Source organism: Macaca nemestrina, chromosome 9, assembly GCF_043159975.1.
Source record: "Macaca nemestrina isolate mMacNem1 chromosome 9, mMacNem.hap1, whole genome shotgun sequence".
Taxonomy (NCBI): domain Eukaryota; kingdom Metazoa; phylum Chordata; class Mammalia; order Primates; family Cercopithecidae; genus Macaca; species Macaca nemestrina.
This window is the reverse complement of record NC_092133.1, coordinates 118,205,038-118,277,126: the sequence shown is the minus strand read 5'-3', so window position 1 is coordinate 118,277,126 and position 72,089 is coordinate 118,205,038. Positions and strand designations below refer to the sequence as shown.

The 72,089-nt window shown below is 40.7% G+C and overlaps 1 long non-coding RNA gene and 1 pseudogene across 2 annotated transcripts; one reads left to right on the top strand and one right to left on the bottom strand.

Moving 5' to 3' along the window:
- Positions 1-9,198: 9,198 nt before the first annotated feature.
- Positions 9,199-9,833, bottom strand: LOC105480070 (GPN-loop GTPase 3 pseudogene; annotated as a pseudogene).
- Positions 9,834-13,183: 3,350 nt separating this feature from the next.
- LOC105480012 (uncharacterized) lies at positions 13,184-58,246 on the top strand. 2 transcript variants are annotated; one of them, XR_986232.2, is made up of 4 exons: positions 13,184-13,305; positions 13,496-13,597; positions 56,581-56,667; positions 57,973-58,246. It is a non-coding gene; the product is annotated as an uncharacterized lncRNA (long non-coding RNA). The 2 variants fall into 2 exon arrangements; XR_986231.3 differs by lacking the exon at positions 13,496-13,597 and having other exon boundaries at positions 13,201-13,305.
- The last annotated feature ends 13,843 nt before the right edge of the window (positions 58,247-72,089 follow it).

The following is a 72,089-nucleotide window of genomic DNA, read 5'->3' as shown; positions in this document are numbered from 1 at the left end:
GTTCCATGGCTGAGACTTACCTTGTTGGAGACAATGGATCCATGGCCCACCAGATGGAGAAGTTTGCTGAGATGCCACAGGCCAGGACGGGCTGGCAGGAAACTGCCCATGGGGGGGGTGCTGTTGGGCTTAACCACCTTGGTTTGCAGTATCCCTAGCCCCACTGGCAGGAAAGCTGCCTGCTTTGTTCCCTAAATAGGGACTTGTATGAATGGCCCCACGAGGGTTCAGCTGTCTCTTACTTCTAATCAGTGAAATTCCTAAACAAGGAAGCCACCTGCTGGCAGCCATGGCTATGCCGAAAGAACAAGAAAAATAAAGTACCAGCAAGGGAAAGACAAGTCCTGTCCTCTTTTAATATCTCTCCCACACTCTTATGTCTGTCAAGGACTAATTGCACTGGCCGAGGAGACATATTCCAGGGTCTATCTACAGAAGCACAAAGCAGGACAAAGAAGAGTGGATTTGGAGATGAGGCACTGATAACTGGCATAGATTCAAAGTAGGTAAAATGAAGGTACAGGTTTGGAGAAATGGCCGGCGTCCACCAAGACGATTTTCAACGTCATGCTCAGGACCTCCGACAAGGGAATATTAGGACTAACCAGTGGCATATTGTGGGCATAATGGCTCTCACAATTAATCTGCTTCTATGCACAAAACTGCAAATTCTCTCTGCTCCCCCTAACCAGTCTTTTTTTTTTTTTTTTTTTGAGACAGAGTCTCATACTATCGCCCATGCTGGGGTGCAGTGGCATGATCTCCACTCACTGCAAGCTCTGCCTCCTGGGTCCAAGTGATTCTCCTGCCTCAGTCTCCCGAGTAGCTGAGATTACAGGCGCCCAACACCATGCCCAGCTAATGTTTGTATTTTTAGTAGAGAAAGGGTTTCACCATGTTGGTCAGGCTGGTCTCCAACTCCTAACCTCAAGTGATCCACCTGCTTCGGCCTCCCAAAATGTTGGGATTATAGGCGTGAGCCACCACACCTGGCTCTAGTTCTTAAAAGAAGTGTAATAACCTGTGTTCCTATTTGGCTCAGCAGGTTCATCTAAGACCTAATGAGATGTCTGCAGCATTCTCTGTTACAGCTCTGTGCCTGTTGCTAGAAACTTCCCAGAGCGGAAGCTGGAACTGAACAAAGGGAGACTTAAAGTAAACATTGGCCACAGGAGCATATAAACCCAATTTGAATATTTTAAAATTTAATTAACCATTATTATGGATTGCATGACTGAATTCACCAACTGATTCAGTTAAAATCATCAAACTGGTTGCTATTGCAATTTGATTTTACTTCCTAATCATGCAATCATGTAATGAATTAGTTGAGAGACGCTGGGAAATATTTTCCAGCATAATATTTAAGAATTTTATCAACCAGGGTCTCAAAGGACTTAATTTAGGTATCGTAACTTTTTTTCTCTTTCTACTGCTGAAGTATGGTGAGTCTCTGTGTGACTAATTGAAGTTGCACACGGTGATTTATCCACACGACCAGAAGAGGCCTCTGAAGTAGGCTAAGTGCTAGAGGTGTCCCATTTAACTCCAGGAATGGGGCTATTCCTCCTCTCTATCCTGAAAGCTTATTTTCCTGAACTAAATTCGTGAATCTACTATGGACCTAGCTCTATGCATAGTGTGGAGAAAGGATTTTTTTTTTTTTTTTGAGACACAGTCTCTGTCACCAGGCTGGAGGGCAGTGGCATGATCCTGGCTCACTGCAACTTCCACCTCCCGGGTTCAAGCTATTCTCCTGCCTCAGGCACCTGAGCAGCTTGGACTACAGGTGCACACCATCACGCCCAGCTAATTTTTGTATTTTTAGTAGAGACAGGGTTTCACCATGTTGGCCAGGATGGTCTCGATCTCTTGACCTCATGACCCACCCACCTTGGCTTCCCAGAGTGCTGGGATTATAGGTGTGAGCCACAGCACCAAGAAGAGAAAGGTTTTTATAAAATAAATAGTCTGGCTAGGACATATGACTATGAGAACACTACAAAGAGCTAAGGAAGGAGGCCTCAATTATGTGGCACAAACATTAGCTACAAGAGCTACTCAGAGACAGGGACCATCCATGGGTCTATGTGCACTTGAACACCTGGGCAGGGCTCATGGAGAAGGTAGCACTGACTTTGCCTAATATTTTGTGGGGTTTGTCTGTGTTTGTGTTGAGGGGAATGGTGCATTGTGTACTTGTGGCAGGCCAGGTCTCACTAACCCAGGCCTCCATAATAGCTGTTTCAGCACTGACTGACTGGTTAAGTTAAATATTAAAAACAGATAGAGCCAGTGCCCTCATACAAAGGCTAGAATGTAATAAAAACCCAAGAGTTTTGCCTAAGCTTTTCCAGGGCCTTGAAGTATGAAAAGATAATGAGGGAATTCTTAACAGGACTCGTTTAGAATTAAACAAATTTTATTGGGGGTCTAAAGAAACTCCTCAGACCTCCACAAACAAGTTTGTTGGGGGTCTGAAGAAACTCCCCAAACCTCCGTGACTTAGCAGGAGACAAGATAAGGGTAATCACCCCAGCACCTGGACCCATTTAGATTAAGTAAATGTACTGAGGCTTCAGAGGAAGGTCTTCAGAACTCAGATATTAGTTATAGATTAGAACAAATTAATCACTTATGTCATTAGATGAATGCACACTTACACATAGACATATAGCTTAGAAGGTATATAAGCTCTGGAAAACTTTATAATTTTGACTTGGTCTGGTGATATTTTCCAGGCCTTCTCCTTGCACACAGTTATGGAATAAACTCCCTTCTTTCCCGGCTCATCTGCATCTTGTTATTGGGTCATGAGAATAAGCAGCCCCACCCTCAGTTTGGTCCGGGAACGTACTGGCAGTGGAAAGAAATGAAGTATAATATAAATCCTGGATTCCAGTTCTAGCTCATCTACTCCATACTTTAAGCAAAGCACTCACTAAACCCCAACTGGGTTATTCCTGAAGTGAGAATGATAACGGATGATTCGTCCACACAAAATGAGACTAGGTAAACCGTAAAGTTCCATCAGCCTTTATTATTATTAGGAAGGTAGACCTAACAAGACTACATCATTAGACAGAATATCTCTTTTCCTGGCCAAACCTGATTATGGTCACCTTGAAACTCAAGGTGTTTGAGTTTGTACATTTGAAATTGTACTCAAATGAATTTGAAAGGCAAACTGCCTTCAGCTGCATAATTCCCCAGCATAAAGGCAATAGCAAATGAAACAACATTCCAGGTTCATACACTTATATGTGTTTGTTCTTTATTTTAAAGTACAGAACGTGGTGATTCTTTTAAAGCTACAAGCAATCATGCCAAGTGTCCAGGTTTTTTCGGCATATGACAGCTGAGAGTCCAGGATGAGTTGAAGGCTCTATTTTTAGATTTTAGTCAAAGGATAAAAATCAGACCTTCCTGTGGGAATCATCCATTCTGAGTCATGCAACACCATCAGGCCAGAATAAAATAGCTCCACAACCCAAAGCATTCATCACCTGTGATATAAGAAACAGAAGCAGTTTGCAAGATTCCTCTTTCTGCAACCTTGGAGCTTTGGTGGCATTCTGTGAGATGAGCATAGTGCCCTTCCTCGATGCAAATGGACCAACCAGCAGACTTCACTGTTCAATGGGAAAAGAGGGAGGAGCCTTTACAAATTCAGCATGAATCAGAAATAAAAGGTTATTTAGGTCGGGTGCAGTGGCTCATGCCTGTAATCCCAGGATTATGGGAGGCTGAGTCTTGAGGATCATTTGAGGCTGGGAATTAGAGACCAGCCTGGACAACATAGTGAGACCTCATCTCTACAAAAAATAAAATAAAGAAAAAATGTAAGAAGAGCATTTAAACTTAAGTCAAGGAGGAAAGTAACTGGCCATTCTAAATATTATTCAATAAATTGTTTGATAATGTCTAAGCTTTCTGCCCAACTTGGACTAATAAGTCTATGTTTCTATGCTCAAGAATCAAACACATTACAGTTGGTTATTCCAATAATGTACAGAATGTGATCACAGAAACAATATCCAATATAACTAGACATTAGAGACTCATATTCAGAAATTTAGATATCATCTGATTTAAACTCCTTCATTTTTAAAGTGAAGTAACTGAGACCCATGGAATTTAAACAACCTGCTCCAGAGTTAATTAACAAGCTAGTGGCAGAGCAGGATCTAGAAGACACAGAGCAGAAACATTCAAAGACTATAAATGGTTAAGGTCCTGATTTTCTAATCAGGGGAAACAGTAGACTCCAAAAACTACAGATGAATGAAATGAAGGAATCGTAGATTCACACCTGTAAGGAGCGATGAAGATCATCTCTTCTGACCCACTCATTTTTGAGGTGAAACAGGATGAGCTAGACTAAGGTGTTTGCCTAGCAGCTGGTTAATGACAGAACACAGCTAGAACCCAAGTCCCCTGGTCTTTGCCTGGGGATCTTTTCACTTCACTGGCGTTGAGATTCTTCTCAGGCAAAATTCTAGAATAGGTTATTAAACAGATGGCTTGGGAGCATTTAAAAAGAAAGCAATCATTAGCAGCCAGCATGGGTTCAGTTAGAACGAGTAAGTCATGCCAGGCTAATCTCATTTCCTTTTTGATGCAGTTACAAACAAATGTACACATCATTATAGTATGTTAAAATGAGGGATAGTCCAACAGAATTGAGGTAAGCTATATTTACCCAGCTTAAGGTCATCACCAATCTTTCTTGGTCCATATTTTTCTTCTCTTTGTTTCCGTGGCCTGTGTTCTTTTCAGAACTCTATAATCCTCTACTTCCCTACCTAGGTCTGGGGCCATGCAGTGAGAATCCACATTCCTTCTTTTATAACATGTGTACAGTTGGGATCCTTTAGCTTTTTCCAAACTGAAGATATAGAATTTACGTAACTGTAGCATTTGTTTTGATTGTGAATACTAGATTTTGAGAAGACATATAGACATAGTATCCTTAGTGGGAAGACATTGAGAGCTTTAGATTCAACTGGTGGTTTTTCTAGTGCTATTGGAGGGTACTGTGCATCCATAAATACCAAGATTCCAAGGGAAAAAGGAAGATACTATTATCATGTGGTGTGTGCAGAGATGAACAGCTCTCGATTGGCAATAAAATCAAATTATCAGGCTCTTCCACTGTTTATCATGGTATGTATTATCATGGAAGTGAGAGGTGAGTGAGCTTTAAGGAGATTTTTTAAATTATGCAATGGGAGAAGGAGTTTTAATCTATTGATACATAAATCTTTGTCAAATCTTTACCTGGAGTTGAGCTTACTTAATAACATTGCCTACTATCAGGATACCAGAGGGCAACATGAGGTCACCAAAGCTATCTAGACTAAAGAAGGTAACCCAGGGATGTTCATGGAATACATAGCATATCTTGACCTCTGTAACACATTGCCAAAGGCTTCCATGGTCTCCTCATTGAGCATTGTGGCCAGATTTTTAGGATACAGCGTGTCTTGTTTAATGGCTCTACAGTTCTCTAGAAGTTGACCATAGTGCACTGTTTTTGGCTTTTTCATGTTCAATTGACGGCCTAAATGAAAACATATGCTATTCACTGATCAAACTAATACCCCCAAATTTAGGCTTGACTTAAATTTGTAACAGTTAATGCTCTGCAAAGATGGTGCAGTCCCAGGAGAGACTCAGTTCCCATTGCTGGACGTCTTAAAAGAGAGGCTGAATGAGGCTTGGCAGAGACACAGCCAAGGAGACTTAATGTATCTATGAGACTATGGGGCGAAACAACCTTTTACATTTTTTTCTATTGTGTGATTCAATTATTCGAAAATATAAGACCATGAAAATCTGAACTGCAAATGTATATCACTTATTAATGGTTAAGAAAAGCAATGTTCGTTTCTTTGTTTCTTATCCTTCCTTGGTTTTGCCTGTCCAAGGTGACACATGCCATATGTGTTCAATATGCTCAAAACCTGGACGAATAACTCATAGGAGACAAGCTGACATTGGGGCGAGCCTCTAGGTTAAAAAGGTGAGAATGAGTCACAAATAGACGCCAAAATTGTATTTGCATGACAATGGTTGGATTAAACAAAATAGTCCAGAGGAAAAATGACCTGTTTATTCTGATAGTTTAGAGAAAATATGACTTACAGGGGCAGAAACTGGGCCTAACATATACTTCCATTTTATTTCAAAGAACTCATAATGAGATGTTTTCTGGTATTTTTTAAATGCAAATCTCCAGGGTCCTTTCAGACAAATATAGAGCAAGGAGAGCTGTCTCTCTATAGATTTTTAAAAGGGACCCATGTGTGCGTGTCTCTGTGAAAGATGGTAAGCACACATCTGTGTGGGTTCTCAAATGGTCAGAATCTTTCCTGCCAGAATCAGTCTCAATCACTCAGAAATTATTTAACATCTGCAATACTCTCCCCATTTTCCAGTCTGCAAAATAATGCAAGCAAACAAACATAAAAGACATTGTCCCTATAATTTAGCATCTCCTTAGTTCATGACAGAAGAAATGCATCTAAATCACAGGTTGGCATACATCATGGCAGGCATCATGGATGAGGAGTTGGAAGAACTAGGTTCTGTCCAGCTCCATGCTTTCAAAGTTGTGCATCCTTATCTGAGTCCCACATTCTTCATGAAGTCCCATTTGTAGAGGAAGGATTCTTGAAGGCTGAGATATTTGAGCTAAAGCCTGAAGGATGAGAAGGATTCAGCCATACAAAGAGGTTTTCAGGCAGACACATCAGCAGGTGCAAGGTTCCTCACGGAAGACAGTTTTGGATTATGCTCAAGGAACTTAGAAAAGGCCTATGTGGCCATGAGTGAGACAAAGAGAAGGATGGGCTGGGCAAGTCAGAAGGAACCAGATCAGGCAGGGCCTTCATGCTACAGTAAGGAGGTCAGATTTTCCCCAAGCTCTTTAGAAAGCAACAAAGGATTTAAGGAAGCAGAAATATGTCATGAGATATAATTTTTAAAGCTTTCTCAAGCTGTTTTGTGGAGAAGAGGTTGTCATAGCATCAGGCAGTATAATAAGTAGGACAACCAGCTCAGTGGCAATTGAAGTTGTCCAAGCAAGAATAAAGATTTCAACTAGAAGGACAGAAGGGAGAAGACGAAGATTGAGGTACATAGAGGTGGAACTGAGACGACTTGCAGCTAATGGCTGAGATGTTATTGTATGGATAATCCAAGGAAATATAAATGGGTTTGAGAAACTCAGAAAATCTATACCAATGTGAGGCATTGCTATTAATATAGCAAAATGCATAGTTCAGGATATAAAAGGCTACTCTTTGTAGACGCGTGTGCTAAACTTACTCCTGAACATAAGGTAGGAAGCGTCACATACATGTATTTACCTGCCAGGCAACTGAGGGGCTCTGATGGGTCCTGTCTGAGGGCAAGCCAGGAAATCATCAGCAATACTGACTACTCCAATTACTTCTCACTGTAGCTAGTCCACCACAGCCAGGCTAGAGTTGCTCCTTTTGAGACAGAGCTTTCCTTGTATTCCTGGGCAGCATCTTGAACTCACTAGTGCCATGCTGATTCCATGACTAGTTGCCAGGAAAAGCATTCTCATCCCCTACCCGGTAGGCTGCCTAGGACATTCTTTTTTGTTTTCTTGTTTTTTGAGATGAGAACTTGCTCTGTCACCAAGGCTGGATAGGTCACTGCAGCTTTGAAGTCCTTGGCTCCAGTGATGCTCCCACCTCAGTCTCCTGAGTAGTTGGGACTGTAGGTGTGCACCACCACCACACATGGTAAATTTTGTTTTTATTTTTAGAGGTGAGGTCTCGCAATGTTGCCCGGGCTGGTCTCAAACTCCTGGACTCCAGTGATCCTCCCACCTTGCCCTCTCAAAGTGCTGGGATTACAAGCGTGAGCCACCACACCCGGCCTACTTAAAGATATTTCTGACAGCCTTCCCACTTTTACAGGGCATTGAGACTTGCAAAAGATGCATCCATAAAGCCAAAATAGCCATGCAGTTTTGGAAGCCCCAAATCAAACCATTTATGTGACATTATACAGAAAAAATTAAATGGTTCATTATCTGAATTTTTTTTATCTTTCAGCTGTAAGGATGGGTCTTATTTAGACACAGCCAAAATTACTGCTCTATAAAGAGCTTAGGGCTACCCTGACTCTGAAAGATCTATATAAAACTCAGTTCTATTTCCAAGGCTGCTATAGATCCAAAATAAATCATCAGCAGTCTGTACATTCATTTATATATACATACTGTACCTTCTCTAACTGAAAATATTTCACACAACAGATTGAATTCAATATGCTTTCTCTTAAGATGCTATTCTGAAGAGCAAAAGTGCTATTGCCTAAAATTTTAAAAGATAAGATATTAATTGCAGTGTTTTTATAGCCTCAACGTTGTCTCTACTGATGATTCTCTTAACCTTTCCAATTACAAAAATGATCCAAATAAGTATCCTAGTTTAATTAGAAAATATGTGGTCAAATCCTCAGATTTTTGGCAGATTGCATTCACAACTCAGAAATTAATGTCTAGGGAAAGTGTCTTTCACATATTTCAGGTATACTCTGGATCAGTAAAGATATTGATACTTTCTAGATATTGTAAAGCAGAATATAGATACTAGCATAAAACAGGCAATATAGAATGCCTTTCAAATTGAATAGGTACTTTTTTCTGTTAAATCAGGAAAGACTTTAAAATGATATTCCCTTTTAAATTTTTTAATTATATAAATAATACATTTTCAATGTAGGGAAATGGTAAGGTACAGATGGGCAGTAGTCTTATCTATATCCTTCCAGACATTTCCCTCTGGAAAGACATGTATATTTTGTTACAACAATTCCTGCACCTCAAAAACAATACAAACAGTAAAAATAAGGTTGTACTAGCCTTATTAACTGTTGCACAGCTAATTTATATACAAATCTATGTGCATTCATTTCAATTTTGACTTTTAAATTTAAACTGATGCTCTCAAAATAACACTACAAGTTTCCACATTAAGCAGCAACAGTTTCAGAATAATTCAAAACTTGATTCAAGCATGCTGCTTATAAAAAAATGTACTTTTTATTTCATTAAAATATGTAGCTTTCTACTACTGCATCCTTCGAAGAGAAGAATATTCTACCGGTTTGGCCACAGGCTCTTCACGTATGGACAGTTACTCCCTAGTAAACTCTTCATTCATCCTGGTGTCCTTGAAAATATTCATCAAACATACAAGACTTATTTTCATGTTCCTTTAGTTATTTAAATTTTGAATCTTCTCCACATTGAATGGCAAAATCAATATGCTATAATACAATGTTCATACTTTCTTCATCTGACTGATCATGAGGTAAGAAGAGAACTATGCTGCAGTCATCAGTCCACATACAGCTTTAGTTACTTTTTTGAATGTTTTGCTTCTTAAGTCATTTGTAGAATAATCGAATAAGGAATCCATGTCTGGATCTAGAAACTCTCAGTTTCCTTTTTAGCTTTTTTACTCTGCAGCTACATTTTGATCACGATGTTAACTTGTAGAATTTCTAGAGAGAGCATGGCACTTAGGACTGCCAAGATGCCAGAAATACACTTGAATGACTCCACCATGAACTGAGAATCAACAAGAAAAAACTCCATAGACTCAGAAACCCCACTGCTCGAGCTGCAGGACCAGTTGCTTCATCACAGTCAGGTGAATGTACAACTCAGTCCAAGCTGGACAATCAAAGTTAGCAAGGATATTACCAATTACTAACGGGATTGTAATTGTCCTAGTCCTTCTGAAAGCAATTAAACAATATGAATCAAAAGCAATACGAAGGTTCATACCTTTTACATATCTTTACTCTCAATTTATGAAATTATAGACTAACCAAATATTCCAAAAATATGGAAAAATTATATGCATGAAGGAGTACCTCAGATCATTATTCATAACAGTAAAATATTGGAAAATACCTACAGTGCCAACAATAGGAAAGTGAATAATGAAATTATAGAGCATCCACTCAAATATTGTGAAGCCTTTTAAAAATTATGGTTATAAAGACTGTGCAAGGGCATGAATAATGCTTATGACATGATATTAAATAGTGACTCAAGCTTTATAATTATTTGTACTAATGACTTCAATAAAACATAAAAAGAGAATGCTCGCTATTACTAAGACCAACTGTCTAAACTAGATTGCAATTTTTCATCAAGAGAGTGGCAGACAGAATATATGTGTGATATGGTTTATATCTGTGTCCCCACCAAATCTCCAACATTGGGGATTACAATCCCCAGTGCTGGAGGTGGGGCCTGCTGGAAGGTGATTGGATCATGGGGGTGGATCCTTCATGAATGGTTTAGCACCATCCCTTGGGTGCTGTTCTCATGATAGAGTTCTCACCAGATCTGGTTGTTTAAAAGTCTGTGGCACCTGCCTAGCCTGCCCCTCCACCTCTTCTTGCTCCTGCTCTGGCCATGTAAGACATGCCTGCTTCCCCTTTGCCTTCTGCCATGGTTGTAAGTTTCCTGAGGCCTCCCAAGAAGCAGATGCTGCCATACTTCCTGTATAATCTGCAGCGCTGTGAGCCAATTAAACATCTTTTCTTTATAAATTACTCACTCTCAGGTATTTATTTATAGCAGTGCAAGAACAGATTAATACAATGCGCATAGACTGTTTCAAGACCTTGGAATGTCTTATGTAAAGGCATATTATTAGTCAGCGAAGTAGAACCACGAGAAGTAATATAGATTAAAAGGTTTGTTATAGGGATTAGATTTTTATGAAACTATGTTGCTGGTGGAGAAGTCTGTGCAAGGCTGTTGTATCTGTGTCTGATGTTGAACCTTAAGTCACTATAGAATAGCCAGCCAGCAATTGGTAGGAAAGCCTGAGTAGATGAGGGCAAGGACATACTAGAAGCCAAAAGAACAAGCGAGTGCTTGAGGACAAACTTAACCCAAGTCCCTTGGCTTGGGCTTTCTGTCACTTGCAATCTAAGGAGTTCTAACTGATAAAAGTAGATCAGTCTTGGCCTTGAAATAATAAGTCTGATTATGTTATAGAAACTTCACTATGGCTCCACCTAGCAATAAAACCCATGGAGCCGAGTGACTGCCAACCCCTTCAAGAGACCAAATGGGCAGAATCTGGAAAAAACTGGGAAGACAAAAGGAATTAAAGACTGAGGCATGGAGGAGAAAGCAAGAATAGGAACCTTGAAAAGTGGCAGTTTAGTAACCTTGAGGCTCTAGAGCGAAGACTCTTCATGGACATTGAGAAACTTGGAATCTGCTGAATGGAGTGTAGAAGTCACTCTCTAATCTCCACTTTCTATGCATTCTGTGTGGGTTAGCAAGTAGAATGGAAACTTAGCCCTTGGTGAAAAGCTGCTTTGTGCATTCTTCTAGACTCTATCTGTGTTTTTGGTCCATAGGTGATGACAGGTGGTCCATAGGTGAAGATAGGTGATGGACCATATCTTTGGTCCATAGGTGAAGATAGGTGATGACAACCAAGGCTAAGTGTTGACTGATACAGCCATTACCTACTGCAGTGTACATGCCTCCACTTTACATTTGTTTGAAAATTCCCATATAAAGAAACTAAACAAACAGAGCACAAGTCTTGATAAATTCACAGTTGTGTGTCTATACTGCCTTCATATCCAGTTGAAAAATGGTCAACACATCATAAATGATTTCATGCTGGGCACAGTAGCTCATGTCCATAATCCCAGCACTTTGGGAGGCTGAGGTGGGAGGATTACTTGAAGCCAGGTGTTTAAGATCAGCATGGGCAATAGAGGCTGATCCCCGTCTCTACAAAAAATAAAAAATTAGCTGGGCATGGTGGTGCACACCTGCAGACCCAGCTCTCAGGAGGCTGAAGCAGGAGGCTCTCTAGAGCCCAGGAGTCGGAGGCTGCAATGAGCTATGATTGTGCTACTACACTGCAGCCTGGACAACAGAGCTAGACTGTCTCTAAAAATAAAAATAAAAATTTAAAAGAAAGGAAGAAGAAGAAAGATTTAAAAAATGATGTAGCAGAATTTTCCCTGCCAAATCCACCAGTTAATAACCTATTGTTATATCCTGAAAGTTATGTTGGGATTATTTCCTTCTGAAATGGACTTCCTTCCATTCCACCTTCTATCCCTGTATATTTTTGTTCACCAAGACTCTTATGAGAATATTCTACTACAAATATGCCATTGTTGGGGAGAGAAAAGCTTTCACCCCTCAGACTCTCTCTGAAACACTGGCTTATGTCTTCCCAGCCCTCTAAGAAGTAAGCATGATTTAATAAAGGCCATCCTGGGGCTCACGTGAGATCACAATTTATCTCCACAGTTTTCATGTTATGTTATTATCCTAATGTTGCCTTAAGACTCTTGAAAATAACACTTTAAAAGATCCACATTTCTCATATCTAAAGGAAGTTTGTTATTCCTTTGTTTGCACTCTACCTTGTTAGAAAAATGATTGGAGGAAACTTTCTGTGATATAAAAGATGAAAGAAAGGAAGAAAGAAAAAAAGAAAGAAAAGGAAGAGAGAGAGAGAGGGAAGGAAGGAAGGAAGGAAGGAAGGAAGGAAGGAAGGAAGGAAGGAAGGAAGGAAGGAAGGAAGGAAGGAAGGAAGGAAGGAAAGAAGGAAGGAAGGAAGGGGGAGGATCAGGTCAGAGAAAAAACAATAGTTAAAAAAAGTAAGTTGTCACTAGGGTGAGAATAACATGCATAATGCATTTTTTAATGTCCTGAGAAACTGAGCTGTATATTTGTTTCATAGCTCCCCAGCTTCCACAGCAAAAATGGAGAACTGATAATTATCACTATTTTTATTCTTTATGGTTGCTCAGGGGGAAAATTTTTAAAGGGGACATTAGTGGAATAACGTTACCCCTTCTGTCACTCACATTTGATTACTCATAGACTTTTCTATTTGAAGACACATTAAGGAAAATTTTCCTTGCAAGAAAATGTGGTCAAATGAATTGATCAACGTGTATACCTGCCAGGTGCCCGGCATCCCCACATGCCTATAGGACATTAACTCCAGTAGCCTGTGTGACCATGTAGAATAAAAATAAAGTTACTGGGAGTTCAGGGTTGATAATATCTCTGATTTGTATACTTCTGCAGAAGTCAGTCTCTTTCAAAATATGGGAACAGCGAGTTAAAATAAACTGTCTTATTGGCAGAACAGAGTGTGATCATGAGCTACCATTCAGCTTTTATGCTGATTCATCAGCTCACAGTGAAACGAGCTTGCATGAGAGCATCCCAGGATCACTGAACATTCAGAGGTATGTCCTCGCATCCTAATTTTTTAAGGTAAAATGAGATTTTCATAGAATAAGGATACAGCTGGTAAATAGCAAGACTAAAATTACATATACACTAGCCTACATTTAAGAATAGCTTGGCTAATTACTCCTAAGTCATCGGTTTTTTGTTTGTCTTTGTTTTTTACTATTTATTTCCTTTGCTTTACAGCTTTATTGAGGCATAATTAATGTAAATAAACCATCCATATTTAAAGTGTATTATTGATGAGTTTTGACATAATATACTTCCATGAAACCATCTTCAGTCAAGGTAATGAAACTTTATATCACTCTCAGAACTTTCTCTGACCTCTTTCACACTCAATTATTGTTTTTAACCTGCCTGTTTCTATTATATAGCAAATAATTTGCTTTTTAGAATCAAGTTCATTGTGATGCAGTGAATATCATTTGCTCTTTAGAACTGTGGTTGATGATTCTGTGGCTTTTGTAGGTATCACAAAAGGGATTTACTTTTATGCAGAAAACTTAGGCTCAGCAAATGAATCTATATTTACAAATTTATGATGGTCTGAAATGGTGGGAAGAACTGGCCAGTCTCTCTAAGGACAAGAGTAGAACATTTAAAATGAAGTTGAGTTGATGGTGATGGGGGCAGGGTGGTACCACTTCAGTGTAAGAAAACTGCAGAGAAAAATAAATCACCTGATTACTATGGCAGGTGTCGGTTCATGATTCCATCATGAAAGGGGTAAATAGTTTAGAATATGCTAGGGGCTGGTGAAAAATTAAAGAAAAAAAGACAGAAGAATGAAAGGGGGTAAGGGAAGAAGGGGAAAAGGGAAGAAGGGGAAAAGGGAAGGAACGAATAAAGAAGATATTAAGAGTAAAGGGAAAAAGACAGAGAACACTGCAGTAGGGCTGTGGGCTAAAAGACATAGAGTGACTTTTGTGGTAAAGAAACCAAAGAAGGTCGTGAAATGGGTATCCAAAAAAAAAAAAAAAAAAAAAAAACGGGCAGCCTGTGGCGCTGCGGCTGGATAAAGAGCATCAGGGACAGGGAGGCTGTAATAAGATTCCACCACCATCTCTGCCCATCACTAGGGCTGGAGGCAGAGAAAAACTTCCCCTACTCAAGAAAAAAGAAGCTATTTTTGTCAAGTTAAATGAGCCTGAACCTGCAGAGCTGAATTGGCAGATGAATATTGTTAATTGGTGCAGTTTCTTCGGTGCAGGAAAGAGTTTCCAATCAGACCAGCAATTCATCGGCCACATGAAGGCAATTTATTAATAAAAATGAACTGAAGTTTCAGAATCCTTGATCATGATGAGCTCATGGTCCTTTGCCTCCTTTCCCTTCCCTAGAAAGGATGCCCTACAGCAATGATGCCTCAGTGATATCTTCTCCAGCCCATTCCATATGTGGCAACATTTCAAGTGGTTTTTTTTTTCATTAGGAATTTCTACATTTAGTTGTCAAATCAAGCTGTTCTAATTGCCTAATTGTGGTTCTCCCTTCAACAACAGACTTTTTGAGGAGTTCCTGATTCAAAGTAACCAGGAAAGTCTGCTAAGTGCAGCTTAATTCTGAAAAGTGAAGGGGAAAACAAAATGAAACAGACAGGAGAAACAGTCTCCCTTTTAAAAAACTAACTTTATTTTACATTTTAAGAAATTGGACAAATGTATCCTCCTATGTAACCATAACCACATTAAGACAAGGAGAATTGACATCACCCCCAAAGAATTCTGGTTTCCTTTGGAGTAACCACTCTCCCCAGCCCTGGTCACAGACAGCCACTGGTCTCCTTTCTGTCATTGTAGATTAGTATTGCCTTTTCCAGAATTCCATACAAATGAAGTTATATGATGGTTTTTTAAAAAGTCAGCTGAACGTTTTTTGAGATTCAATCTGTGTTGCTGTATGTTCATCATTAGTCCATGCTTTTCATGGCTGAGTAGTATTCTATTATATAAACGTACTCCAATATGTGCATCTATGGGCATTTGGATTGTATCTGAAATGGGTATAAAGTAGTATCTCATTGTTTTAATTACATTTTCCTAATGACTAGTAATGTTAAGTGTTTTTTCATGTGTTTATTGGCCATTCGTGAAGTTCTTTTGTGAAATGTTTGCTAAAATCTTATGCCCATTTTATAAAACAGGGCCGTTTTGTAATGCCCAATGGGTTCTCCTTGCCTGCTGCCCAAGTAAAGGTGATTTATCAAGGAGTTTGTCCTTTGTGTGCCCAGGTAAAGGAATTGCAATAGAGAGGGCTTAACTCACTCAGAGCCACCTGAATGGGAGACTGGAGTTTTATTGCTCAAATCAGTCTCCCTGAAAATTTTTAGACTGGGGTTTTTAAAGGATAATTTGGCAGACAGGAGGCCAGGGAGTAGAGAGTGCTGATTGGTTAGGTCAGAGATTAAATCATAGGGGACTGAAGTAGGTTTTTCTTTTTTGTCTTCCGTTCCTGGATGGGATCGCAGAACTGGTAGAGCCAGATTGCTGGTCTGGGTGCTAGCTGGTGGATCAGAATGTAGGGTCTAGAAAGTATCTTGAGCACCAGTCTTAGGTTTTACAATACTGATGTTATCTCTAAGAGCAATTGGGGAGATTCAGCATCTTGTGGTTTCTGGCTGTATGGCTCCAGAACATAATTTCTAATCTTGTGGCTAATATATTACTCCTATAAAGGTAGTCTGGTCCCCAGGCAAGATAGGAGTTGGTTTTGAGAAAGGCTGTTATCTTTGTTTCAAAGTGAAACTATAAACTAAGTTCCTTCCAAAGTTAGTTCAGCCTATGATCAGGAATGAACAAGGGCAGCTTGGAGTTTAGAAGCTAGATGGAATTAGGTTAGATTTCTTTCAGTGTCATAATTTTCTCACTATTATAATTTCTGCAAAAGTAGTTTCAATTTTTCTTATTATTGAGCTGTGAGAGTTCTTTATATATTATATATTATTTCTTTTTTTTTTTCTTTTTTTTTTTTTTTTTTTTTTTGAGTCAGGGTCTTGCTCTCTCACCCAGGCTAGAGTACAGTGGTGCAATCATGGCTCATTGCAGCCTCAAACTCTGGAGCTCAAGGGATCCTCCCACCTCAGCCTCCTGAAGTGTTAGAGTTACAGGCATGAGACATGGTGCTTGGACAATATATTCTTTGGTGTCTTTCATATAACTGAATTTTAAAATTTGATGAAGTTCAGTTTCTCCATTTTTTGTAGTTTGTCCTTTGTGTGGCCTGAAAAGTTTGCCTATTCCATAATTGTGAAGATTATTGCCTATATTTTCTTTTAGGGTTTCAGCTTTTACGCTTAGACCTATACTCCATTCTGAGAAAATTTTTGCATGTGACATGAGGAACTCATTGAGGTTCTTTTTATTTAATCCGTGTCTATTCAGTGATTTGGGCACTGTTTATTGGAAAGACCATCCTAACTGAATTACCTTCCTGCCTTTATAAACAATGAGTTGACCACATATGTGGTCTACAGGTCTATCTGTATGCAAATACTGTATTATCTTGATGACTGTTTGCATTAGTCAGTTCTAATTAGTCATTTGGCTGCTATAAAGAAATACTTGAGACTGGCAATTTATAAAGAAAAGGGGTTTAATTGGCTCATGACTCTTCAGGCTGTACAGGAAGCATAGCGGCTTCTGCTACTGGAGAGGCCTCAAGAAACTGAAAATCATGATGGAAGGCCGAGGGGAAGCAGGCTCATCTTACATGGCCAGAGCAGGAGCAAGAAGGGAGGAGGGGAGGTGCCACACACTTTTAAACAACCAGATCTTGTGAGAACTCACTCACTATACCGTACCAAGTGGGGATGCTTTTAAACCATTCATGAGAACTTCTCCCCAAGATCCAATCACCTCCCAGTAGGCCCCACCTCAAACACTGGGGATTACAATTCTTAGATTTGGCAAGGACACAGGTCCAAACCATATCACTGTTACCATACAGGAAGTCTTGAAATCAGATGGTTAGATCTTGAATTTTTATTCTCTTTTTACCTCGAAATTACTTTGACTATTCTATGTTCTATGTTCTTTGCATTTCTGTTTAAATTTTAGAGTCAATTTGCCAATTTCTACATTAGAAGACTGTTAGGATTTTGATTAGCATATCATTCAAGCTATAGACCAATTTGAGTAGAATTGACGTCTTAACATATTGAGTTTCTTGTTCCATGAACACGGTATATATATATATACACTTGTTTATGTTATCTTTAATTTCTTTCAACATGTTTTGAAGTTTTTAAAGTACAGATCTTGCAAATATTTTATTCTTAAATAGTTCATATTTTTAGATACCATGCTAAATAGTGTAGTTGATCAGATTTTATTTTCCAGTTTTTATTACCAGTATATAGAAGCACAATGCAGTTCTTATATTAAATTGAGCCCTATGACTTTGCCAAAGTCATCTAGTAGATTTTTGAAGTTTTCTTATGATTTTCTATATAAATTATCATGATGTATACAAAGATATACAGTTTTATTTCTTTGTACAACTGTATGCATTTTATTTATTTTTTTAATTTTAAACATTTAATTTTTGTGGATACATAGTAGGTCTACATACTTGTGGACTATATGGGATATGTTGATACAGGCAAACAGTGTATAATAATCACATCAAGGTAAATGGAGTAATCATCACCTCAAGCATTTATCCTTTGTGTTACAAACAATCCAATTATACTCTTTTAGATATTTAAAATGTACAATTAAATTATTAAATTATTTTGACTATAGTCACCCATTGTTTCTAACTATTTCTTTGTATCCATTATTCATTCCCACTTCCCCTCCCAATTTCCCAACTACTCTTCCCAGACTCAGGTAACCATCCTTTTACTCTATCTCCAAGAGTTAGATTGCTTTAATTTTTAGCACCTACAAATAACTGAGAGCATGCAAAGTTTGTCTTTCTGTGCCTGGCTTATTTTACTTAACATAATGATCTCCAGTTTTGTCTATGTTGATGAAAATGACTGGCTCTCATTTTTTCTGTGGTTGAATAGTACTCTATTGTATATGTGTACATTTTCTTTATCCATCCTTCTGTTGATGAACACTTAGGTTGCATCCAAATCTTGGCTATTGTGGATAGTGCTGCAATAACCATGAGAGTGCAGATATCTCTTTGATATACTGATTTTCTTTCTTTTGGATATATATCTAGCAGTGAGATTGCTGGATCATATGCTGGTAGCTCCATTTATAGTTTTGTGAGGAACCTCCAAACGGTTCTCCATAGTGGTTGTACTAATTTACATTACCACCAACACTGTACTGGGGTTCCCTTTTCTCCACAATTTTGTCAGCATTTGTTATTGTCCATCATTTGGATAAAAGCCATTTTAACTGGAGTGGGATGATATCTCATTGTAGTTTTGATTTGCATTTATCTGATTCTTAATGATATACAGTACCTATTCATATACTTGTTTGCTATTTGTATATCTTCTTTTGAGAAATGTCCATTCAAATCTTTTGCCCATTTTTAAATTGGATTATTAGATTTTTTTCTCCTATAGAGTCATTTGAGCTCCTTATATGTTCTGCTTATTAGTCCCTTGTCAGGTGGGTAGTTTGCAAATATTTTCTCCCATCCTGTGTGTTATCTCTTCATTTTGTCTATTGTTTCCCTGCTGTGAGGAAGCTTTTTAAATTGATATGATCCCATTTGTCCATTTTTGCTTTGGTTGTCTGTGCTTGTGGAGTATTACTCAAGAACTCTTTGCCCACTCCAATGTTGTGTAGAATTTTCGCAATGTTGTCTTGTGGTTGTTTCATAGTTTTAGATCTTAGATTTAAGTCTTTAATCCATTTTGATTTCAGGTTTGTATATGGTGAAAGATAGAGATCTAGTTTCATTCTTCTGCATATGGATATTCAATGTTTCCAGCTCCATTTATTGAAGAGACTGTTTTTCTCCCCATGTATATTTTTGGCACTTTTATTGTCAATAAGTTCACTGTAGAAGTCTGGATTTGTTTCTGAGTCCTCCATTCTGTTCCATTGGCCTCTACATCTGTTTTTTTGTGAGTGCCATGCTGTTTTGGATACTATAGCTCCACAGAATCATTTGAATCAGGTAATGCGATTCCTCCAGCTTTGTTCTTTTTGCTCAGGACAGCTTTGGCTATTGTGGGTCTTTTGTGGTTTTATATAGATTTTAAGATTGATTTTTCCATTTCTGTTAAGAACGTCATTGATTTTGATAGGGATTGCAATAAATCTGTAGATTGCTGTAGGTAGTATGGATATTTTAACAATGCTGATTCTTACAATCCATGAACATGGAATATCTTTCCATTGTGTGTGTGTCCTCTTCAACTTTTTGCATCAATGTTTTATAGTTTTCATTGTAGAGATCTTTCACTTCTTTTGTTAGTTAATTCCAGGGTATTTTATTTGTAGCTGCTGTAAATGGGACTACTTTCTTGATTTTTTTTTCAGATTATTTTCTGTTGGTATATAGAAATGCTACTGTTTTTTGTATGTTGACTTTATATCCTACAATACTGAATTTGTTTATCAGTTCTAATACTTTTTTGGTGGAGTCTTTAGGTTTTTCCAAATGTAAGATCATATCCTCTGCAAACAAGGAAAGAAAGATCCCTTGAATTTCTGTGCTATTGGTTTAATGTCTCTGGTTGCAATGTCTTCTTTTTCATCCCTGATTTTATTTATTCGGGTCTTCACTCTTTTTTTCTTAGTTTGGCTAAAGCTTTTTCAATTTTGTTTATCTTTTCAAAAAAATACACTTTTTGTTTCATTGATCTTTATTATATTTTTAATATCAATTTCATTTGTTTCTGTTGTAATCTTTATTATTTCTCTTCTACTAATTTTGAGTTTGCTTTGCTCTTGCTTTTCAAGTTCTTTAAGATGCATCATTAGGTTGTTTATTTGAATTTTTTCTTATTTTTTGGCATAAGCACTCATAGCTACAAACTTCCCTCTTAGTACTGCTTTCACTCATACCATAGGTTTTAGTATGTTGTTTTTCCATTATCCTTTGTTTCAGGAAATTTTTCCATTTATTTCTTAATCTCTTCATTGACCCAATAATCATTCAGGAACATACTGTTTAATTCCCATGTGCTTGTATAGATTCCAATTATTAATTCCTCTCATTAATTGATAGTTTTATTCCATTGTGATCAGAGAAGATGCTTGATATCACTTCAATTTTTTTGGAATGTTTTAAGACTTGTTTTGTGATCTAACATATGGTCTATCCTTGAGTATGATCCATATGCTGAAAAGTATTTACTCTGCAGTTGTTGGATTAAGAGTTCTGTAAATAATCTTCTAGGTCCATTTGGTTTATAGTGCAGATTCAGTCTGATGTTTCATTTTTGATTTTCTGCCTGGATGATCTGTCTAATGCTGAAAGTGGGGTGCTGACTTTACTAGCTATTATTGTACTGGAGTCTATCTCTTTCTTTACCTCTAATAATAATTGCTTTATATATCTGAGTGCTACAGTGTTGGGTGAATATATATTTAAAATTGTTATATTCCCTTGCTGAATTGACATTTTTATCATTATATAATGACCTTCTTTGTCTCTTCTTATCATATTAGTCTTTAAATGTATTTTGTCTATTTTATCTGATACATGTATAGCTATTCCTGCTCTTTTTTGGTTTCAATTGGCATAAAATATATTTTTCCTGTAAGCAACAGAACATTGTCTTATATTTTAAATCTATTTAGCCACTTTATGTCTTTTGATTGGAGAGATTTGTCTATTTACATTCAGTTTTATTATTGACAAGTAAGGATTTACTGCTGCCATTTTATTATTTGTTTTCTATTGTTTTGTGGCCTTTTTTCCCTTCTTTTCTTTCTTCCTGTATTCCTTTAAATATAGCTGTTTTTCTCTGCTGATATGTATTAATTTCCTTTTTAAGGCCAATAATTCTTAGGTTTGCCCCTTTTAGGCTATTCTAGATCTTGTAGGCATGCTTCATTCTTTCATATTTTTTGTCTCCTCTGACTATGTATTTTCAAATGGCCTGTCTTCAAGTTTACTAATTATTTCTTCCACCTGATCAGTTCTGCTGTTAAGATTGATGCATCCTTCAGTAGGTGAATTGCATTTTCAATTCCAGAACTTCTGCTTCATTCTTTTTAATTATTTCAATGTCTATGTTAACTTTATCTAATAGAATGCTGAATTCCTTCTCTGTTATCTTGAATTTCTTTGAGTTTCTTAATTCTCTGTCTGAAAGGTCACATATCTATCTCTCTGGCATTGGTCCCTGGTGCCTTATTTAGTTCATTTGGTGAGGTCATGTTTCCCTGCATAATCTTAATGTTTGTGGATATTCCTCTATGTCTGGGCATTGAAGAGTTATGTATTTATTGTAGTCTTCACAGTCTGGGCTTGTTTGTGCCTGTCCTTCTTGGGAAGGCTTTCCAGGTATTTGAAGGGACTTGGGTGTTGTGATCCAAGTTTTTGGTCACTGAAGCTGTATGTGCATTAGGGAGCACTCCAAACTCAGTAATGCTGTGATTCTTACAGACTCCTAGAGGTATGATCTTGGTAATTTTGGATAAGATCCAGAAAATTTCTCTGGATTGCCAGGCAAAGTCTCTTGTATTTTTCCCTTACTTTCTCCCAAACAAACTAACTCTCTCTGTCTCTCTCTGTGTGTGTGTGTGTGTGTGTGTGTGTGTCTCTCTCTCTCTGTCTCTCTCTCTCTCTCTCTCTCTCTCTCTCTCTCTGTGAGCTGCTCTCTGGTGAGCTGGGGGTGGGGTAACACAAGCACCACTGTGGCTACCACCACTGGGACTGTGCTGGGTCAGACCTGAAACTAGCACAGCACTGGGTCTTTCCCAAAGCCTGCTGTAACCACTACTTGGTGGTGAAGCCAGGCAGTCTTGTGTCCTTCCCTTCAGGGTGCCAAGTTCCAACCCAACCCCCCACCACCAGGCCTCAGGCAAGCCCAGAGATGCCAGCCAGGAGCCACTGAAACTTCAGAAATCTACCTGGCGCTCTATTTTCCTGTGGCTAGGCTGGCACCAAAATCATAGGATAAAGTCCTTCCCACTCTTCCCTCCCCTTTCCCCAGACAGAGTCATCTCTCCCAATGTCTGCCACCACAAGTTCATGGGGATTTCTGCCAGAAATGTTCACTTAATGTTCTACCACGAATGTTCACTTAAGGTCTGAGGGCTCTTCAGTCAGCTTGTGGTGAATGCTGCCAGGCCTGAGACTCACCTTTCAGGGAAGTGGGCTCCCCTCTGGCCCAGAGTAGGTCCGGAAATGCCATCCAAGAGCCAAGGCCTGGAGTTGAGAACCCCAAGAGTCTAGTTGGTATTCTTTTTCACTGTGTCCAAGCTGGTACCTAAACTGCAAGGCAAAGTCCCCTTTATTCTTCCCTCTGCTTTTTCTTAAGCAGAAGGAGTCTCTCCTCATAGCCACCATAACTGTGAATATGCTGAGTCACACCTGAAACCAGCACATCTCAGGATTTCACTCAAGGCCCATGGCATGTACTACCTGGTTATCACTACTGATTTTTCAGGGCCCAATGGCTCTTTAGTCGGCAGATGATGAATCCTTCCAGAGCCAGGTCCTTCCCTTCAAGGCAGCAATTTACCTTCTGGCTGAGTGTGTGTCTAGAAATATTGTCCAGGAGGTAGGACCTGGGTGGGAGGCTTTACGACTCTGCCCAGTGACCTATCCTACTGTGGCTGAGCTGTTATCTAAGATGCAAGACAAAGTCTTCTTTACTCTTCCTTGTCCTGGAAGTGGAAGGACGGGATCTCTTTTGCAGCTGTGAGCTGTGCTGCCTGGGGTGGGGGGATGGGTGGTGTAAGCGCTCCCTGGCCACCCTGGCTGGTGTCTTGCTAAATCACCTGCCCCCAACATCCACTGGCTACAAACCCAGCTTAGCCTTAAGACTTGCCTAGGAGTTGCAGTCCTTGTGGACTAGCCTGCCTTTCAAGTTTATGTAGAACCCCAGAGTGCTTAAACCCAGAGTGGCAAGGCTTGTGGTATCTCAAATTACAACTGCTGGAATGGGCAATTCCCCTCTGGCTAGGGCTGGTCTAAATGTTCCCTCCATGTTCATTGGCTGAGTTCTGCCTGGTGTTGGCAGCACTGAGTTCCAATGCCAATTCCCACAGTCACTACACTCTCCTCCCCAAAGCACACAGTTTTGTCTCTATGCCATGTGGCTGCTGCCAGGAGATGAGGGAGGGTTGGTGTTGGCAATACAAGACTGTCTCTCCTACCCTCTTTAGTGCCTCTTTCAGTAATAGGAAGTTAAAATCAGCTACTGTTTGCTTGCCTGATTTTTGGTTCTTATGAGGGTGTTCTTCTGTGTAGATTGTTGTTAAATTTGGTGTTTCTCCAGGGAGGACAATCAGCGAAGGTTTCTATTTAGCCATCTTGCTCTGCTTCCTCTCACATTTTATTTAGTTTGATCCTATTGCATTGACTATGATTTTTGTAAAGTGTTGAAGTAGTGACAATGATATCTTTGTTTTCTTCCTCATCTTGGTTTTTCACCATTAAGTATGATAATGACTATGGGATTTTATCATTATCCTTTACCATATTATGAAAGTTACCTTCTCTTCTTAGTTTTCTGAAAGTTCTTAGAGAATTAGTGTTAAATTTTGTCAGATAATTTTCTGCATATATTAAGATAATCTTCTGTAATTTTTTTCTCCTTTATTTTGTTAATATGGTAATTACATTGGTTTCCAAACTCTAAATTGACCTCTCATTCCTGGAATAAAACCCACTTGGTTATAACATGTTATTTTTTTATATACTACTGGATTCAATTTGCTAAATATTTTGTTAAGAAATTTTACATGCATGTTAATGAGGGATATTGGTCTGTAATTTAGTTTTCTTGCACAATGTTTGCATATTTTTGGAAATGTCGACCTTGTGAATCAAGCTGGGACAATTCTTTTCTTCTACTTTACAAAACGTCTTATAAAATATTGGTATTATTACTTTCTTAAATATTTGATAGAATTTACCAACGATCCCATCCAGGTCTGACATTTTCTTTGTGGGAACATTTTCAATTCAAATTTAGTTTATTTAATGCATAAGGGCTATTAAGTTTTTCTATTTCTTTTTATGTAAATTTTGATAATTTTTAAAGGAATTTTTATTTAATTGAAGATGTCAACCTTATTGGCATAAAATAATAATTCATGTAACATAAAGAAGATCTATCTGTAGTGATGTCTTTGTCATTTATTATATTGCTAATTCATATAATTTCATTTTTAATTTTCTGTCTAGAAATGTATTTATTAATATTTTACAGATTTTTCTTTTTCTTTTGTTTATTTCTCTGTTCGTGTTTAATTTCATTGATTTTTCTGTTCTTATTTTTGCTTTTCCTTTCCTTGTATATACTTTGGGTTTAGTTTGCTCTTTTATTCTATATTCCTGAAATATGGGGTTAAATCATGAGACTGCTCTTTTTTTCTAACATAGTATTTAAAAGTTACAAATTTCCTCTACATTCTCTTTACCTGCATCCTACAAATTTTGATGCATTAAGTTTTCTATTATTTTTCAATTTAAAATTTATTTTCCGATTTTCCCTTGTTATTTCTTGTTTGACCCATGAACTATTTAAATGTGTGTTGTTTAATTTCAAAATTTAGGAGATCTGAAAGGTATGTTTCTGCTTCCAATTTCTAGTTAATTGCATTGTGATCAAAGAATATTTTCTATAAGACTTCAATCCTTTTATATATGCTAAGATTTATTTTACAGCTCAACAGTTTATCCTGGTCAATATTCTATATTGACTTTGAGAAATATACATTCTACCTTTGTTAGGCTAAGTTGACTGACAATTTTGCTCTAGACTTTTAAGTATTTATTGATTTTCTTTGTCTACCTGCTCAATGAATAACATAGAGATTTGTTGAAATTTACAATTATCTATGTATATTTATTTCTCCTTTTAGTTCTGTTTAATTCTTTCCATGTATTTTGAAGCTCTATTTTTAGGCAAGGTGCATACATATTTAGAAATATGATATTTTATTCAAGCATGAACTCCTTTATCAGTATAAAATATCTCTTTTATGTCTGGCAGTATTTCTTGACCCAAAGTCTACTTTGACTAATATTAATATAGCCACCCCTACTTTCTTATCACTCATATGTGCATGGTAAATATTTTCCATCCTTTTACTTTTAGCCTGTCTGTGTCTTTTTAAGTTAAAGTATGTTTCTTGTAGATAGTTTATAGTTGGGTCTTGCCTTTTTATCCAGACTGACAATCTGTGCTTTTAACAGGAATATTTAGACCATGTATATTTAGTGAGGATCTCAATATGGTGAATATATCGTCTTACCATTTGTTTTCTATTTGTAGCATCTGTATTTCCTTCCTTCTTTTCTCATGTGCTGCCTTCTTTTGGATTAATTATATTTCTTTAGTATTCCATTTTATCCGTGTATTAGTTTATTAGGTTTACTCTTTTGATATTTTTTAAATGGCTGCCTTAGGGTTTCTCATATGCATCTTTAACTTACTAGAGTCTACTTTCAATGATAATTCAATTCTCCCTGGCCATTGTGTTGTTATACATATTATTTCTACATGTGTTATACACCTAATAATAAATACAGTGTTAATATTTTTGCCTTAAATATTTGATATTTTTAAAAATATAAAAAGAAATAAAAATGTACTACATATTTATTATTTCTGACACTCTTCACTTTTCAGTATTTTCATCTGGTATCATTTTCCTCTGCCTGAAGAAACTCTTAGAGGGTGAATATTCTGCTAATAAATATCTGAGCATCTTATTTATCTGAAAAAAATCCTTTATTTTGTCTTCATTTTTGAAAAATATTTTTGCACATACAAAATTCTTGGTTGACGGTTTTTATTTGTTTTAACATTTAAAGAAATGTTCCACTGTCTTCTAGCCTGATTGTAAATAGCCACGGTCTTTTTTTTTTATCTTTGTTCCCCTGTACACTATGCCTGTACCCCAGCAATCGGCTGCTCTTCAGGTTTCTCTTACTCAGTGTTTTTAAACGATTTGTGGCATGCCGTGGTTTTGTTTTCTATGGGTGTTTATTCTGCTGGGAATTTGTTGAGCTGCTTAGATCTGTGGCTTTGTGGTTGTAATCAAATTTATACTTTTTTGGCTGTAACTTAAAAAGATGTTTTCTGTACAGCTCGATTTTATGGGGCTGAAGTTGCACATGTTTCAGTGCTTGATACTATCCCATGAGTAACTGAGATAGTTGTTTTGCTTCTTTTTATCCTCTCTTATTTCCATTTGAATAGTTTCTAAAGCTATGTATTCAACTTCACTGCTTTTTTATTATTTTGTTGTTGTTATTATTATTATTGTTATTATTTTGAGATGGAGTCTCACTCTGTTGCCAGGCTGGAATGCAATGGTGCGATCTCAGCTCACTACAACTTCCGCCTCCTGGGTTCAAGTGATTCCCCTGCCTCAGTCTCTCGAGTAGCTGGGACTACAGGTGCATGCCACCACACCCGGTTAATTTTTTTTTTTTTTTTTAGTAGATATGGGGTTTCACCATATTGGCCGGGATGGTCTCCATCACCTGACCTTGTGATCCACCTGCCTTGGCCTCTCAAAGTGCTGGGATTACAGGCGTTAGCCACAGCGCCTCACCTGCTTTTTTTTTAGTGTTCAATCTGCTGTTTATTGCATCCAGTAAAAATTTCATTTGAAATACTGTGTTTTTCAGCTCTATAAATTTTATTAGTTTCTTTAAAACTATATTTCCCATATATTACCTCATGATATTTATATTTTCCTTTAAGTCTTTTAATGTATTTACAATAAATATTTTAAGGTCCTCATCTGTTAATATCATCATTGTCTTTTCTGGATCAGTGACATATTTTCTGCAAATTATGAATACATTTTATTGCTCCTTCATGTGCCTAGTAAACTTTTATTGGAAGCTAAGCTTAGTGACTGGTATGATGTTGAGTGCTAGATTTTGTTGTCTTTAAAGAGTGTTGGACTTTTTCTCAAATGCACTAAAATTACTTGAGGATATGCTGAATTATTTTGAGGCTTGTTTCAAAACTATATTGGGGCAGATATACTGTTGCCTTTACCCTAGGTATCATTTCACTCTACTGCTAAACCATTTCTTCTCAAGGGACTCTACTGAATGTTCCAGTTGTTCACTTCACTCTGACTGGTTGAAAGATGAACATCTCCTCCCACCCTGTGTGAGCTGTGGGAATTATTTAGCATACACATCCCATCCCATTCTTTTCTCAGTCTCATGGAATGTTACCCTTTGCATGTGCCACTGAGTACTCCACAATACTAAGGTGACCTCCCTACCTATATATGGAACCCTTTCTCTGCATACCCTTTTCCTGTCTGGTTCTTCACACTGCGCATTCCAGTCACCTCAACCCCTGCAGACTCTGATCGCTATTTTCTCAACTCGAAAAGACCATGTTCTCCTTAAGTTTCTCCTGCCTGGATGACTGCCCAGAAAAAGCCTCCAGGCAGAAAGCCAGGGTAATGGTCAGGTTCATTTTCTCATTTCTCTTCTTTCAAGGATATCCATCTTATACTGCTTTTGGTCCAATGTCTGAAAACAGCTTTTAGTTGTTTATGGTAGGATATTAAATCTGGTACCAGTTACTCCATCGTGGCTCTAGCAAAACATTTGTTTTCAAAAAGATAAAATGTAAAGCGTAACATAATTAAGGATGTGGAAAATATAGTCAAATAGTAATTGCTTGTGCTTTTTTTCAACTGTACAATAGAACTAAAGTAGGTTTTATCCTACAATTTTATATAATCCCAAATAGAACTCCATTACTTCCACTAAAAATTCCCCATAATGTACAGGGAACCAGGTCTAGACACTTTAATAAGAGTTAAAAATACATACTTCTATTGTATATTTGCATTTAGAGTATCTTTTTTTACTTTGTTAAGCAATTTTATTTTGTCATAAAGTGAGTCTCCCGCCAAGGACAGATTTTATTGTTCTACTTTATAATGGACAGGGGAATGTCTAATTCCTACTCCACATATAAAGAAGAGTTTTTCTTCTCTGTCTTTGCCTTTTTGCTTTCCATTGGATTAATCTTCAATAAATATTTCAAGGTCCAACTCAAGTCTCTTTCTCCAGGGAGTCTTACCCAACTGTTTTATCCCTGTTTTAGTTATGATAAAGCTAAACAGTTGCAAAAAAAAAAAAAAAAAAAGAAAAGAAAAGAAAAAAAGAAAGAAAGAAAAAGAGAGAGAGACCATAAAACACAGCACCTTGAATTATATGGAAATTTCTCTGTCAGCTATCAGTTTGAAGGTTAGCAGTGCATGGTAAGCAGAGCAGCTCTTTCCAACTCTCCTCTCAAGCTATCATGTCATAACCCCTTACATACAACCCCTACATGGTCAAAGTTGGATTGCTGCCACTTTTCTTAGTAGTAGTTATGTAGTTTCTTTTTCTCTTTTTTTATTATTTTAAGTTCCAGGGTACAAATGCAGGATGTGCAGGTTTGTTACATAGGTAAACGTGTACCATGGTGGTTTGCTGCTCCTATCAACCTATCACCTAGGTATTAAGCCCAGCATGCATTTGCTATTTTTCCTAATGCTCTCCTTCCCCCCTCATCCCTGACAGGCCCCACTGTGTGTTGTTCCCCTCCCTGTGTCCATGTGTTCTCATTGTTCACTTCCCACATAGAAGTGAGAACATGCAGTGTTTGGCTTTCTGTTCTTGTGTTAGTTTGCTGAGGAAAATGGCTTCCAGCTCCATCCATGTCCCTGCAAAGCACATGATTTCATTCTTTTTTTATGACTGCATAGAATTCCATGGTATACATGTACCACATTTGCTTTATCCAGACTATCATTGATGGGCATTTGGGTTGATTCCATGTCTTTGCTATTGTGAATAGTGCTGCAATGAACATACCTGTGCATGTATCTTTATAATAGAATGATTTCTTTTGTGTATATACCCAGTAATGGGATTGCCGGGTTAAATGGTATTTCTGGTCCTAAATCTTTGGGGAATGGCCACACTGTCTTCCACAATGATTGAACTAATTTATGCTCCCACCAGCAGTATAAAAACATTCCTATTTCTCTGCAACCTTGTCAGCAGCTGTTGTTTCTTGACTTTTTAATAATTGCCATTCTGACTGGTATGAGATGGTATCTCATTGTGATTTTGATTTGCATTTCTCTAATCACTGAAGTTGAGCCTTTTTTCATATATTTGTTGTTCTGCCACTTTTTCTTTCTCTTCCAGAACAGCCAGTTGTAAGGGGTAAAATAAACTGGAGAAGAGAACATCCACATGGATTAAGTCCCAAGCTCACCCTTTGTTAGTGAAAATGTAGTCACGTGGTCATCCCTACTACAAGGTAGACTAGAACATATAATCAAACTGGATAGCCATGATATTGCTGCGTTAACACATAAGAAGGGGAGATGAATTTTGGAGGATAGCTAGCGTTCTCCTCATTTAACTCTCCCTTCTCAGAACTCAACTTTGTGTTCAGATCTAGCACAGCAGTCAGCTCTGCTAATCAGACAAGTAAGAGGGGATGCTTAAAGGGGAAGGATCCATTTAATAAACTTTTTGTCCAAAGAGACACGTTATTTAAATAAAAATAAATAAGTTATTGGCTGGGCATGGTGGCTCACGCCTGTAATCCCAACACTTTGGGAGGCCGAGGTGGGTGGATCACGAGGTCAGGAGATCGAGACCATCCTGGCTAACATGTGAAACCCGGTCTCTACTAACAATACAAAAAAAATTATCTGGGCGTGGTGGCAGGTGCCTGTAGTCCCAGCTACTTGGGAGGCTGAGGCAGAAGAATGGCATGAACCCAGGAGGTAGAGCTTGCAGTGAGCTGAGATCGTGTCACTGCACTGCAGCCTGGGCAACTGAGCAAGACTCTGTCTCAAAAAAAAAAAGTTATTGTTATTTGTCTTTGTTTAAATAAGTTATTATGTGTACAAGTAAAGAGTCAGTAAATCTGATTCTTGCTTGGTTGTTTTCATTATTCCTTTATGTAAAGTTGCATGTTCAATAAGTCTATTAATGAGACTTTCTCAAGTACAATTTCCATTTAGTACTCATATCAGGTAGGCAATAGAGGCATGCAATGTAATTCATTCATTATTACTGTAAGTTTGGGGCATAGACAGACCAGATTTAAATCTTGGTTTTGTCATTTTCAAGCTTTGTGGCTTTGGTGAATTACTTAACTTCTCTGAGCCTCAGGTTTTTGTAACCATACAGTATCTATCTTTCAGAGTATGGCAAAGATTAAATGAGATAACATTTGTAAATACCTAGTACAGTGTCTGAGCACAGAGTTGGAGCCCAAAAAATTGGGGAAATACACACACACACACACACACACACACACACACTCATCTTGCTCTCTCGTTCTCTCACTGTTCTCCTTTCTTTGGAATATTGAGTAGTTCACAATGTACACCTACAAGGTACAAGTACACCTTTTATTCTGTTCTGCCACAAAAGTGTAGCTTTTCTTCTGAAGTAGATTTTCTCGAAGTACACGTCCAAGAATAATCATCATTAACTGAGCTTAGGAAAAAAAATTCAGATAGCATGAAAGTCAGAAGAGAGATTTCTTTTTCCTTTTTTCTTTTTTGAGAAATGAAAGAATCTTTTTGGGGATCCAAAGACTAATATTATGTAGTGGTAATAGCTCCTGTCTGAGAATCTTGATATGACTCTGAATTCCACAACTAGCTATGTGGGCTTGAAAAAAATCACTTAGTCTGCCTGGGTCCTAAAGAGAATAGAGTCCTAAAGAGAATAGTAATAATGTCCATTTATGAGAATGACTGCGCTAGTAATGTTTTTATTTAGTTTATTTTTTATTTAGTTGGGCAGTCAAGGCTAAAAGAACTTAATTAACTTGTCTAAGGTTTCTGAGCAATGAACCAGTGGTTTTCATCCAAATCTACTTTATCCGAAAGTTTTGCTGTTAACCAAATGGGGATATCAGACAAGCTTACCTTCAGGTTGAATTCAGTGACTCTAAAATTCAATGACTATAAATGTGGGTCAAGGAAACATCAAAACAGAACACAGTTGCCCAGAAGACACCACAGTGAAAGCTGTATTTTTTGACTAAGACAAATACATTTGGAGCCTAGCTGTGCCAGGTAGCATGTTAAGATATACAAGGTCTAAATCAACATACTCAGAAGGCTAGTCTCTTTTTCTTATACTCATGGGTCAAAACAGTTGAAAGCAAGAAGGAATTCCATGAAAGGTCCATGATTTTGAAATTCCCCTAACCAAACTTACCCATTAATTACCTCCCCACCTTCCAGTGTGGAACCGCTTACATTTATTCTTTATTGCATCCAAGTTTTTGTTTGTCCATCATCTTTCTTCTCTTATTAGACTTCTTCCTCCTTGGAGAAAGGTCCATGCTTTAAAAAATTTTCTCCAAGCTCAGAGCTGCTGATTTCCCTCGCAGGCTTGTGTTTTTAAGCATTCTTCTACACTATGGTCCACTTCAGACATCCTTGCTGTCCATTGACTATCTGGCATTGTCACTGATTTCCAAGTGGTAGCCTTTAGCTTTACTTTAATGTGCAATTAATGTAGTAGATATTTCACCATAGACATTTCCAGTAGAACTCAAAAATGGTACCTACGCTCAAAATCCACTTGTTTCACAAATAACAAACTGAATATCAGTTTGTGCTCAGCTAAGACAGCCTACTATGCTATAATTTATTTCACCTTCATATTATGTACCAGAAAGTATTCTATGTGCTTTGTACTATTTATCTTATTTAATCCTCATAAAAACTATACGTAGTGAACATTATCTGATCTTTGGGGTATTTTGCCTCCTTCATCTCTGTTATGGATCTACTTGCTGTTTTTAAATACCTATTTCTAAGCTACCAAGTTTTAAAACTTCATTTGCCTTGTAAACATTTGATTTATTAGAGTGTTGTAAACTGTGTTGGTATAAACCTCAATTAGTTTAAATCTCCTAGTAGCAGCAAAAAGGAAAACAGCATAAAAAAGGCAACAAACTGAAGCTGTCATCCAGTCAAAATCCAAAACAGAATAAAGTAAAATAAAGAGGGTTTAACATGGAACTCCGACTCTAAAGCAATTCATTTGTTTATTTAATCATGCGATATATCTAATCCAGCCCTAGAGACATGACAACAGATGGGGCGTGTGTTGGGATGAATACCCAAGCGAATATGTTCTGTTTGAGAGCTGTCATGCAGGAGTTAGTAGAGAGGATTTAAAAAATCTTAAAATTAATATGTCTCTCTCTTGACACCCCCCAAACTTAGTATGTATCCTTTGTGACATTACCAACAGATAAACTCTAAGGAAAGGGGGCAGTTAGTGCACTATGAAAGCCACCATTTGGAGGGCATCCTCCCCAGAGAAACTTCAGTTCAAAGTTGAGTCTCAGGAAGATGTACACCAAGGTCATGAAACATTACGCACAGACAGGGAACAGCTCTGCTATTGCTCGTATCACCAGGCTTGAAATTTGAGTTCAATCATGGTGAGCACTGCTGCAAATGCCCCTGGTGAAAAAAAAAAAAAATGTGCACAGTGCCTTCTCATTTGTGAAATATTTTCACATTTTTTACCTAAGAATGGGAGCTCTTGCTCATGGTCATCGCTAAACCCAAGATTAAAACAATGCAGCAGTCGTTTATTTCACTCAACAGTGAAATAAATGCATGTAAATAAAGTCAACAGGCAGAGAAATACTGCAATGAAGAACAGTGTAGCATTATACGTGTCTAAATATGTACAGCTTGCAGGAAAAAATAAAAGGAACAAATGCTAAGGGGAAGTAATCCATTTTTCCTAATTAAAAAAAAAGTACTATCTCCATCTATCTACCTATCTACCTACCTAATTTCACAAAAGATTTGAGGCAATATTACACAATATTCATAGCTATATATGTAAAAAGAAAAAACAAGTCAGAGTTAGAGAAACTATCAACAAAGAGAAAGATAGGGTCAGGTTGATGATTGAGACAAGGAACAGCTCATGCCAATAATTTCCACACCTTGGGAGGCTGAAGTGGGAGGATAGCTTTAGCCCAGAGGTTCAAGACATCCTGGGTAACAAAGCAAGACTCTGTCTCTACAAAAAAATAAAAAATTAGCCGAGTGTGGTGGCTCATGCCTGTAGTCCCAGCTACTAGGGAGGTTGAGGTAGGAGGATAGCTTGAGCCCAGGAGTTGAAGGCTGCAGTGAGCTATGCTCACAACACTGTACTCCAGTCTGGGTGACAGAGCAAGACCCTGTCTCCAAAAAAATAACTAAATAAATAATCAATAATCAATATATAAATAAAAAGAAACAAAGATTGGAACAGATCTCCAGATGTCTTAGCGCATCTGTAGAAAAGTTATGCCAGTTTATCAACAAAAGGAACAGCTTTTCCTTACACTTAAGCTTGAAACAAATTTCTTACATGAAACTTAAAATAGAGAGAGCACTGAGTGACACGGTAGATGGCATTCTTAACCACTTATTTCCATAAGCGCAGCAACAAAGTGTGTAGAGCTTTTTATTCTAGTGTCCCTGACATGTGTTGCCAAACTACAAATGTGTAGGATGTTAAAACAATGTCGTTTCACTCTGCAAGTCTCTTAGCTCCAGTTTTATCCAGGGGTAAATTCTAGTATTTCTGGCTGAAACATATTTTTCAATTTTACATAAATGTCAGATCTTTCTTTGGAGACTTTTGATGAAAATCTGAGCTGCTGACAGGCCAAGATTACTTTCCTTGGGAACGTAGGTGTGGGTGAGAAATATGTGAAAGTATAGCCTTTAAAGGTGATGACACCTGATAACAGGACTTTTCGTAAAAATGGAGGCACCTAACTAGGACTTTCAACAGAAAGGACCAGCATCCTATCTCTCTCCCAAGCCTTGCTCTTAGAACATAAACAAATAGGCAGCTGGTCTCTGGTGAAAGGCCTGAAACAAATTTGATGTGTTCCCCTGACATCTGAAAGTGAGAAGGCCTCTAATGGCCTAACTGTAAGTTCCTCTTCCTACTCTGAACCCATAAATAAGGTCCTCCATCCAAACAAACTCCTTATAGAGAGGACCAGGATCAGGGATACGTTCTTTCTTATCCCTGAGGAGCAGGTTCCCCTTTTCTGCCAGTTAATGGAATTATTCACAGGCAGATCACATCCTCATGCAAGAACCAAGGGCACCCCACCCTCTTAGTACTACAAAGTCAGCCTCCCAAGATCCCTGGTTGTTCCCACTGTTTCCAAGTGCAACCTCCATGTGACCCTGCATGGTGATCAAGACATGGCCCTAAAGTGGTACCCTCGAGGACACTGAAACAGCCTGGCCACTTGCTTTAGCCATCAAAAGGCATCACACTACCAGGGGTAGTATCGAATGTCTGTCCTCATTCACTCCTGTGATTCCAACTGAAGAAAAGAGGCAGAAAATAAGAACCTTATTCCTCTCCCTGAAGTTACTGTTTTCCTCAGTCTTTGTTTTATTCTCTTTTCTTCAATTTTTTTTTTTCCAGAGACAGAGTCTTGCTCTGTTGCCCAGGCTGGAGTGCAGTGGTACAGTCAGAGCTCACTGTAGCCTCAACTTCCTGATCTCAAGGGATCCTCCCACCTCAGCCTCCCAAGTACCTAGGACTATACTGCCACCACGCCCAGTTATTTATTTCCTCCAATTTTTGTACTCCATCTCTGTGCTGTTCTAGGTAACTAATATTTTCCATGATTAAAAACTGTATCTGGCCAGGCACAGTGGCTCACGTCTGTAACCGCAGCACTTTGGGAGGCTGAGGCGGGCGGATCACTTGAGGTCAGGAGTTCAAGACCAGCCTGGCCAACATGGTGAAACCACGTCTCTACTAAAAATACAAAAATTAGCCGGGCGTAGTGGTGTGCACCTGTAATCCCAGCACTTTGGAAGGCCGAAGCAGGAGGATCACTTGAGGTCAGGAGTTCGAGACCAGCCTGGCCAACATGGTGAAACCCCACCCCAACTCTACTAAAAATACAAAACTTAGCTGGGCGTGGTGGTATGTACCTGTAATCCCAGCTACTTGGAAGGCTGAGACAGGAGAATCGCTTGAACCCAGAAGGCGGAGGTTGCAGTGAGCTGAGATCATGCCCCTGCACTCCAGCCTGGGTGACAGAGTGAGATTCTGTCTCAAAAATAAAAGTAAAAAAAGTAAAATAAAAATTATATCTTCTGTTCAAATTGTATCCATTCTAGTGATAAACGACCCTTTTCTCTACCAGTGTTTCGCAATGTTTAGTGATCAGTCCACCTGCGTTGGGATCCCCTGGAATCCTTGCTAACATGCTGATTCCACTGATCAGAATTTCTGAAAGTGAGTCCTAAGGGTTTGTATTCTTAACATGCTTTTGTGGTGATGCTGTGGCACTTTAGAGCTACCGACCGAGATATTTGGTTACATGGCAGCAGCTACATCAGTGAATGTATCTCACCCATGCACCCAGCCCTGACATACCTTCAGGTGAGACCCAAACAGAGAGCCTGGCTGAGTCGGGAGCCTTGGGACAACAATTTTGTGCTTTAATTGCTGCCCCGGTTTTAATGGGGCACTTTGCCTTTATGCACTGCTAAGCGATTCTGCTGCCGTGTACACTCCCACCTGACACATATAGCGGGAGAGACTAAAAATAGACCCCACCTGCACAGAACATCCCAAAACAGGGCTGCTTCCTTCCTTCTGTTTCTGTGATCCAGGGACATTGCTCGAGAAGCATTTGTTCTCAATTACTCTTGCTAAGAAATGACACGTGCGTTCAGACAGCAGTGTGACCTCTTTTATGTTAAAAGAACTTGAATGGGGAAAAAAACCAAAACTGCAATTATGGTCATACCTATTGACTATATATATATATATAAACTAAATGAATATATCAAACACTGCATATACTTTTGGCATATTTGGTTTTCTCTTTCATGGAACATAGGGATTAATCTGTATTCAGTTTAATAATTATACATTATTGTGGTCTTACATATAATTTGACCCAGAAACAAGAAATCAAGAATGTTCTTTATATATGTTCAATTTTATTTTATTTTATTTTCAATTTTTGTTTATTTTTATTTTATTTATTTTTGAGAGAGAATCTCGCTCTGTCACCCAGGCTGCACCAGTGTCACGACCTTGTCTCACTACAACCTCCACTTCCTGGGTTCAAGCTATTCTCCCACCTTAGCCTCCTGAGTAGCTGGGATTACAGGTGCACACTACCTTGCCGGGCGAATTTTTATATTTTTGTAGTGATGGGGTCTCTCCATGTTGCCTAGGCTGGTCTCAAACTCTTTTTTTTTTTTTTTTTTTTTTTGAGACGGAGTCTCACTCTGTCGCCCATGCTGGAGTGCAGTGGCCAGATCTCAGCTCACTGCATGCTCTGTCTGCTTCCCGGGTTTAAGCCATTCTCCTGCCTCAGCCTCCCAAGTAGCTGGGACTACAGGCGCCGCCACCTCACCCAGCTAGTTTTTTGTACTTTTTAGTAGAGACGGGGTTTCACCGTGTTAGCCAGGATGGTCTCGATCTCCTGACCTCGTGATCCGCCCGTCTCGGCCTCCCAAAGTGCTGGGATTACAGGCTTGAGCCACCGCGCCCGGCCTGGTCTCAAACTCTTGAACTCAAGCGATCCACCTGCCTTGGCCTCCCAAAGTTCTAGGATTACAGGTGTGAGCCACCGCACCTGGTCTAAATATCAGTTTTAAGGTGTTCAGAATACAGTGTAAATCAGTGGTTTTAAACCTAATGTGCACATAAGAATAATCTAAAGAACTCATTTATCTAAGGGTGTTTTGAACCCGTTCTGCTAGTGTATTAGTCGGGGTTTTCCAAAATAACAGAACCAATAGGCCTTACCCACACATCTATTTATCTCTGTGTGCATGCATGTGTGTATATTAGGTTGGTGCAAAAGTAATTGCGATTTTTGCCTTTACTTTCAATGGCAAAAACTGCAATTAGGTTTAATAGAGAAAGAGATTTATGAGGAGGAATCAGCTTGCATGATTATGGAGTCCGAGAAGCCCATGATCTGCCGTCTGCAAGCTGTAGATCCAGGAGAGTCAGTGGTGTAATTAAGTCCCAGTTCAAAGCGCCAGGGGGCCACTGGTGCTAAGCCCAGACTAAGGGCAGGAAAGGTGGAATGAGATGTCTCAGCTCAAATACTGGGGCAGACAAAAAGGGGGGCAAGTTCTTCCTTCCTCTGCCTTTTGTGCTCTTCGGGCCCTCAGTGGACTGGATGGTGCCACCTGCATTGGGCAGGGCCATCTGCTTTACTGAGTCCGCTGATGCTGATGTTAATCTCATCTGGAGCACCTCCACAGACACACCCAGAAATAAGGCTTAATCGGGGCACTGCATGACCTGGTTAAGTTGATACTAAAGTCAACTTCACAGCCAGTTCTCAGCATGTAGCCTTGGACAAGTTACTTAACCTCTCTGCCTCGATTTCTCCATTTGTGAAACTGGCATAATAATAGTATATATCTCATAGTGTTGATCTAAACATTAAATTAGTTAATACAAAGTTGGGCATGGTGGCTTACGCCTGTAATCCCAGCACTTTGGGAGGCCAAGGCAGGCAAATCACTTGAGCCCAGGACTTCAAGATCAGCCTGGGCAACATGGTGAAACCCCATCTCTACAATAACAACAACAAAAATACAAAAATTAGCCAGGTATGGTGGTATGCGCCTGTAGTTCCAGCTACTCAGAAGGGTGGGCCCGGAGAATTACTTGAGCCCTGGAGTCTGAGGCTACAGTAAGCCCTGATGGCACCACTGCACTCCAGCCTGGGCAACCCTGTCTCCACAAAAGAAAAAAAGATAGTTAATATACATAATGCTTTAGAAAAGTGTTTGTCAAACAACATATGATTGATATGTATTATCATTAAATGACGATTACTCGTTGGATTGCTCATTAAAAGACTTGAAAAAATGCATCCAGAGTAGATCCTGGAAATCTACATTTAAAATAATTATTGCTAATAATTCTGATGCCAGTGGTTCATGGACCATCGTTTGAGAGCTGGTAATCTAATAGGATCGTTCATTTGAGTTTAGGAAAAAAATGTTGGTATTCTACTTCTATTAGCTCTCTTTATCAGAAAATAGAAAATTTATTTTAATAGTACTTAAAATAGTAGCTGATGCTGGGGCCTTCATTAGACTATGATTTAGATATCTTATAGGGGTCTCCAGGAATTTCCTATAAAGTAGGAAAGGGAATCTCACAAGATAGGAGCTGATGGTCATCCCTGCACCAGTGATCTTTCAATGCACAGTGATGCATTGCAATTTGCATTCATGCCGAGTGAAATGAATTTATAGATTATATTTATCTAATTATAGATCATTACAAAAGAAACAATTGACTTGAAAATATTTTTGCTAAAAGTGTATACATCCATGACAATACTAACAATTTCAACAAAAGTTAAGAAGAAAATGACATTACCATTTGTCTTGGTTTTTGTACCATCCCTCTGCCAACCACATCTTCAATAAAAGCAATCTTCATATAATCAATCTGACAAAAAGGAGGCCCCCAAAAGTGCATTTATCAAGAATACTGTTTGAAATGTTAATGATTTCATTGATAATTATTTCATCCCAAGTATACATTATGCTGTGATCTGTTGAAGAATTTCTCTAGTGCATTAAGACAGTTTGGAGAGTGGCTGGCACAGTGGTTCACGCCTATAATCCAGCACTTTGGGAGGCTGAGACAGGAGAATTGCTTGAGTCCAGGAGTTCAAGACCAGCCTGGGCAACATAGAGAGACCCCACCTGTATTAAAAATAAAAATAAAAACCTGGCCAGGAATGGTGGTGCATGCCTTTGGTCTTAGCTACTTGGGAGGCTTACGTGGGAGAATAGCTTGAGCCCAGGAGTTCAAGCCTGCAGACAGCTATGATCATGTCACTGCACAAGACCCTGTCTCAAATAAATAAATAAAAGTTTGGAAAGCATTAGAGTAAATTTTGAGATTCAAAATTCTCTTTGTTAACTAGTCAATTCGTGTGTACGGAGATCAATAACAAAAGTAAAACACTGTCTTTTTAATTTGAGAAAAAATGATCATCTGCCTAGAAGTAAATTAAAGTGTACTACACAATCTAAAAGATCTCATGTTTTTTAAATGAAGTTTTTTCCTTGGAGCATAAAATAAAATTAAAACCAATTACTCAATCTGAGCCCAGTTGCAACTGACTTCTCCTTTCTGTTTGTCCTTAAGATGCTTGCATAATAAAGCAAATTCATGAGATAGCTGAGCATAATTTCCCTGGGCGGTAGTTGATTTCCACTCAGCCTTGGGAGATGACTCAACAAAAGAAAATTTGTGGGGTAAAGAAGACTTAAATAGACAACAGATAAAAATTGATGGGATTGATGTCTCACTGTAAGCCAAATAGAATTTCTGCAGACCAAATGGTTTTGAAAGGCATTTACCGTATTGTGTGTAACTCTCTGTGATTATATCTGGGAGTCATCATTTCACTTTCACACTCATTGTCAAATGAACATCAGCCTCCAGTTTAACACTGTGTGGGGGAGGGGTCAGAGCAAATAACTCTTCGGTTTTTTATGGTAGGGAAATTATCATGTATCCACATTGCTCAGACCTTTACAGAACATGTAGGTTACTTTGGACCTGAGCTTTGATATTTGTACTTTATGACATTTACTAATGACTCAAAAATATGCAGTGTACTCCTGAACTTTTAAATCACGGATGTGTCTTCTGTTCTGTAGTACTACACTAACTACAGTAACCACCTGCCTACGAAAATTAAATATTGGTTCATGGTTATAATTACAGGCACAAGCTTAAGGCAGTGAAGCTTAAAATTAAGTTGAATCATATGAAATGCCATTTTTGGAAGCTGGAAATGGTAAAAATCGTCAACTCTGGAGCCAAGCGATCCTAAACTCCAGTTGGTCCTGCCAGTGCTGGTGAATGGCTCTACTCCAATCTAGGGGTGCCCGGCTCCAAAGACAGCTCCTAAACTCTGAATGTTGTACCTGCATTTAACAGTCTCATAAAAGTATTATCTCTAACACTCCAGTTTTAGCTACTGTAGTTAGTGTGGAGGGCTAAAATCCTCATGTACTGCATTTAATTACGTGAGAGACTTTCTTCAAAGAGAAGTTGAACTCTAACTTATAAAGTCTTTCAAATCCTATACGTAGTGTTCATTTCCCCAAAGATATCTATGCTCATCAAGGTCCGGAAATTTGTAAATTTAGAGAAATAAAATTGACATATGAGTATATAGACCACAACTTAACCAAACAAATGAATTTTTCCTTCAAGATAGACTCTGTGGGAGCCTGTACATTTATTCTCAAGATGAGGCTATTATTTGAAATATAGTTGGTGCCCCCATTGGCATTACTCTAAGAGAGAGTTTATAAAAAGCCTCCTCATTATCTTATAGTCACAGCTCATAAATCTGTTCACCTTGGGGTGATCAAATGAGAGGCTGGCAGGATATCAATCTGTGTTTTCAATACTGGATATCTGAATAGTGATGAAAACACCAAGAGGAATGACCACTTTGTCAGAATTGAAACGAAGCCTTCCTAGAGCTAAAAACCCTGGGCTGAATGTCAAGAAGGCTTATGGATTGGTTTAGTAGGATAATTACGTGGCTATTCACTGGTTAGTGAAAAGAGGAGAGAAATAAGCATGAAAAAGTCATACTAAATGTGATCGTATTTTGGTGTTTGGTGTCTGTCCCATCTGTTTTCTAAGAAATTCTTAAATTCTGCTATATGATTTTATAAAAATTCTCTAATGTTTGAACATGAAACAGCGTAAGTGCCTTTGACTCTGTCGGATCAGTCCCCTCCAAGCCTTCTGTGCTTGAGGGATTTTTCCTGCCTGCGATCCCCAGGAGGTACCCTTCCACAGGGACTCACACAGCAGCATATCTGTGTACTCTATCCAGCTGTTCCTGTTAATAAGAGATAAAATTGAGACATAGAAGGTGAACACTTTTTATTTCCTTTCCCTTCTGGAAATTGTAGCACCCAGTGTGTCCTGAGTGTCAGTGTTCTATGCTTAGCGAGTCACTAAAAGCACAATTCACAGCCTCCCGTCAACAGCAGCTCTTGTCCCGGCTTCTCGGATGATTCCCATGAACTTGGCATTCAACCTAAGGGTACAGAGTCATAAACTGGAGTTGGCTCCTTTTTTTTTTTTTGGAGTGTTTCTTTTGTTTGATTTTTGTTTGAGAGAGAGAGTCTCACCCTGTCACCCAGGCTGGAGTGCAGTGAGCAGGGCTCACTGCAGCCTCAACCTCTTGGGCTCAAGTTCCCATGTGGCCGGGATTCCCAAGTACCACGCTACCATGCCCAGCTAATTTTTTTTTTTTTTTTATTTTCAGTAGAGTTGAGGTCTCCTTATGTTGTCCAAGCTGGTCTTGAACTCCTGGGCCCAAACCATCTGCCTGCCTCGGCCTTCCAAAGTGCTGGGATTACAGGCACGAACCACCGCGCCTGGCCTGGGGTGTTTCTTTTGTACCATCATCTATTTGAGCGAATCTCCATGCAAACGACAAGACCCATGATTCTGTCTCACAGAGACTTTCAGATTAAGCCCAACTCAATTAGATTTTAATGTCAGTTTTTATTGACCTGTGGTAGAGAGGCTGATAAATTTTCCCAGTAAAACCTTGCTCCTAAAGACTGTTTCATATTCCTGATCTTCTACACCAGCTGTTCTTAAATGCTTTCTCTCTCCACACCACAGAGTAATCTGACAAGAAAGATGGAATTGGAGCAACTCAGGACAAGAAAGATGGAATTAGAGCAACTCAGGACATCTCACCTCTTTTAGTTGTGTAACTGCCAACACTGTGGCCACATTACTGATGAAGGTGTCTTGCATGGAAGTGTCATCTGTTAGGTGTGTTAAAGAGAAAAGAGGCTAAGAATAATTGACACCAAAACCCACTGAGTTTAAAGGATGTGAGATGACACCCAGATGCCTGAGAGGGGTGATAAACACAGGCACTATATTCTAAGAGTTCCAGAGCTGGCAGTCCTGGATTGCAGGACAGCCACTCACCACTACTGCCAGGTCCAACTTATCTTCAGGATTGCTTGACTCCAGAGCTGGTTTTTGACCAGTTCTGGCCAACCAAACTGAGAATTCCACAAGGTTCAGCTTCATGAAGCTCTGTTGCCTGAAGTTTGTCTTTTGTGTCCACTTGGTGCTCCAGGTATTTTCTGGTCTTACGCCAACCTTCTCCAAATACTGCCAGTTGTTGAGTGGCCTCTTGCTGGATCCTATAGTTTGCATTGTCCTTTAACTCTCTTCCTTTTACTGCATTCAAATCCACAGCTCTCCAGTTAGGGATCATGCTTAGGTGTTGCTGCAGCTTCATGCGTTACTTAGCTTCCCCTCTTAGAGCAAAATGGAACCCAAAAGAATCCACAGTAAGAGAGTTTTTTAGAGTAAGGAAAGCAGAGAGGATAGCTTTGCATAGATCTGGAGTGATAGGACACCTTTCTTGGCCCTCAGTTCTAATTTAGCCAAGTGGCTGCCTACCTCATCTAGACATATGACTGTCTTCTCCTAAGGCCTTCTTGTGGTGACTTGGAAACTGGAAAACATTGTTCTCCAGGCCACACTCAAGATGTGTCTATTTTTGTGACTCATTTTGCAATGGCTTTAAATAGCATACCTTGGGAGGCATTTTGAGATCAAGGAGTTTACCTTTGAGATAACGTCTCTTCTTTATCAGCACTGGGGCCACAAGATATGTGCTGTTATGATATTGCAATCCACTGGGATAAAAATAACTCATGATGTCAGACCTTCATCCCAGGAGTCCTGCCCTCTTGAGATCATCTTCCAGGAGGGGAGGTAGGGTGGGCCAGGCCCGGAGCCTCCGCAGAGACAGAAATAAAGTGCTAATGGCCTTCCGCGACACGGACAAGAGTGGGAAGTGGACAGATATATTTATCAAGAGAAACGGCTCCAAGCATCTGCTACCTCCCCATTCTCCTATTTTTCCCAGGTCTATTTCTGGCATCTCTTTCCACAGCACAGGCAGCTCCGCAGAATAAAAAGCATTTCTCCCACCTGCCCTGGCCTCTGACCTGGCTCTGAAAGAGGCAGGTTGTAGATGATGGTTGTCAGTGTCTGGAGTTTTCACTGAAAAACAGTCACCTGAAATGGAAAGACACACAGAGGGGAGTGATTTCATCACCGTTGATTTCTCCCAGCTTTCAGTTTTGTATCTCCAGGGTGGAACTCAGTACAGCAGCATCCCTCAGTGGTTCCAGCCCAGAAGTGCAGGGGGAAGCCGGCTGTCTGTTCATGAATTGTGTAGCTCAAAAAGCAGAGGCCAAGAAAGCAAAACTTCAAACCTTTGTCAGAAAGGTTGAGACCTTGCTCAGCACGATAGCTGAGGACAGCTTCCTCCTTCAGTGCTGGTCTCTCTAGACTGACAGTTGACAGCTGATGAGCCCACATTCTCAGTCATGGGAACGACCTCACCTGGGCACCAGTTTGTAACGGATGGTTAAGAGGAAAGTAAGGGACTTAAATGCTGCACAGGAATTTGGCACCTCTGTACAGAAATAGAAAAACCGAATGAAACTTATGGTACCTTCCACTCAACGAAGATTCTTGTGAAGCAAAGTATATTTGGGAAAATATAGTAATATGATTTATAAACATACATGTATGTTTATATATATATAAACATATGAGATAATATGACTTATAAACACTTTTTAATCATTATAATCAATCTCTTTAAAGATCTTAGAGGGAACTTATTAATCAAAATTTAAGCCTTCTTAAAAGAAAGCATTTCCTATATACTAATTTTGCACAGAAGCAAAAGATTAGACTGGGATTCTGCCTGTTGTGGAGAGACAAAGTCAAGCATGTTCCAGATTTCTGTATTTGTGTGTTTACTTCGTACTTTCAATGCATCCGCAAGAACAGACTTGTGTTTCTCTTCTTAATCCACAACTGTTAGAGCTCACAGAATGTAAGTAAGGAATTTTATGAATGACGCAATAAACCAAGGAACTTTCCCAGCTACTAGGAGGCTGAGGTGGGAGGATTGCTTGACCCCAGTGGGTGGAGATTGCAGTGAGCAGAGAACATACCACTGTCACTCCAGCCTGGGTGACTGAGCGGGACCTTGTCTCAAAAAGCAAACAAAGAGCCGGGTGCAGCAGCTCATGCCTGTAATCCCCGCACTTTGGGAGGCTGATGCGGGAGGATCACTTGAGGCCAGAAGTTCGAGACCAGCCTGGCCAACATGGTAAAACCCTGTCTCTACTGAAAATAGAAAAAATTAGCCAGGTGTTGTGGCGCATGCCTGTAATCCCAGCTACTCGGGAGGCTGAGGCACCAGGATCACTTGAACTGAGAAGGCAAAGGTTGCAAAGAAACAAACAAACAAAAACACACAAGCCAAGAAACATGACCCCAGTGTTTGGTCTATCTCTAAAAATTCTGACTGAATAAGTTGCCCACTTCTCAGAATAGGTGCCTAAGCTCATTTTATGCTGCTCTAACAGAATATTGAGACTGGGTAATTTATTACAAAGAGAAATTTATTGTCTCACAGTTCTGGAGGCTGGGAAGTTCAAGACTAAGGTGCTAGTATCTGGTGCAAGCGTCTGTGCTGCATCCTCACATGGTGGAAGGCAAGAAGGCAAGATGGGGTGGAACTTGCCCTTTTATAAGGCACCACTTCCACCCATGAGAGTAGAGCCCTGTGGCCTAACCACCTCTTAAGGGTCCTACCTCTTTATACTCCTACAACAAGAATTAAATTTCAACATGAGTTGTGGAAGGGACAAACGTCAAAATGATAGCAATTAGGGAGAGGACCCCTCTCATGGAGAAGAGGGAAACATTTACTACTCATGTTTTCAACTCTGCCTGGCCAGGAGATTCAAGCACTGCAGCTTCTGGTGACTACGGAGCAATCCAATAGAGAAACTACCAAGGAAAGCCAAGTGGTTTCCAAACAAGTTCTCTCAAGGTGACACCTGATGTGGTTCTAAAACGTCTCAGCTTTTGCAGATTTTAAAATATGGCTTGTCAATTTCCCAGGCGTGGTCTGACGCTTGGGGCCAGAGTTGCATTGATGGCACTTGAGAGACTAATCTATAATCCAGAGCTCCAAACGTACACTGTGAAATAAAACTGCCAAAGTGAGCTAGAAATGTTCTTCCTGCCTTCTCTCTTTGTAGAAAAACTACCTGAGAAGAGGATTTATAGTTGGAAGCTGTTGTGATCATGGAATCAAAGTGTGGGTGTGGAGGAGATGAAATGACCTGAAAAGCTAGTATCACTGAGCTATAGTCATCTGGCTCACCTGTCTTGACTGGGACATGCCTGTCAGGCATTCTGGTTGGGTTCCCTAGAAGCACATGGACTCTGAGACAAGAATTCACATGAAAGTGATTTTTCAGAATGTGCTACCAGGAAAAACTGGTAGGTGAGTGGGGATGTGGAACAGGAATGGGAAGTGAGGTAAGCAAGGCTGAGTTACCAGGCAAAGTCCCCAGGAAGGTGAGTTTGCTTCAACCTCACAGGAGAGCTCTGGAGGTAGAGTAGTTCCCACATCAAACTGTCCCAATTAGGGGGAAGAGAACTGGAGTACTTATACTCCAGCACCAAGAGTCATTGGATAAGGTCACCTATGTGTGCAGAAAGCAGACTCTGCAAGCTTCACAGAAGTCAGCACTGGCCCAGGGGCAGGACTCAAAGAGGAGCAGGTGCTGGCTGTTGGAAGTGAAATCATACTAGAAAACCAAGTGCACACAATGGCATGAATCTACAGGATGTGCACTGCCCTGTGGGGATGCACCTTGATGTGGTTGGCTGCCTCCCTGCTGGAAGGCCCATGTATCCTCCCCAGACTGTTATAGGATGCCCTGTCACAAGCCTTCTCTCAACCAACCTCCCATCTTGAGCACCCCCTAAAGGTTATTCCCTTCCTTAGCTTTATCCTGGTCTCTGAACTTGGGCATTCATAGTCTATATCCACCCTTTTATCAAATATAACTTAGGATGACTTTGTTTACATATGGTTGAGCTTGGTTTTGCATGCCACATACCCTTATTTTGTACTCCCAGTAAAACCTTAATATTACCCCAGGTACATATAGCTTACATTGCATAAAGAAAGAAGAAAGTAGGAAGAAAGGAAGTCGGGAATTACATAGTTAACAAAGGCTGGGAAAAAACCCACAATTTCCATAGAAGAAAATCATTTCAAGTTATTTTGGGACCAAGGACAAAAAGGGTTCAGACAGGGGAATTATGGAGAGACGAACAAGAGACAAGGCTTGTGACAGGGCATCCTACAACAAAGGCCCATGTGGAGCCTGAATTAGGTAATTGAGGGTGATCAGTCATTTAAATTAAGAAGCTACAATGTTTCATGTAGCTTTCTTGTAGAACAGCTACGGACTCTAAATATTTCATTTTTGACATTGATAGACTAGGAGAGGAAATTATCCCCAGGAAAAATGCCGTGCATGACCGGGGTTAATGATATGGAACACACCCCACAAAGATGCTTTGCCTTTGGGTACCAGGACTTAAAATCCTGCACAATGAAGGTGGGCAAATTTCTTCTTCCATCAGTCCCAGATGGAGAGCCCAACTTTATGGATAATATTTTATCCCCCTCCTTTCTCTCTCCTAACATAATATTTCCACCCTGTAGCCCACCCCACCCTACTCTATCCCACTCTTTAATCCCTTTTCTATGTAGGATTCTGTTATTTGCATTCCAGAGAATGTTTTTTTTCCTAACAAGTATAAAGTGAAGAAACTGTTCTTTATGATGAAGGATACAAATCCTTCTCAACCTAGATGTTTCTAATACTCTTCAGTGAGGGTCTAAAGTGGGAAATTATTTAAATTAGTCCTTAGTGAATTTCTCCCCAGCTTTCTCAACCCAAGGACAAAGCAGCAACTTAGCTGGTTCTCACAAGATCCAATGTTTGTTTTTTCAGATCGAAAATGAAACCAAGAGAGAAAAGAAACAGTGCAGTTAGAAAAAAAGAGCGGGGGGGGGGGATTCTTAATCTTGAGGGTGCATGAAAATACTGTCAGAAGAGGCGGCATTTCGATCTGCAGCCCTGCCGAGCTGGGTTTCTGAGCTCTGCTGCTGTCTTTCTCCAGGTAACAGGAGACTTGAAGGCATCGCCCAGAAGGTACAGCTTCAAATCCTGTTCTAGGGTCCAGGAGCGGAGGTATGGACCCCACTCCTGAGTTAATTTGCTGTATAACATATGGCATTTAAGAACTTTCACTAAAATCTTGTTCCTATGCTTTGTGGTCAATGTCTGGGCTAATTTGGGAATTGGGACCAGCCCAATGGATCCCATTGGTGAAGAGAGAAACTCAAGAGTTCAAGGCAAGGCCTCAATCCAGCGAAGTGTTAACACCCTTGAAACCCCAAATCCTGGTGGGCACTAATGCTTCCCACTCAAGGGTCCAGATGCCAACTTTTGCATGGATACACTGTTGAGGATCGTTCTGCCTGGAATGCCTTCCCCCTGCTCCTCACAGCCCATTTTGTTCTCCACACATCATTTCTGAGTCTACAATTCCTATAAAATTTTAATATCCAGCTTAAATGTTCATCTCTCCATAATTCCCCTGTCTGAACCCTTTTTGTCCTTGGTCCCAAAATAACTTGAAATGATTTTCTTCTATGGAAATTGTGGGTTTTTTCCCATTATGTAAGTGCCTTGACTCAATGTGATTTATTACTTCAGGATCTATGTAGTAGCTTTCTATGCTGTGTGTTCTTCTGTAAATGGGGGATGATAACAACAGTACCTGCCTCAGTGAGTTGCTGTGATGTTTAAATGAGTTAACACCATAAATGGCAACAGAACTAGATACATAGTAAATGTCCAAAAAATCCCACCTAGGGCTAAACAGAAGACCCAAAGAAAGGGAACTCTTCTCAGAAGGAGAGAAAATTGTCGTTAGTTTTATCGCTGTGGTTTCTGCTGCTGTGGATGTTTTTAAAATTATCTAATTTTCAGAGCCTGGGAAATGACAAAGAGCACTGCTGCCCAATTATAACACTGGTTGTGTAAACCCAGGAGACTTGGAGCCTCTTAAAATTTGTGTAAAGAAGGGCTGATCATAATCACAATACACCACAACTGATGTATTTTGTTTGTGTGATATCGTTTGGTTCTGGTGATTTTTTCCTGCGTTATTCTAGGTGACATGCTATCTCTCCATCAAAACAAGGAAGTAAAGTCTTGGAGGGAATACAGTAATCTGCATTTCTCTTGTATCCATTCTTTCATAGGACTTCACGGGCCACTGGATCTCATGCTTTGGTGAGAGCATCACATGAGGACTTTGCTATCAAAGCAGATTTTAGAACCCATCCGCAGGCGTTCAGACTCAGTGTCTCTGCCCCAAAATAGGCATTTTAAACAAGATCCTTAGGTTTTTCTAAGGCAGGCATCTTCTGGCCCTCGTATTTCAAAACATTGCTTTTTATGGACACATAGGAATACACAGATGCATACATGCTGTTTAACTGGAAAAATACTAAGTTTTACTGTTATTTATACATTCATTACAACATATTTCATTCACCAAATATTTACTGAACACTTAGGATGTGCAATAAAGATTCAGAGTGAAAAAAAAGTCCCTGCCATCATGGAGCTTAAATTCTTACTGGGTAGAAACAATTCATCAACAAATAAATGCAAATCCACTTATACATGTGCGTCTGTTTCTTTATTATATATGTAATATGACATCATATACACTATAGGTTATATATGTATAGTATAGCATTCTATATAGTATATACTATATAGACAATATATACATATGCATATACTATATGGTATATATTATATAGACAATATATACATATATTATATAGTATATGCTATATGTACTCTGTATTACATATAGTGTATATACTATATTAATACTATAACATAAATATAATACTGTTATATAGTATTATATTTATATATTATATATAGTATATTATAGGCACTAGTATAGTATATTACATTAGTATGATATATAGTATATTATGTTAATATTGTATATTATATATAATATAGTATAGAATACTATACTATATAGAATACTATATATACTATATAGAATACTATAATACTATATATTATAATGTAGTATACTATATATACTATACTATATGTAATATTATATATACTACTATATATACTATATACAGTATATATGTTGTATGCATACTATATATAGCATATATAACATAGTATATATTGTAGAGTGTATATATACAGCATATATAATATGTATATATGTATAGTATATATGTTATTTATACTATATTTTTCTTGTATATAATACATTATATTATACTTTACATAATGTCTATATTTGTGTCTATATACATGTATAAGTCCATATATAGGCATTATATAAATATAGTATGACATTATATATTCCATATATGAAGTATGACAGGTGATGATAAATTCTTTAAAGAAAAAAAGTAAATCATAGAAGATAGAGTGACCATTTATGTAGAGTGACAAGGAGACCTTTCTGAAAAGAGGCGTTTGAGCAGAGATCTAAAAGAATCAGTGAACAGACACCAGAGCTGTTGAGAACAGAGCCCTGCAGGCAGTGGTAAAGCAGGTATTATGCCCTGAGGGGGCACTTTCTTCAAGTGATGATGGAAATCAAGGAGGCCAGCCTGGTTGTGGTGGCAGAAGCAGGTGAGAAAGGAATGGAGGTGAGTCAGAGAGGGTACAGGGACCAGCTCATGACGGGCCTTGCGGATGACAGAAAGGACTTGGCATTACTCAGAGCAAGACGGGAAGCCACAGGCAGCTCTGAGCAAGGAAAACTGTGACAAGACGTGTTGGAAAGGATCACTCAGGCTGCTGTGAGGACAGCACAGATGAATGCCAAGAAGCTGATGGCAAGGCCCCAGTGCTCAGGAAAAGCCAAGCAAAAGCTACAAGGCATCCTGGTCTCATCAGAAACAAGTCAAGGAGAGAAAATGCAATCCCCAGGAAATGAGCTTCAGAAACACACATCAGAGGCTACTGAGTGAGAATTCATGACATCAAGAGCAATTTTTAAAATTCAGTGTAGTTTTTTTTAATCCAAAAATATATATCTCAACACTCCCCCATGCCAACCCTCCCTTTAGTGAGGCAGATTCCTCAGGATTCATGTGACAGTCACACATGAGCACATGAATGGGCAGAGAGAAGCTACCAGCTGGCTCTGCCTGACATTCAGCTTCTTCTGCATGAGGCTGGCTTTGTTTTCGCCAACAAGTGTCCAACGGGACATAAAATCTGAGCAGAAATGTGTCCCAGTATCTTCTGTATTTCCTTCTCCTCTGCCTTTGTCTTGCTTTCTTCTTTTCCCCTCTCCTTATGCCTCTCTTTCTTCTCCTTCTCCTCAGAAACTCATTGTTTTTTTTTGGGGGGGGGGAGGAAGAGTGCACACTTTGTTGAAGAATCTAAGTAATGCAAAAGTACAAAAAAAAGAAAGTTTTTTTTTAAGAAAGCTGTCTCATAGAATTAATCATCAATCGCATTGAGCAAACTGATAGAAGATTGCAAAAAGTTTGTGGCTGAAAACAAAACAAATGCATTACCTTGTGGTTCTGTAGGCCACAAGTCTGATGTGGGTCTCTTTGGGTTAAAATCTAGGTGTCTTCAGGGCTATCTTCCTTTCTGGAGATTCTAGGGGCAAATGGATTTCTTTGCATTTTCCAGCTTCTAGAAGCCTCCTTTATTTCTTGGGCTGTAGCCTCTTCTCAAAGCCAGGAATCGGAGCATCTCTCTGACCTACTTCCAAAGGTCTATTTCTCTGAGCGTTCCTAAGGAAAGGTTCACCCACTTAAGAGGACTCCTTTGATTACATTGAGCACACATAGGTAATCCAGGATCATCGTCCCTTCCCAAGGTCCTTAACTTTAATCACCTCCACAAGCCCCATTTGCCACATAAAATAACATATGCACAGGTTCTGGGGATTAGGATATGGACATCTTTGGGGAGGTCATTATTCTGCCTACCAGATACGTAGAACAAATGCTTTTACAAAAATGCAATATACTATTCTTGTTATTTTAAAAAAAAAGTATTCAGTTTTACCTAAATCAACAGATTTCAGAAATAATTATTGCAGACACATCCTTCAGGACTGCTGTGTGTGTTAAACGGCAGATGTAATTACAGAAAGTTAAGAAGCTTAGACCAAGGGTGAAAAATCTGCATAACAACGAAACAAGATATTATGCAAAACCTATGTAGTGTTAAAATAAGCATAATGGGATGTCCTTTTGTGAAATGTCACTAACTAATTTCTTTAAACGGATACTTCCTTTTTCTCTGGGCCCCCTCATCTCCCCAACCACCACCACCAAAAAGAAAAAGGTGTAAGCTAACCTAGTTTTAGCTTTTACCTTTTGAGTTTCCAAAGTTTAGGCCCAATGGGAATGGAAAGGAGTCAAGACATATATAACATTGAGCAACAGTCAACTCCTCCTGCCCTTTAAGCTTCTCACTCCTTGCTGCCATGATGAGAGGAAGCCCTATCAGTCACGTGGCAAGATCCACTAGAAGAGAATCAAAGGCCTTATCAGTCAAGCCCCAGTTGAGCTCCCAACCAGCATTTATCCAGGCTAGTGAGGACACTTGGAAACTTCCAGACATCCCAATGCTCCAGCTAACATCACATGAAACAGAAGAGCTATGTGGTGGACCTACAAAATCATAAGAAGAGATGTATCACTAATGATTCCTGCCATTGGGTTTGCGTGTAGTTTTTTAAGGCAGCAAATAAATAAATAAAACCGTGTGAAGATGCTGGTGAAAACCAAGCCTTTAATGAATGCAGAGGAACAACTTAGGAGCTCAGGTCCAGCTTGATAGATGATGAAGAGTGCCTCATGTCTGCTCACACCATGATAACTGTGCAGGTCATCCAGGGGGGTTACTACAAAACCAACATGGATTTTGTGGGGCCACAAAAGACAGTAACTGTCAAATTCAGCCTACAGACCTTCAAAAGGAAGCAGTAGATTGGGGGCACCATTGCCTCCAAGGTTGTGTGCATTGGCACCAAAGACAGTTCCCTCTCTGACTGGCTCACCTTTTAAAACGACCTCTGATTGTTATGCATAAGCTTTTTGGTAATGCCATCATGGGTAGTACCTGGAACCTGATGGATGTGACATTTTGGCCTTCTCTCCTGATGGTTCTGTAACCTTTCTCAGACTTCTCCAGGGATGAGATTGAAGATCCCCCAGAGTGATGAGAAAGTCACATTTTTAAGTTCATTTATATTAACAGTTCAGTCACAGTTAGCTACTGAAGTTCAAATTTCTGTGACCACTTTGGAGAAAAACAAGATCCTAAGAGGATGGCAGAGAGAAGAACTGATGCCTCTATCAAAGTAGCAAGGATGGCCAACCGGGCAAGTACAGAGGACATCACAAAGAATCTTGGAACAACAGGTTGTCTCGCAAATGGCAGAAGGTCAAGGAAGAATTAAGCCCATCTGCACTGCCCAGATGGTCTCTGAGTTCTCCACACATCTGTACCAGCCCCTCCCACCGCGTGGAGTCCGCGCAGGCTGTGAGTTCTCCTCTCATTGGCTCTAACATCCTGTAAGTGAAGTGGCATCAACTCCCTCAGGCCCCCAACCTCTCACAGGACCTCCAGCACTGCCTGTCCCTGTGAGTCCCTTCATCTCTTGGTGCAGAATGTGGCCTTTCAGCCCATGATACAAATCCTTGACAAGAGCAATACTTGAGGTAGCTTTTAATTTTCCTCACTCAGGAATTTAACTCTTTTTTGAATGTAATCTTAGACAAAGTCATTTACTGCTGAGAGCCACAGGACACAATGGGCCCAGGTGTAGGAATCGTGACTTTCCACAGGGCTCCTTGAGGAAGCACCTGCCAGCTCAGATGATCAGAGGCAGCTTCTGCTTTATCTCTGAAGGATGATGGGGTTAAGGCTCTCAGCATTAACCTTCAACAGAGCCACATTGTGCCTGACAGGTGTGGATCTCTCTTCTAAGGAGAGAGCTCAAAGGGGCCACTGTAGTTTTCAGGGAGGAAAGCTACAAGATTTGTGGCTTGCGTGCTAACATGTAGAACCTGACTTCCCAGAGCATCCTTGTCTGATCTTAGCCTTAACATCCTTGGACTCTTTCCACTGCAATCCTGGACTAGATCCTGGGAATACTCCCAGGACGATGTGGCTCCGTACTGGATCTCAGCCTACTTTCAGAGAGTTCTGGGGGTTGAAGGGGTTGTGGAGTGAGTAAGGTCAGATCCCCTCAGAATTTGCTCACCAGCACAGCTCAGCTTTTGGGAAGAGATATGGTCCTGTCCCTGAACAAGGCATAGCTATAACCATTGGGTGAATGACCACATGTAGATGGAAACTATTAAGGTTCTATGCAGTTAAAAATCTGACCCAGGACCTGTGTAAAAAGGAAAAACTGTTTCAACGCTGGCTTTTTTTTTTCTGCTAGAGTTTACTGCCTTGTAAAATGGCATTTCCCATGGCTAACAGTTGAATTGGAGTCACTTGTAGGAAATTTAAATTCTAATTATGATAATTAGGTTGTAAAATAAGCATAGCGACATTAACTTATCCATTATATTTTGTTTTCAATTTTTAAATGGTTACAAAATTAGCCTTAAAAACTGTTATTTTCGATTCTGGGAGTACATGTGCCGGTTTGTTATCTGGGTATACTGCATGTTGCTGAGGTTTAGGGTGTGGGTGATCCTGTCACATAGGAAGTGAGCATAATACTCAATACCTTTTTTTTTTTTCCTAACGACGTCTTGCTCTGGTCGCCCAGGCTGGAGTGCAGCGGCACGATCTCGGCTCACTGCAACCTCCACCTCCTGGGTTCAAGCTAGTCTCCTGCCAAAGCCTCCCAAGTAGCTTGGATTACAGGCGCCCGCCACCATGCCCAGCTAATTTTCATATTTTTAGTAGAGACAGCGTTTCACCGTGTTGGCCAGGCTGGTCTCGAAGTCCTGACCTCAGGTGATCCACTCACCTTGGCCTCCCAAAGTTCCGGGATTACAGGCGTGAGCCACCACGCCTGGCCAATAGTTTTACAATGCTTGCCTCCCTCCTTCCTTACCCCATTTTGGAGTCCCCAGTGTCTATTGTTGCCACCTTTATGTTCATGTGTATCCAATGTCTAGCTCCCACTTAAAAGTGAGAACATGCAGTATTTGGGTTTCTGTTCCTGCCTTAATTCGCTTAGGATAATGGCCGCCACCGCATCCACATTGTGGCAAAGGACATGATTTCGTTCTTTTTATGGCTGTGTAGTAGTCCATGGTGTATTTGAACCACACTTTCTTTATCCAGTCTGCTGCTGATGGGCACCTGGGTTCATTCCATGTCTTTGTAAAAATAGACTTTTTTTTTTTTTCTAAAAAGAGGCGAAGTTGGTGGGCAATTCTCAGTGAAATTGTGAAATAAATGGACACTGTACTGACGCTGACCAAAAGTAAAATCTAGTGATAGGATGGGCTAAATGAGGGAGTCCTGGGGGAAGACAAAAGGGCCCGAGGACATGAGGAGAGTGGAGTGGTGTGCAGTGAATTCTCTTGTGCTGGAGGACAGGGAGCAACCCTCTTGCCGACCTGACCTGGAAGCCTCGGGAATTTTCCATCCCCAGATCCCCAGGCAATACCAGGAGGCCTGTGAAAGCTTCCAGGTTGGAGCAGAGGGCAGGGCCAGTCACACCTGGGGTGGATTACGAGAAGAGAGAGAAAGGGGGAAAGGTGAGCACAGCCATCGTAATGATGCAGGTGCCTCCAGCCAGATCCCGGTTCTCACGGGCCACCAGTCTCAGCCTAGCTGACATCGACCCAGGGAGTCCAGACTCCCACACTCTTGGCTTCCTCCCAGCCACTGTTAGGCATGAACGGGACACCTCAAAGTTCTGCACGTCTCTGAAAAGAACCCCGTTCCCTGACCCCAGCCCTGAAGCTTCGTAAGCACTGACTGTCTTGAGGCCATCGGAGGCATCTCCTTGTGCCCTTTCTCCCGTGTGACTCCATATCCACAGGAAGACCTAGACTCCATGTCACCCCAACATGTGAGGCCCCTCTGCCACCCTGACCCCACCTTCCATCACCCTCAACTTTTGAAACGCTGCCAACACACCCTTTGGGATCACAGCCAGTTTTAGGTAAAATCCTTGTATCCTCAGCCACCCCTCTGATGGGTCCCTTTAGTGTTTTGCTGCTCTGAGGCCACTGCTTCTTATGGCCCCTCGAAGGGGCAGCTGCTTCCTCTCCACATCCCACATTGGTTTTGGGTGTGCTCCTCATAGTGACTAAAGACCATGTTTCCTCTCCCCTCTACAGTCCTCACATTCTCAGACTACCACCCACCACCCCTCCTTGCCACGTCCCTTTATGCATCACTGAGTTGAGCTCCTCTCATGTCTCAATAAGGTTAGCACCTCTTCCTTGACACACACTGTTCAGTGCTATCCTCATGAGGCTCCTTGGTGAGTCAGTGACCACAAATGCCCTCTTCAATCCCCTGGCCTCCCTTCCCTACCTTCTTCTCCTCCACTAATCAGTTCTTCACCTGCTGCAGCCTCTCCTTCTATCATGCCCTGCCCTGTGTCTACGGCACCACCCCCTCCATGATCCCGACTGCAAACTCTCTACCCTTTCACCATCTCTTCCTTTGTTCCAACACTCTTAGTTGACTATCCCAGATTCAAGACTTCTTTGACGCTCTTTTGAGTTTTTGTTTTCCACTTGGCTTCAAGGGCCCTGCACCCTTGGGTAGAATTTGGACAGATCTAGAAACCTGGGGAAAATTTTAAAATTGTGTATGTAGAAAGGTCTGTGGGGAAGTGGGAGTGATTGGAGAGAGTGAAGATGGAGCAAAGAGCTCACAGAAAGGGTCAGAGAAACATGTGCTCAGTTTGCCATGAGATTGAGGTCAGCCTGCCTGAAATTAAGGGAAAACAGTCTGATAAGCTTGAAAAAGTTCAGTGTAATCTGATTAAACGTAGGGACTTGTGCAAGATCCAATTCAACAATAAAGCGTTCCCTGACTATTCTAGTATCTGGGGCATTTTTTATCCACTTGACCTCTTTCATTTATTAATCATCTAATGTGTTTCAGATGCTGTGCTGGGGCCTGAGCAAAGCCAGGCAAGATGTGGTTCCTGCTATCAAGCTGACTGACATCTATCAGAAAGAACAGATCACGGTGATTTACATGATCTTAGAGTTGTATGTGGGGTCATGAAATAAAAGTGATCATGAAATAAAAGGGAGGTCAGGAATGTGTCCTGAAGAGATGCTGTGGCTAAGTTCTGGGGGAAAATAGGAGTGTAGTGGACAGACCAGACTCAGAATTCTGGCCATTGTCACCCCTCCCTCTAAGGCAAGCTTCCTCTCACCCACGGCCCTGCCGGCATGAAGATTGCATGGCAGCACCCAAGCCCCCAGCCCATCTCCAATTCGTAGTAGCCACAGGAGGACAGCACCCATCACTAAAGCCTTGTTCTGAAGAGAGACAAGCCGACTGCATGGTGGTTCCAAAGAGTTTAAATAAATCAACAGAGAGAGATTGAGTCAATGGAGGGGTCAGAAGCTCGGAAGTGCTATGAGATAGAGGCTGGGCAGTAGTGAGCCATGACTCTGAAGAGCTACCGTGGTGATGAAACAGAAGTGCAACAGCGAACGGAGCCAGGAGGAAGACAGAAGGGAATGGAGAGGCCACACAGAGAGAATCAGGGATGCCACCAGGGAGGTCCTGGGCCTAGGGCAGACATGGAAGGGAGGAGGACCTGGTGTGGTCCCTACACCTTTTCACGCCAGCTTCAGTCCCCAAGTGTCATCTCTCTCTCTCTCTCTCTCTCTCTCTGTGTCTCTCTCACACACACACACTCACATACATTTTTCTAGGTCATAAAATGACCCAGAAAATATACTTCCAAGTATACAACCAAAGAAAAATTTCTCATATGTGTACAAGGAAACAAGTACAATGATGTTCATTGGAAAAAAATGTAAATATTCAGCAGAGAAATCAATAATTAATTGTGATATTTGTATGTGTCAGACTACATTTAGAAGTAGAGTGAACCAGTATTCTAGATAGATGGATAGACAGACATATAAATATGTGACACACATACACACAGACACATCATATATATACTTTGTATACACATATACATGGATAAGGATAAATCTTAAAATGATAAAATTTAAAACGACATTGAATATATACATAATACCATTTATATACATTGAAAACAATAGAATGTGTTGCTTGTTCTGGATACAAAAAATACAGACATGTAGCTGTTACAAAAATTAATTTAAAGTTTACAATATAGTAGTTGCTTCAAAAGATAATGGAACAACTTTGGCGAGACAAATTAGTTGTTCACTTCAAAAAGTTTAATTTATGTTTATTTAATAAGAATTAAATCAAATGTGACCAACAAAATTGTGAATTCTTGTATATTTAATGTTTTTCTTTTTTGTTTTTATTTTTTTATAGACATGGTATCCTGCTATGTTGACGAGGCTGGTCTCAAACTCCTGGACCCACGAGACTCTCCTGCCTTGGCCTCCCAACGTGCTGGGATTACAGAGATGAGCCACTGTGCCTGGCCACTGTTTTTTAAATATTAAGAAAAAAATGAATAGAGAGAAGGTGAGCAGAAAGGAGGCACGAAGAAAGTGCAGTTGTCTGGACAACAAAATCAGAAACAAAAGCACGGATGTGGAGAGGGAGGGATGAAACGTAAATGATAATAAAAAGAGAATCAATATGTGTTGGTGAATGTCTAAGGGTGGGACTCAGTGAAAAGGAGACGCACACTTTGGCTCTGGGCTTTCTGGCTGGTACTGATGTTGATAACATAGGATAGAGAACAGGGAGCGGGTTAGGGGAGGCAGGTGATGAATCTGACTTTGGAAGTGCTGAGTGTGACGGTCCCATGTTTCATCCAAGTGGGTGATGTGTCATGGGTACATCAATGCTAAGGACAGAGCTAGGAACCATTTGCATCAAAGTTGCAGTTGAAGCCATATAACATTGGGAGACTCAGGGAAAGTACCTAGAATGACAAGGACAGATAGTAAAGGATGGAGCCTTGTGCTGTGAATGGACTGAAGATTGCCAGAAAATGAACTTGTGAGGTGGGTGGTAAGAAATAGTGCCGGTGCCATAAGAGAATGGTATTACAGAGGCTCAGGAAAGCAAGTCCCTTAAGGCATAAAACTTATAACAAAAGTCAGAAAGAAATATGAATACATATTTATTGGATTTGGAGGTGCTGAGGATGAGCCACAGGATACCCCTTTCTGGTCACTCTTAGCCATTGGCCTCTGTGCCCCCCTTCTTTGTGTGTCTCCATGAAAGTATGCAGTTCAAAGCCCCGGGAATGAAAGGGTTAAGTGTATGACTTCTTTTTATGTGTCCAGTCTTTCCTTTCTTCATTCCGGGGCATTTTTCATGAGCATTCTTTCCCTTACTTGTTGATGTTATTTTAAACATCTTCTTGAAGTAGTGATCTAGACTGGATCTGTGTCCCCACCAAATCTCGGGTCGAATTATAATCCCTACTGTTGGAGGTGGGGCCTGGTGGGAGGTGACTGGATCACGGGGGTGGTTTCTCCTGAATAGTTTAACACCGTCCCCCTTGGTACTGTCGTGGCAATAGTGAAGGTGTTCTCGTGAGATCTGGTTGTTTAACAGTGTGTAGCGTCTCCCCCCAGCCCCTTTGTCTTTCTCCTGCTCCCGCCGTTTTTGACACTTCTCTCCTTGTTTACCTTCCGCCATGATTGTAAGTTCCCTGAGACCTCTCCAGAAGCTGATGCTGCTTCCTGTACAGCCTGCAGAACCACGAGACCATTAAAACTCTTTTCTTTATAGATTACCCAGCCTCAGGTATGTCTTTATAGCAATATGAGAATGGCCTAACACAAGTAGGAAAGTATTATGGGATGGATTCTTCTCCCTTTAAAATGCTTATCTGGAAGTCCTAATCTCCAGAACGTCAGAATGTGACTGTATTTGGAGAGAGGGTGTTTAAAGAGGTCATTATGCTCAAATGAAGCCTTTAGAGTGGGCCCTAATCCAGTACGACCGGTGTCCTTTTAAAAGGGAGAGACACCAGGCTTGTGCGTGTGCAGAGGAAAGGCCATGTGAGGACACAGTGAGAAGGCAGTCATCTGCAAGCCAAGGAGAGAGGCCTCAGGAGAAATCAAAGCTGCCAAGAGCTTGATCTTGAACTTCTAGCCTCCAAAACTGCGAGAAAAGACATTTCTGTTGTTTAAACCACCCAGGCTGTGGTGTCTTGTAATGGGAGCCCCAGCAAACCAATGTAGGAAGGATGTGGAAGTTCTGCTAGTGACCAGGTCTGCCTGGCTGTGTCTGTTATGAATGTGCTTGGGCGTCCTGGAGGGAGCGATGTGTGCACAAGTTAAGGTTGCAGATCCAGTCACACTCTCAAAACCAAAGGGGACGGAAGTGGGAGATGAAGTCAGGAAGATTAAACTCAGGGGTCAGATCACGTAGATCATTTTAAGGATATCTCTGTTGAAACATTTTTAAAAATTACAGTGTCTTGGCTTGATAAGGCCACCGGAAAAACAGGAACCTGAACAAAAAAACTAATTGAGTTCATTTTAAACAGCATCCATCCCCTTGCCCCTTCAGAAAGGTGAACAAAAGGCAAATGACACAAACCTGAAATGCTAGGCAGAGGAGTTTTGATGATGTGATACAGGAGACAGTCCAGGTGTCTGAGCACGAATAATTGAAGAGTGGGTGTTATTTGAGGAGGATCAAGAAAGGTTGGGAAGGAGGTGGGGGAAGAGAACATTCCCAATCTCAGCTTACTGTCATGCCTTCCTGCCTCCTACCTCCTGTCACATCAATCCTTCCTGTAAATGCTGGCAGAGGAGACCCTGGCCCCAGTGCCATTTTCTAGAAGATGCTCTCTGCCCTTCCCCAGCCAGACTGGTCACCACTAGGTGATGGTTCCAAGGGACCAAGGGGCCATGTCCCCCAGAACCCATGCACCTCCTTCTACACCACACCCTCCAGTACCTGGGACTCTGGAATGATATACTCCTACAGTCCCAAGCCCACTTCCAGCACCCCTGCCTGCCTCTTTCCAGGGTCCACCTTCTGAAGGGTCAAGTGGGCTTCTGAGGGGCTGCAGGGCTGCAGTGGAACTTAAATGTGAAGCCAGGATGTCCACCCATCATTAATCACCTCTCCAAGCAGGAGGCAGCCAAGAGTGAGAAGAGAAAGGGCAGGGTCACAGGCTGGGGGAGTGGAGGCTGGTTCTCCTTGAGAGGTGACATTCTGGTACGTCACACAGAGGAACCCGAGTTCTGAAGTCAAACCTTGTATTCCATGTCCTTATGAAGCACTGTTTGCCAAGGTAGGAGGACAAAACATGTTCTGTGTAACAGTATGGAGCTCAGTGTATAACTTTACGTGTTGGACATATGGTCGTCTCGCTCTCATTGCCCAGGCTGCAGCGCAGTGGCATGATCTCGGCTCACCGCAATCTCCGCCTCGCAGGTTCAAGCGATTCTCCTGCCTCAGCCTCCTGAGTAGCTGGGATTACAGGTGTGTGCCACCATGCCTAGCTAATTTTTGCATTTTTAGTCAAGACAGGATTTCACCATGCTGGCCAGGCTGGTCTCGAACTCCTGATCTCAGGTGATCGGCCAGCCTCGGCCTCTCAAAGTGCTGGGGTTACAGGCCTAAGCCACCGTGCCCGGCCCATTTGTGCAACGTTGAAGGCAACATGCTCTCCATCCGGGCTTGTTGAAGGCAACATGCTCTCCTCAGCCACTGACTCCAAAACCAAGACCTAATGATTCATTTTCCCTTGATTTTATTTCACGGTGTCATTTCCTCCTTAAAGCATTAAATGGCAATATTTTCATTTAAATGTTTCAGAATGAACATTGATATTTGTGACATTTGCCTTTGGTTCACATGTCTGAGAAGGAAAAATGATGGATGTCTTTTTGGTATTAATTCAATGATTTGTCATTTGTGTTCTGCTTTTCTATTTTTCCAATATTCTATGAAGCTATACTGTAACATCTTCTTCTGCTATTAATAACACAATTATCATATTTAAATAGAGACATCTATCTAAGTTTCAATTCATTCAGAGGAATGAGGACAGGCAATACACACCTTCTCCCTCTCAGGTTTGCAGTTGTATGTGCAGTAACTGAGTCTGGTCAGCAGATGGCAGTGAACATCTTGTCAGAAAGAAAAATAATTATTTAGGTTGCGTTAAAAATAAAGAGCCAGAGACAGAAAACACAGGACCTGTGGAGAAGCAGACGTGCTACAAAACACTGCCTTTGTTGCAGGAGAGGGCAATGCACACTTTTTTTTTTTTTTTTTTTTTTTTTTTTTTTTTGCCACGTCTCACTCTATCACCCAGGCTGGAGTGCGGTAGAGCATCCTGACTCACTGCAGCCTCCGACTCCAGGGTTCAAGCGATTCTCATGCCTCAGCCACCCAAGTAGCTCCACGCCACCACGCCAGGCTAATTTTTTGTATTTTTAGTAGAGACGGGGTTTCACCAATGTTGGCCAGGCTGGTCTCGAACTCCTAACCTCAGGTGATCCACCCGCCCTGGCCTCCCAAAGTGCTTGGACTGCAGGCGTGAACCACCGTACCGGGCCCAATGCACATTTTGTATGGAATCTATACAGCGCAACACCTTGCTTCATGCACCCCTTTCTACCCAACCCTGCTTACTTATTCAGGAGAAATTGTGCACATGAGATGTTAAATTAATGGCACACTCAGATTGGGGAATTCTGAGACAGGGAGGGTAAAACTGGGGTGACCTGGAGTGCAGAAGGCTGGCCCTGCCTCGCAGTCCCCAGGGAGGGCCGGGCTGCTGAGTGGCACGATCTGCCTCTCCAGATGCCCGGCTCTGACCTGCTTCCTGCCGCAGCTCCTTGGCAGCTCCTTGGCTGGGCCTCCCTGCTTCTCTGTATGCTTGCAGCATCCCAGGCTGGCTCTAGGCTCCAGAACCCAACCTGGGCCCCCCGCCCTAGCAGCCCCGCGCGGCCTGCGAGGAAGACAGCTTGTTTAACCCGTGCAGCCTCATCTCCCGGCTGATCCGGCGGTTACCATGGCAACCCCCAAGGCTCCTCCGGCATTCTCATTGACTGACCAGGCTTGGAAAAACCATTCTGGAATTGGCGGAGGTATATCTGGGGGGAAATTTTAATGAAAGAACAGCTTGACCTAGTTTTAATTCAGCACCATGAAATGGTAGGGACTTGAGGTGTGACTGTGACTGAATAGAAAGGGATAGCTGCTGCCAGGAAATGGGAAGGTCTCCCAGGCTGAAGAGAGATAGAGCAAGACAGGGCCTCGACCTTTGCTATTTCCTCATCTTCCAGCAAGAAGAGATCAACCCCCAGCCTGGCCAACATGATGAAACCCCGTCTCCACTAAAAATACAAAAGTTAGCCAAGTTTGGTGGTGGGTGCCTGTAATCACAGCTACTTGGGGAGGCTGAGGCATGAGAATTGCTTGAACCCAGGAGGTGGAGGCTGCAGAGAGCCAAGACTGCGCCAGACAGAGTGAGACTCTGTCTAAAAAAAAAAGAAAAAGAAAAAAGAAGAAGAGCTCAACCCTAAAATTAGTGGGCAGTTCTCCAACATGGGAAACCATGGGATCCATAGCGTGCAAGACCTTGCTTTATGCACCCCTTTCTACTCAACACAGCTTACTTGGGGAAATACCAAAAACAATGCAGAAATAGAGAATAATTCTGTTTTTGTTTGTTTGTTTGTTTGTTTGTTTGTTTTTAAGAGACAAGGTCTCACTATGTTGTCCAGGCTGGTCTCGAATTCCTGACCTCAACCATCCTCCTGTCTCATATTCTTGAGTTTATGTTTTAATAAAGATATAAATGTAAGATTATTTTAATTCTGTAAAACAGGAAAACAAAACCAAAAAAAACGCATTTCTTTTTGGAAAATGTGGGGGAAACATTCCTGACAATTTACAGCTAACATTATCTGTACTGTTCATATTAGTTTTTCCAATTTCCAAAGGCTACTACAGCAGGCAGTCTCTAAAAGGCCACCATAATTGTAAGCTTCCTGAGCCCTCTTCAGAAACAGCTGTTGGTGCTATGCTTCCTGTACACACAGCCGAACTGTGAGCCAATTAAAAATTAAACCCCCTTTCTTATAAATTACTCAGTCTCAGGCATTTCTTTTCTTTTCTTTCTCTTTTCTTTCTTTTTTGAGATGGAGTTGCGCTCTGTTGCCAGGCTGGAGCACAGTGGTGCAATCTCAGCTAACTGCAACATCTGCCTCCTGGGTTCAAGCGATTCTCCTGCCTCAGCCTCCTGAATAACTGGGACTACAGGCGTGTGCCAACACACCCAGCTAATTTTTGTATTTTTAGTAAAGACAGGGTTTCCCCATGTTGGCCAGGATGGTCTCGATCTCTTGACCTTGTGATATGCCCACCTGGGCCTCCCAAAATGATGGGATTACAGGCGTGAACCACTGCGCCCGGCCTCAGGTATTTCTTTATAGCAATACAAGAATGGCCTAACACACCTCCCAAGCTAATAAATTCTAACATATTACTTGTCAATTGCAGGTCTCAAATTCAGGTGTTTGCTGCTGTTGGCGAAGGTTTGTTGCAAATATTTATTGCAGGCTTGAAAGTGTATTAACTGAAAACCCTTATAAGGTAGGTACTATTAGACTCACTTTCTGGATTAAAACAATGAAGGCACAAGGATGTCAAGTCACTTGCTCAACTACACACAGGTGAAGAGGCACAGCTGGGATACTAAATTTGGCAGTCTGTGAATGGAATCTGCATTCTTATTCACTAGAGGAGACAGGTTATCTGGGATGTTTTTCTAAAATGCAATCTCATTTGAATTGCAAGCCCATACTCCACTAGATTGCAGAAACTTAATCTCAGTCAAAGGTCACAGTGTCCAGCGTGACCCATGTTTCCTAGGGTCATGTCTGAGTTAGTTGGGAATGTAAACAGAGATTTGAGATCTGGGTGAGGAATCTGGTTCTCAGCCATCAAACCACAGAAGTTGTCGCCACATTGTTCCTACAGATAGCAATCCTGCCTGACTTCCCCCATGATCTTTTGGGTGCTTGGGAAACACTAGTCTACTCCAAGCGCTGGTGTTTGGGAGACTCTGCAAGACCATCTCCTCCTAACTGCACTTACACAAATATCTACTCAAGTTTAGTCTAGCTCTGCATCTTTGGCACTCCATGGGAAGAGGGCCGTGGGGAGCAGGACTTCCAAGACCTTATCTCACCATCCTCACTTGACCTGATGGAAGAGGTTGGATGGGATCAAGGGGGCACTCATGTAGCAGCCAGGATCACAGCCCTGCATGTTTTTATTGCTGCTGACCACACCCCTCCAACCCAGATATGCTGAGGGAGGCTCTGTCTTTTCTCGGACTCTCATTTACACACCTATAACAAATAGAGCTGCACCAAGAAGCCCCTCCCTAAGGTTTTATGTGAGACAAATACCGACTTGTGAGTGGTTCAAAGATGTTTTTGCTGTAAGATTAGTCAGTTTGGATTTTATCCTGAAGTTAGTGGGTACTCTGGAGATAGTTAAACCTGAAAGACTTGGGAAGGCAATAGTTTGCTTGAAAAGAGGCAAGAAAATGAAGAAAGAATGAGTAAAAGAAGAGGGAGCAGAGGTTAGGTGTGGTGGCTCATGCCTGAATTCCAGCACTTTGGGAGGCCAAAGAAGGACTGTCTCTTGAGTCTAGGAATTTGAGACCAGCCTCGACAACACAGCAAGACCCCATCTCTAACCAAAATTTAAAAATTAGACCCCATCTCTAACAAAAAAAAATTAAAATATTAACCAGGCATGGTGACAGTCTCCTGTAGTCCTAGCTACTTGGGAGACTGAGGCTGGAAAATCCTTTGAGTCTAAGAGTTTGAAGTTACACTGAGCTAGGGTGGTGCCACTGCACTCTAGCCTGGGTGACAGAGCAAGATCCTGTCTCTAAATTAAAAATAAAAAAAAGAGGAGGCAGAAAAGAATTTAAAAATAGTGGGGGAACCACTTAACATCTGTTCAGGGATGTGATTCACTAGAACCAATGAGATTAATATCATCACCATCACCTTCATCACTACCATTTTGCATGCATCATCTCTAATTACATGCCCAGAGGTCAAACACTGGTAGCCCAAGGGTGGAGTAAGCATCCCAGGGCAGGCAGTGACTACCTCACAGTAGTTCCCACCGACCTCACATCCCTCATGTAGGTACCAGCCAGGCCCCATTGGCACCGAAATGTGTAGACCCAGATGTGTTGGGTGGGCCTAGGTAGAAATCTCACTTGATGGCCACAGTATATTTATCATATACATGGAGTTATGATGCATCTCTGCCCAGGAATAGAATCCCAACAAGAGTCTTAGAAATGCACTGAAGTGAATGAAATCCAGGACCGTAGGGCTGGTCACCCAGAGTCTTCTTCCATTATGTCTTCTTCCACCACCTGTTTCTTCTATTGTACTCTTACAAGTGAGTCGGAGCCAGCGGTCGCTTAATCCTCCCCTCTCCTCTTGATGCTGCCTCCACATCCGCACCCCTCCTCAACAGTAAAAACGAAACAACCACAAAGCTCGTCCGCTGGTTGTGTGCCTAACATTTTATCCTAAAGTTTTGAAAAGAACAAAAAATAACCTGATAATTTCTAAATGAGGTAATTCATTTAGGCACTGACAGCCATTCATGCATCACTATGAATTCATTTACCAAATTAATCAATCAATATAGGCCAATAATCAGATCAAGCAGGCAGCAGACCAGTTTGCTCTGGTTTGATTTATTAGATGACTAGAAAGATCAGACGATTAGATCAGATTAATCAAATGCTTTTTACAAGCATCCACAGAACAGAAAAGGTCTTCCCAGGGCATCATGAGCTAAACCGAGTGCACTGGGTGACTGGGCTCTGAAGAGGAGCTGCTTATGGTTTTGCTCTGCATCCCCACCCGAATCTCACCTTGAATTGTGGTAATCCCCATGTGTTGTGAAAGAGACCCGGTGGGAGGTAATTGAATCACGGGGACAGGTTTTTCCCATGCTGTTCTTGTGATAGTGAATAAGTCTCACAAGATCTAGGCTCCCACCTTGCTCAGGTTTTAGAAGTCCCGCATTGCAGAGGCACGGCTGAACATCCCAGTGACTGGACATCTGTGTCAGTTTCCTGTGGCTTCCATAACAAACTACCATAACCTTAGTGGTTTAAAACAACACAAATTTATTATCTCATGGTTCCAGAGGTCAGAAGTCAAAAATGGGTTTTATATGGGCTTAAAGCAAGGTGTGGACAGAACTGCATTCCTCCTAGAGATTCCAGGGGAAAACCCATTCCTTCCCTTTTCCAACTTCCAGAGGCCACCTTCATTCTTCGGCTTATCACTCTGATCTTTGCTCTGCCATCAGTCACATCTCCTGCCTCCCTCCTTCACTTATAGGGATGCTTGGGTTCACATTGGGTCCATCTAGATAATTCAAAATCGTCTCCCATCTCAAGAACCTTAGCTTAACCCCCCTGCAAAGTTCCTTTTGCCATGTAAAGTAACATATCCACAGGTTCCAGATCGGGATGTGGACATCTTTGGAGGGCCGTCTTTCCACTTCTTCCAACAATCCAAGGCCATCACCAGGTTTTCAGAAGCCAACATAGCCTGCCTGGTCCTTTCAAGACCCACCCCTGTGCTTGGAGACACTGAAAGGCCTCACAGGACAAAATCACACACTGCTGGTTCTGCCACAGCTCTTAAAATTAAAGTAGTCTGTCTGCATTAAAACCTGGCTTCCAGAAGAGTTCTGCTATCATGGAAATACATAACCTGGGAGGATAAATAGCATGCTTCCAACAATGCTTATCACCTATCATTAGGGAATGATAGGCGGGTTTATCACATTTCCTGTGATTAAGAGGTGCCATAATTAATTACCTGTTGGGAAGGGACTGGTGATGATGCTTAGAACTTGGGACTCCCGGCCCAGCTCCAGACTCCAGAAAAGATGAAAAGCATTGAACTTACAGTGGTTACTTCTGCCATGAAACATGTTAGCTGGAGACAGAATCCAATAAGAAACTCAGCTACACTGAAGTGTGTGTGTGTGTGTGTTTATAAAATCTTGTGTTTTCTTTTTATGATTTACCTCTACCAACAACAGTTCACTTCGAAGGTCCAAGGTTTGGAACTGGGGATAAAGTCTTTAAAAGTAAAAATAAAAATCGTCTAATATATGCTATGTCCTGAGTGAGTGTGAAATAATGTGGCTGTTAAAAACTGACTGGGTCTTCAAGGAAGTTGTATTAGTGCATTTTGGGGATCATAACAAAGTGCCAGAAATTGAGTGGCATAAAACAACAGAAATTAATTTACTCGCAATCCTGCAGAGTAGAAGCCTAAGATCAAGGTGTGGCAGGGGAAATTCCCGCTGAGGTGTCTCGCGGGGGCTTGCGGACAGCCGTCTTCTCCCTGTGTCACCATATGGGCCTCCCTCTGAGTGTGTCTGTGTCCCAACCTCTTATTATAAAGACACCAGTCATATGGGATCAGGGCCCACCCTAGTGGTCTCCTTTGACCTTAAATAACTTTTCCAAATACAGTCACATTCTAAGGGACTGGGGTTAGGACTTCAACATATGAATTTCGGAGGGCACAATTCAATTGGTAACAGAAATGTAGGACTGAGCAAAGCAAAGAGGAGGAGGCAACAGAGGTGGAGGGGAGTGGAATGCACATATATATGGCTTGAGAGGGGCTGGAACTTGGGCAAAGAGAGTTGGGTTTGTTTTGTTTTGTTTTGTTTTGTTTTTTTGTTTTGTTTTGAGACGTAATCTTGTTCTGTCACCCAGGCTGAAGTCCTATGGCATGATCATGGGTCACTGCAACGTCTGCCTCCTGGGTTCAAGCGATTCTCCTGCCTCAGCCCCCCGGGGTAGCTGGGACCACAGGCACTCACCACCACACCTAGCTAATCTTTCTATTTTTAGTAGAGACGGGGTTTCACCGCGTTGGCCAGGATGGTCTCCATGTCTTGACCTTGTGATCCGCCCACCTCGGCCTCCCGAAGTACTGAGATTACAGGCATGAGCCACCGCGCCCGGCCCAAAGATAGTTTAATCTACTCTTAGTCAAGGGAAAGACACCAAACACAGACAGACTGATGACAGTAAGGAGGCTCTGTGCTGCCTCTAGATAAGTCACTGATAAACGCTTGCTTTCAGGGTTTCTAGGTCTTCTTTCACCTACACTCTGCTTGTCATAGTACTCACAGTGCACTCACTGTATTAGTCTGTTCTCACACTGCTAATAAAGACATACCCAAGACTGGGTGATTTACAAAGAAAAGAAGTTTAATTGACTCACAGTTTCACATGACTGAGGAGGCCTCACAATCATGGCGGAAGAGCAAGGGACGTCTTACGTGGCAGCAGGAAAGAGAGAGCTTGTGCAGGGGAACTGTCCTTTAAAAAATCATCAGATCTCGTGAGACTTATTCACTATCACAAGAACAGCATGGGAAAAACCTGTCCCCGTGATTCAATTACCTCTCACCAGGTCTCTCCCACAACACATGGGGATGACTACAATTTAAGGTGAGATTTGGGTGGGGATGCAGAGCAAAATCATATCACTCACATTTCTATAGTACCCAGACTATGTCTGCTTCCCTCCATGACTAAAAACTCTAACCTTCTGTTGTGAGGCAAACAGTCAAAATGAAGGAGATATGCAAAGTTTCCCCATTTTACTTCCTTGGGGACAGAAAACTGTGACTTAGATAAGCATTGTCCTAAAACCTCTCCACCTTAATTTCCTCATTTATAAAAAGAGTGGATATCCTGGATGATTCTAAAATTATATTAGTAGGATTGGAAACTCAAATCTACTTATGACTCTAGGGAAAATTATTTAACATATGCTTCCCAGGGAAATATTAAATTAAAATCATGGCTACATAAAGACTAAATACCAAATGAGGATATCTATCAATAAAAAGAAAGGCAATTAGCAACATAATCAATCGATATACTGTTTATGTTTTATTATGAACATGAACCAGTTCCTTAAGTCAATTACTGCCTGCATTACCTTGCTAGGGCTGCCATAACAAGGAATTGCAAACTATGTGCTTAACAGCAGAAATGCATTGTCTCATAGTCCTGGAGATCAGGCATTGGCAGGGTTGGTTCCTTCTGAAGATGTTAGGAAATAATCTGTTTTCGACCTCTCTCCTAGCTCCTAGCCCTGGCTTGCAGCTGAATAACATGTCTTCTCATGGCATTCTCCCTGGGTGCATTTCTATGTCCAAATTTCCCCTTTTTAAAAGAATACCAGTCATATTGGATTAAGAGCGCACCCTAGTCCAGTATGACCTCATCTAACTAATTACATCTGCAATGACCCTATTTCCAAATAAGGTCATCATTTGAGGTACTGGAAGTTAGGACCTCAACATATGAATTTAGCAGGGAACACATATAAACCCATAACACTGCCTGTCAGTGGATTAAAAAAAAATAATGAGAACATTTAACTCTCTCACCGTATCAGTCTATTCTCACATTGTTCTAAAGAAATACCTGAAACTGGGTAATTTATAAAGAAAAGAGGTTTCATTGACTCCCAGTTCCATAGGCTGTCCAGGAAGCATGGTGCTGGCATCTGCTAGGCTTCTGAGAAGGCCTCAGGAAACTTACGATTGTGGCAGAAGGCAAAAGGGAAGCAGGCACATCTTACATGGCAGGAGCAGGGCCAAGAGAGAGTGCAGGGGGAGGTGCTGCACACGTTTAAACAACAAGGTATCATGAGAACTCACCATCATGAGAATAGCACCAAGGGGACCGTACTAAAGCATTAATGAGAAATTCACCCCCATGATCCAATCACCTCCGACCAGGCCTCACCTCCACCACTGGGGATTACAATTTGACATGAGATTTGGTGGGGATGCAGACCCAAACTATGTCACTCATCCTGTCCATTTAAAAAGAGAGACTCAGTCAACATGTACCTACACTGTAACCTCCTCCCCTGTCCATAGTTTCACTGTTCATGGTTTCTGATACCCACAGTCAACTGTGGTTCAAAAATAGATAAGTACAGTACAATAAGATATTTTGACAGAGAGAGACAACACATCCATATACATGTTATTACAGTATATTGTTATAATTGTTCTATTTTATTATTAGCTATGGTTGTCAATTTCTTATTGTGCCTAATTCATAAATTAAACGTTATCGTAAGTATGCATGTATAAGAGAAAAACATATAGTAGTATATATAGTATATTATAGTCATGTGTATGATGTTCAGCACTATCCATGGTTTCAGGCACCCACTAGTGGGCTTGGCACATATCCCTGTCAGATAAGAGGGGATTACTATATTTTCTGTAATGTTACTCTTAATCAGTAATTAAGTCAAAAGCATTTTTTTAAAAAGAAAACTTTCTAAGTCAACTAAAGAAAAACTCTTGTTCTCCTGTATGTCTTCTTCTATATGTCATCATAAAATGTTTGCCTCTAGAACCTTTCCTGTGCTTCTAGCCTGTTTTTGCTCCCCCAACTCAAGTATGCATGATGTTTAGAAGTTATTTCCAGAAAGTTTTCCACTGAAGGGATCCTTGAAGCAGCAAGTTAGACTGCCTGTAATGATTTGGATGTCTGCAAGGCACCTGCAGGGGAGACATCCAGTCCTTGCTGGTAGCTCAGAGTAACCCCAATTTCAATGTGTTTGGAAAATGTAATGGAAGTCTCCATAATTATAGTCTAGACTCGCTCAGCAGTCCCCAGAGCACATGTTTATAACAAAACAAATACAATATTTTTATTCCTCTTATCTTGCAGTAAACATTGCCAGGACATACATTTCTTTCACCCTTCTTCACTTTTAATTAGCTTTTACAGACCGTAATAGAGCTGTAAACACCATGTGACAGCAGTAGCATTTTCTGCTCACTTAAGAATTCAAGGCCAGGCGCGGAGGCTCACGCCTATAATCCTAGCACTTTGGAAGACCGAGGCGGATAGATCACCTGAGGTCAGGAGTTCGATATCAGCCTGGACAACATGGTGAAACCCCATCTCTACTAAAAATGCAAAAATTAGCTGGGCATGGTGGCGGGTGCCTGAAATCCCAGCTACTGGGGAGGCTGAGGCAGGAGAATCACTTGAACCCAGGAGGCAGAGGTTGCAGTGATCCAAGATCGCGCCACTGCACTCCAACTGGTGTGACAAGAGCGAGATTCTGTCCAAAAAAAAAAAAAAAGAATTCAAGGTGGCCTCAAAGAATCCCCACAATTTACAAAAACCATAGTTTAATATGAACCTTTAAAAGATAAATGTGCATTTAGCATTTGGGACTATTACTTGAACTCTGGTTTGAAGATGTCTACTACTCTGAACGTTTAATAACTGATTTCCTATGGGCATATAATCAATTGAAATATGAAAAGGCCTGTCTAGATGGAAAAAGTATCTTTTAAAGCAGTGGGGACATCTTGTGGCCAATTTTATTAAAGTTTTTTTTTTTATTATTTTATTTTATTTA